The sequence below is a fragment of the Clarias gariepinus genome, chromosome 2, assembly GCF_024256425.1.
Source record: "Clarias gariepinus isolate MV-2021 ecotype Netherlands chromosome 2, CGAR_prim_01v2, whole genome shotgun sequence".
In the NCBI taxonomy this organism is placed as follows: Eukaryota; Metazoa; Chordata; class Actinopteri; order Siluriformes; family Clariidae; genus Clarias; species Clarias gariepinus.
In genome coordinates this window covers 19338559-19402258 of record NC_071101.1, presented here as the reverse complement: position 1 = coordinate 19402258, position 63700 = coordinate 19338559, and the positions used below count along the sequence as shown (strand labels likewise).

The 63700-nt window shown below is 38.6% G+C and overlaps 1 protein-coding gene and 2 long non-coding RNA genes across 3 annotated transcripts in view; 2 read left to right on the top strand and 1 right to left on the bottom strand.

The window, feature by feature from the left end:
• Positions 1 to 36866: 36866 nt before the first annotated feature.
• Positions 36867 to 41920, top strand: LOC128505664 (uncharacterized). The gene is made up of 3 exons (XR_008355602.1): positions 36867 to 36957; positions 41142 to 41185; positions 41550 to 41920. It is a non-coding gene; the product is annotated as an uncharacterized LOC128505664 (long non-coding RNA).
• An 8156-nt stretch (positions 41921 to 50076) lies between these two features.
• On the bottom strand, positions 50077 to 52176 carry LOC128505652 (uncharacterized). Its single transcript, XR_008355600.1, has 5 exons — positions 52103 to 52176; positions 51334 to 51383; positions 51079 to 51159; positions 50660 to 50908; positions 50077 to 50571 (listed from the first exon to the last, which is right to left on the bottom strand). It is a non-coding gene; the product is annotated as an uncharacterized LOC128505652 (long non-coding RNA).
• A 10309-nt stretch (positions 52177 to 62485) lies between these two features.
• LOC128540381 (serine-rich adhesin for platelets-like) overlaps positions 62486 to 63700 on the top strand; it is a 19208-nt gene continuing 17993 nt past the window's right edge. The window contains exon 1 of the mRNA XM_053510717.1: positions 62486 to 62942. Coding sequence (XP_053366692.1) covers positions 62874 to 62942 — 69 coding nt within the window. The 5' untranslated portion in view covers positions 62486 to 62873. The remainder of the gene's footprint in view (positions 62943 to 63700) is intronic.

Below are 63700 nucleotides of genomic sequence, written 5' to 3'. Positions count from 1 at the left end.
AAAATTAAGTAGAGCTTTTCTTTTTGTTATAGTACGAAGCCCCTAGATGGACAAAGGAGGAGAAAAAACGACAGAAAAATGTCATGCCAAAAACTTTTTGGGTTATAATGCAAAACATGACTTTTTTTTCTGCCGTTTTTCCCCTTTTCCTTTGTCCCCTTAGAGACTCTGTAGTAGGTTTTCTCAGTTGAATATGAAAAAAAGATACCGCTGATTATCAACGCGGGAATGAATGGCGCATTGTCCGAATGCAAGTTTATCTTGGAGCTAAACTATTTGCTCTTGGTGAAAGCGCCATCTAGCGATCATTGTGTGTCAGCAACAGCTTCCCATTCAAAACAATAGGCGGTCAAATGACCGCTGAACCGCGTTATTATGGCGTTATATTCCTGCCACAATTCTGAGCGCGTGGTTTGGCATTTTGAGAGCAGACAAAGCACTCTATGCCCGTGCAATGTCTTCACTGCACGCTCAACAGCTCGATTCTGCGCGTGCAGTTCCTCCCCTGCTCGCTCAACATGTTCTCCGCGCACGCGCGACTTCTCGATTCTCTGCGCGCTCAACTCTGTCTGCACGCGCGTGCAACGTTTGTTTTCTGTGCGCGCTCGACTCTGCCTGTACGCTCGCTCAACTTTGTCCAGTGTTACAAAACTGCCACAAAATCAGCCAATTACAGACTTCCACACACTACTTCTGATTGGCTGTTTCTCCTCCAATCAAGTGGCACTACTATCGACCGCTTAACGGAAGCGTTGTAAATAAAGGTTTATAAGTGAAGCGGCCGAGTTGTATGATTTGAATTTCAGTCGATGTAGTCTAACAATGAGCTATATGGATAATTAGATAAGTAAATAAAAACACACAATGGACAAACGAAACTGGTATATACTAATACTTCATTAAATAAAAATAAATACTATTATATTTGTTTATTTTATTCATAAATAAATGCAAATTTATTTACATTGCTTCCCTTATATACTGTAATTTATTTTCATTTGTATATAATTATATATAATAATATAATTTTAATTTCTTATTATTTTCTTTTGATTTGGTAAAGCTGCTTTGAGACAATGACCATTTTAAAAGCACATATTGCCAGCTGATAGAGAAGGAACAGCCAATCAGAAGTAGTGTGTGGAAGTCTGTGATTGGTTGGTTTTGTGGCAGTTTCGTAACACTGGACAAAGTTGAGCGAGCGTACAGGCAGAGTCGAGCGCGCACAGAAAACAAACGTTGCACGCGCGTGCAGACGGAGTCGAGCGCGCAGAGAATCGAGAAGTCGCGCGTGCAGACAGAGTCGAGCGCGCAGTTGAGCGAGCAGGGGAGGAACTGCACGCGCTGAATCGAGCAGTTGAGCGCGCAGTGAAGACATTGCACGCGCATAGAGTGCTTTGTCTGCTCTCAAAATGCCAAACCACGCGCTCAGAATTGTGGCAGGAATATAACGCCATACGTTATTAGTAGGTGACACTGGCGTGGCGCTTTTAGTGTTAAAGCACTTTTTGCAAATTGTAATATTCTAGCTGACATTTTTGTTTGCCTGTCATCATATTTAAACTATATCATTATATATTCAAACTTGTACTCACAAAGCTTGGTGTTTTAAAACCTGTATTAAGCAAACTATGATTATGTTACTAATAATTTCTGTTTCATGTAGATTAATGTATTTTCTTAACACTGTGGTCTCTAACCTGTACTCACAGAGCCTGATGTTGCACGTGACCTCAATGTGGTTGAAATCACAACAAACTCATTGTTTCTGAACTGGACTGAACCAATAGGAAAAAGATCTTTCTTTAAAGTCCAGTGGAGCAATGAGAGCATCACTTTAAATTCAACAACCTCAAACACTTTCTTTAACTTTACTGATCTCAATCCTGGAGTCAATTACACCTTCCTCATATCTGTTGTTGCTGCAGATAATATAACAGAAGGAGAAGTGTTTGGTCTTTCAGCTTATACAAGTATGTTTCATAATTGTCTTCTAATTGGAGGAGAAAAAGAAATTTCTGAACAAAGCTAAAGGGTTTATTTTGCCTTCACAGAGCCTGACACTGTTAGCAATCTTACAGTAGTTAATGTTACAACCTCCTCTATATTACTGTCCTGGACTCAGTCAATGGGGAAAATCTCTTATTATGTAATCCAATATGAGAAAATCCAGTATGAGAAAACAATCAAAAACACTGCCGAAAGCACCATGATTAACATAACTGATCTGACTCCTGGAGTGCAGTACACGTTCAGAGTGTTTGCAGTTGCTGGAGATAATAAAACTGAAGGAAGTTCCAGCTGCATATCTGCCTACACAAGTAAGACATTAGTTAATATGTTAAAGCTGAAAATTGTAAGTAATTTGCTGTTATGGCTACATGGTGATGTAGTAGGTAGTGTTATATGATGTTCACAGTTCCATGCTGTGTTCAGGGTTTTGTCTTTGTGAAGTTTCTACTGGATGCATGTTCTCAGTTTATCTGCATGGTTACTTCTAGGTTTCCCAGTTTTTTCCAAACGCAAAAAAAAGCCATTTGTGCGGGTTGACTGGCTAAACTTAATTCCCCCTCTGAATGTGTGTGTGTGTGTGTGTGTGTGTGTGCGCGTGTGTGTGTGCATGGTGCCCAACAATTTACTGCCATCCCATCTAAAGTGTATTTCCATCTTGTACTCATTTTTCTCACCAAAGACTTTGGATCCACCACGACTCTGAATATAAGATGCTTATTGAAGATGTCTGAATGCATGAAATTAGTTTTTAACTGTCTAATGGCTTCTAACCAGTTTAGTGTACAGTTTAAATATGACCTTAAAGTCCGTTTATGCCATGAGTAATAACATAACATAACCAGATCATGAAAGGGTTTGTAGAAAGTGGGTAGAAGTTTTTTTTTCATAGTTTTTCAGTTTTAATTTTATGTTTCCATTGATCATTTTTTAAATCTAAGTCAGGATACAAATGATCAAAGGTAATTCTATTATTTTAGGCATTTCACATACTGTATGTTAAACTTATGCATTGTTTACCATAGTACCTCTATACTAAACAGTTAAAGCACTCTTGCAAATTGTATTATTCTAGCTGACATTTTTGTTTGCCTGTCATCATATTTAAACTATATCATTATATATTCAAACTTGTACTCACAAAGCTTGGTGTTTTAAAACCTGTATTAAGCAAATTATGATTATGTTACTAATAATTTCTGTTTCATGTAGATTAATGTATTTTCTTAACACTGTGGTCTCTAACCTGTACTCACAGAGCCTGATGTTGCACGTGAACTCAATGTGACTGAAATTACAACAAACTCATTGTTTCTGAACTGGACTGAACCGATAGGAAAAAGATCTTTCTTTAAAGTACAGTGGAGCAATGGCAGCATGACTTTAAATTCAACAACCTCAAACACTTCCTTTAACATTACTGATCTCAAACCTGGAGTCAGTTACACCTTCCTCATATCTGCTGTTGCTGCAGATAATATAACAGAAGGAGAAGTGATTGGTCTTTCAGCTTATACAAGTATGTTTCATAATTGTCTTCTAATTGGAGGAGAAAAAGAAATTTCTGAACAAAGCTAAAGGGTTTATTTTGCCTTCACAGAGCCTGACACTGTTAGCAATCTTACAGTAGTTAATGTTACAACCTCCTCTATATTACTGTCCTGGACTCAGTCAATGGGGAAAATCTCTTATTATGTAATCCAATATGAGAAAAACAGTACAATAATTAATACAACTGCTGTAAGCACCATGATTAACATAACTGATCTGACTCCTGGAGTGCAGTACACGTTCAGAGTGTTTGCAATTGCTGGAGATAATAAAACTGAAGGAATTTACAGCTGCATATCTGCCTACACAAGTAAGACATAAGTTAATAATTAAAAGCAGAATATCGTAAGTAATTTGCTGTTATGGCTGCATGGTGGTGCAGCAGGTAGCTGTGTACAGGTTGTTGTCTTTAGAAAGTTTCTACTGTATGCACGTTCTCCATGTATCTGCATGGTTATTTCCAGGTGTCCGTGTTTCTTCCAAACGCAGAAAGTCATTTGTATGGGTTGACTGTGTGTGTGTGTGTGTGTGCATGGTGCCCAACAATTTACTGTCATCCCATCTAGAGTGTATTTCCATATTGTACTCTTTTTTTCTCAGCAAAGACTTTGGGTCCATCAAATTCACAGGGGGAATTGAGTTATGTTCCTCTGAACATAACATGCTTATTAAAAATGTCCGAATGCATGAAATTTGTTTTTTAGCTGTTTGTAATGGCTTCTAACTAGTGCATAAATATGACCTTAAAGCCCATTTATGCCATACGAAATAACATACCATAACCAGATCATGGAAGGGTTCATAGAAAGTAAAGAAAATAAAGAAGTTCCTTTATTTTCATAGTTTTTTAGTTTTAAGTTTCCATTCACTATTTTTTTTATCTTAGTCAGAATACAAATGCTTAAAGAAAATGCTATTAATTTTAGGCATTTTAGATATGACGCGCCGGGGATGTTTGTGTAAACAAGATCCAGCGTGTTATCTCCTCTAGTTGCATAGTCCACATACTGATGGAATTTAGGAAGCACTGACTTGAGATTTGCATGGTTAAAATGGTGAGCAAAAGTTAGACACTAGCACAGAGTTGGTACACCATTTCATGTTGATGTAAACACACAAGCCACCGTGGGTCTTACCGCACAGAGCTGCATTTTCTTCGGCGCGAAACGAGGCTAGCCTGTCTAGTTGAATGGCGGTGTCTGAAACTCTGTCGCTGAGCCATGTCTCCATGAAAACAAAGACGCAGCAGTCCCTAAACTCACGCTGTGTAGTCTGTTCAGGGAGCAGACGTTAAATAAGATGATGGACAGAAGAGCCAGCCGGCTAGGGTTTGTTTTTAGCCTGGCACAGACTCCTGCCCGCTTGCCGCATTTCCGCTTCCTCACGCACCTCTTCTGATATCCCCTCCTTCAGCCACCAGCATCAGACGACGCCAAGAACTATAGGCCTGGTTCCTGGAGCAAGCCGAGGTCGCGTAGCTTGTCATGCAGCTCATCTTGAATGAATTTTACAGAGTTATTGCATTAAAAGTGTAAAAGTGTCTGGCGGTGGTCAATACAAACACGTTTGCACCAATGTCCATATACTGAGAAAAATAAACGGCTAGAATAAAGAGGCTAAATTCATGATAAAGTCCTTTGCAAGCAACTCCTGCCGCGAGGAGGCACACGATGCTGAGGCCTTTCACGAGGTCTCGGGGCAGGCCGGTTCGGATGAGAGTTGTGGAAAATCATTTATCAGACTGGGGTTCAGGATGTTCTCAGCATTATCCCATGAGCGATCCTCCGTTCCATAACCCTCCCAGTCCATCAGGTACTGGAGACCTCGGGCCTGGCAATGTGAATCCAGGATTTCGTGGACCCGGTAGGCCTCCTTGATGATGAGTGGAGGGGTACTTTGGTCAACAGCCACCTCCTGGTCCTCCACTCCTCTCTTCCACCAGCGGGCTTAAGCAAAGAGACATGAAAGGTGGGTGAGATACAGTAATTTCATGGTAAATCCAATCTAATGAAACCGGAGTTATTTCTTTAAGTATTTTAAATGGACCCACGTACCTGGGACTGAGCTTGCATGGGAGCCAGAGGCAAAAATCTTGGATAGACAGCCATACCCACCGATCAGGATGATAGGCCGGGCTAGGATGTCAATGGTGGTCAGCCTGTTTCTTGGTGTAACAAATGGTTTTCTGGAGGTGTACATGAGTCTGTTCCCAAGTCTCCTTACTCTGATGGAGTCAGAAGTCGACGGCCGGGAGTTCAAAGGGTTTCCAGACCAGCAGAAGAGCGGTGGTTAAAATCCACTGGAATGGGGTGAGATTGGTTGAGGGCTTACGGAGAGAGTTCTGAGCGTATTCGGCCCAAAGAAGGTAACGGCTCCAATCTTTCTGGTTCTGTTGGCAGTATAATCTGAGGCAGTGGGTAAGTTCTTGGTTTAATCTTTCAGCCTGGTATTGGATTGCGGATGGTAACCAGATGTGAGGCTGACATTTATGCTCAATAGTTCATGGTCAAAGAGAATATCTTCAGGGAGGCCGTAAAATCGAAATACCTGGTTGCACAATGCCTCAGCTGTCTTGAGTGCAGAAGGTAATTTGGGTAGAGGGATAAAGCGACAGGCCTTTGAGAAGCGGTCGACGACAGTGAGGATGGTGGTATACCCTGAGGAAGGTGGAGGTATGGGCAGTGGTTAGAGGAGGCCGGCAGGGAGTTGGTGAGTGGATTTGGAGGTATTGCAAATGGAACAATTTCTAATAAAGGAGATGGTGTCGGTCTGGAGTAAGGGCTACCAGTAGTGGTTGGTAAGGAGTTGGGTGGTTGCAGTGATGCCAGAGTGACCTGAACTAGGCGTTGATTGTACCAACTAAATGAGTTGTTGTCCCAGTGTTCTTGGTACATAGGTGTGTTTTTTTGTTGTGGGCGAAACATCAGTCTGAGGGGATTGTCCATTCAACCGGTCTGAGCAGCCAGCTCATCTTGAATGAAGTTTACATATCAGTAGTATGTATCTTTCCTCAGGTCTAGTATAACAATATTGTACTATATTTTGCTTTTATATACCCTTAAATATTGTGCTTATTTTTTTGTATGTTTGTATCTCTCATACAATGTTGCATTGTTTTAAACTATGAAAAAATTTTTAAATAAGCATAATTTTTTTTCCCCCATTTTTCTCCCTAATTTTTAGGCTAGTAAGCTCAAATCAATTCAATTCAATTTTATTTGTATATACAAACAATTTTAATAATTGTCATTGTCGCAAAGCAGTTTTACACAATCAAAATAATTATTGTATGGAATGTGAATGTACAAATATATATATGGTAGCATTACTACCATATATACAGTGAGGTTTCTTACTTAGAAATCATGAACAGGTCTAAAATTTTCAGCATAAGTGCATTTCTACTGTAAGAGACAGAATCTAAAATGAAAAATCCGGAAATCACATTGTATGATTTTTTTGAACAATTTATTTGTGAATTACTGTGTCAAATCAGTATTTGATCACTTGCTTATCAGCCAGATTTCTGACCCTCAACGACCAGTTATTTTGCTTTTACCAGTTAAATTGTTAAATAGTCCATATGGCATTTTCTTGGCTGTGTGCTTTGGGTCATTGTCTTGTTGGAAGACCCAGCCATGACCCATCTTAAATGCTCTGACTGAGGGAAGGAGGTTTTTGCCCAATATGTCACAATGTTCATCCTCTCTTTAATACAGTGCAGTCGTCCTGTCCCATGTGCAGAAAAACACCCCAGAGCATGATGCTTCCAGTCCCATGCTTTACTGTAGGTATACAAAAAGTTATACTTTGGTCTCATCTGACCACAGGACTTTCTCCGATGACGACTCTGGATCAACCATATGGTCCCTGGCAAACTTTAGACGGGCCTGGACATGGGCTGACTTAGACAGGGGAATCTTCCATGCATGCAATGCAAGATTTTAAACCATGGCATCTTAGTGTATTACTGATGGAAGCCTTGGAAACGATGGTCCCAGCTCTCTTGACGGCATTGACCAGCTCCTTCCGTGTAGTTCTGAGCTGATTCTTTACCATTCTTAGCATCATTGATACCCCATGTATCCACTTATACTTTGGCTGATTGTGGGGTGCACAGGTGTTTTTATGACAGCTAACAACCCCAAACAGGTGCTACTAATTTAGAATCATGAGCAGAGTGTAGCTGGACTATTTAAAAGCAAAATAACAGGTCTTTGAGGGTCAGAAATCTGGCTGATAAGCAAGTGATCAAATACTTATTTGACACAGTAATTCACAAATAAATTGTAAAAAAAAAATCATACAATGTGGTTTTCTGATTTTTCTTTTTAGATTCTGTCTCTCACAGTGGAAATGCACCTATGCTAAAAATTGTAGACCCATGATTTCTAAGTAAGAGAACTTGCAAAATCACTGGGTAATCAAATATTTATTGATCTCACTGTACTGTATATATAATGTTGGTGTGTCTGAAGATATTTGAAGATATATAGATACATTGAAGACATTTGCAAAAATAATAATTTGGGGGATAAAAGATGAGTAATAGAACACATCAAGATGTTTGTTGGTTGTTCATATCACGTAAACACTACTGAACGAATTTTAATGAGGTTTCACAGGTGTATTTAGGCCCCTGGTTCTCAACGTGTGGGGCGCGCCCCACTAGTTGGGAATACAGACAGGTGGGGCGCAATGAACGGGAGGAAATTAGTGGAAAATAATAGGAAAGTACCTATACTAATTTATGCTTTTCTTTATTGACAATAAAGATCGGACACTCGAAACTAAATCACACGCAAAGAAATGAATCATTAATACAAGTAAATTAAAACAACATCAGAAAAAAGTGGAACCATAGTGCAACAATAACGGTTTACTGTCGGCATGTTAATTGCAGAGGAACATTATATAAGGAAACATTCGGTATTATATATGTAATTTCATTTATTTCAATGTGTATGCTGATGTTTCTGTATTTTTGTTTAAAAAAATAAATATTTTATCAGGCAGTACTAGTCTGGCCTTTCTAGTTTCCAGTGTGGCAACAAAGTTGCTTTTTGATCCTTCAGGCACTGAACAAAAGGGAAGATCAATATCGTTCTACGCTTTTTGTTGGTGTCCGGCATTTTGCGATGATCCCTAAATCATTTGTTGCGCCGTAAAGAATAATGGTGTTTATGATTTTAAACATGTATAATTTAAGGTGGATGTAGCTTAAAGACAATGTAGATAGGAAATATATGTGAGTATCTTATTCGCGGGTTTATTTATGCAGCTATTGAATTCGGAGAAACGAATATCAAATTAACTTTACCGCAGACACAAACTGGGTCAGTAGTGTACTGTACGTAGTGGGCATAATAACGTCAATGGATCCATTTGTTACATGGACCACAAAAAAGCAGGCTATTCATCACTATCAGCCTAAATAACCAAAAGGCCAGCCGAAAGGAAAACATGATGAAGCCTACTGTATGTTGCGCTTGGATTCATGGTGGGGATGGTGGGGGCAGAGTAGAGTAGAGACCTGTGTGTGTTTTGTGTCTAAAACCATTGTTATTTGATCTTATTGGTTTAGAAATTAATATTTCAATAAATAGTAAACTTGGTGGTGCTTGAAAATTCGCCCACCCCCTTAAGTGGGGAATTACAGAAAATGTTTGAGAACCACTGATTTAGGCGAACTTAAGGTCACATATAGGCTTTGATTCATCGTAATCGGCCCATAAACAAGTCCCTTATCATTAAAAAAAATAAGCTTAAAAAAAACAAAAAACATTGGTTAATTAAAAAAATTCAGATTCAAACAGATGGTGTGGTATATTTTTAAAATGTGCTTATGAGTGTGCAATTGAATTTTCGCGGGAACATCTATTTAATTATATTTGTCTTTTGGATAATTAGCTTTAAATTTAAGGATAGGTAGCTTAGTCTTTTATTTATCACCACTAAAGGTGGAAAGAGTAATATGGTGAACTATAATGGTAAACTAAAAGTACTGTTACTTAAGTGAAATTTTACTGAAGTACAAGTAAAGTTACCATTATAAAAATCTACTTAAGTAAAAGTAAAAAGTAGCTCATTAAAAATTTGCCCAGAGTAAAAGGTACAGAGGTACTTTTTTAACAGCAGAGGTGGGATGGGGGATTCTAGTGTGGTTCAAAAAAAGACAAGTGGATATACAGATCTAGCAATTAAAAACGCGCATTTCGAGAAAAGGGATCCTACGACTTGCGGCACGCGGCAAGCTGTGAAAGTACCCTTCATAACCTATAGGGGGCAGTCGTGTTTCAATCTGAAGTTCAAGTTCAAGTAGGCTTTATTGTCATTACAACCATATACAGTTAGTACACAGTGAAACGAAACAACGTTCCTCCAGGACCAAGGTGCTACATGCAACATAAATTTACAACATAAATTAACAGAGACACTAAACTAGCTAACCAAGAGGCCTAGTTAACTGGCTAGCAGAGACAGGACAGAGAGACCTAACATAAATTACAACATAAATGAACAAAAACTAACTAGCTAAGTATAACTATTTTTACAGACAACATAAAGTGCACGTGCAAATGTGCAAACAAGAGCAACAACAAAGTGACAGTGTGCAACCACGACATAACAGAACATAAAATGTGGTGTTGAGGTAGTGGGTAAACGTAAACGTAACAGTTACAGAACATAAAAATATGGTGTTAAGGTAGTGGGTAAACGTAAACATTCTTTATAAACAGCAGCAAGAATTGAGGAATTAGTGCAAAAATTAGTCCAGTAATGATCATTGTGCAAAAGATAAACAGTGAAGCATTTACAGGTTGGTGTGTACGATAATTTGGTGGTGTAGGTCAGTGTGTCTGCACTTGTGTTGATTAGTCAGTCCAGTCCCAATATTTTGAGGTAGTTGAGTTAAGCTGTGTGATAATGTTTGTGTTAGTGTGTCTGTGTGTGTGTGTGTGTGTGTGTTTATCAGTCCAGTCCCTTTTTGTTGAGGAGACGGATGGCTTGTGGAAAAAAGCTGTTGCACAGTCTGGATGTGTGTGCCCGAATGCTTCGGTACCTTTTTCCAGATGGCAGGAGTGTGAAGTGTGTGTGAGAGGGGTGTGTCCGATCAGCCACAATGCTGGTGGCTTTGCGGATGCAGCGTGTGGTGTAGATGTCTTCAATAGAGGGGAGAGAGACCCCGATGATCTTCTCCGCTGTCCTCACTATCCGCTGTAGGGTTTTGCGATCCGATATGGCACAATTCCCAAACCAGACAGTGATGCAGCCGCTCAGAATGCTCTCGATAGTTGCTCTATAGAAGGTGGTCAGGATCGGTGGTGGAAGCTGGGCCTTTCTCAGTCTTCTCAGAAAGAAGAGACGCTGTTGGGCTTTCTTGTGTAGGGAGCTGGTGTTGAGGGACCAGCTGAGGTCCTTCTCCAGGTGGACACCCAGGAATTTGATGTTTTCGACGATTCCCACAGAGGAGCCGTTGATGCTCAGCGGAGAATGGTCGCCCCGTGTCCTCCTAAAGTCAACAACCATCTCCTTTGTCTTGTCAACATTTAGAGACAGGTTGTTGTCTTTACACCAGTCCGTTAGCCTCCTCTCTGTACGCTGACTCGTCGTTCTTGCTAATGAGACCCACCACGGTTGTGTCATCAGCGAACTTAATGATGTGGTTCGAACTGTGTGTTGCTACACAGTCGTCAGCAGTGTGAACAGCAGGGGACTGAGCCTTGTGGGGCCCCAGTGCTCAGTGTGGTGGTGCTGGAGGTGCAGTTTCCGATCCGTACTGACTGAGGCCTACCGGTCAGAAAGTCCAGGATCCAGTTGCAGAGTGAGGTGTTCAGGCCCAACAGGTTCAGCTTCCCAATCAGTTGTTGGGGGATGATAGTGTTGAAAGCTGAGCTGAAATCTATGTACAGCATTCGAACATATGTTTCCTTCTTGTCCAAGTGTGTGAGGGCAAGATGTAGTGTAGTGGAGATGGCATCGTCCGTTGAGCGGTTAGGACGATACGCAAACTGCAGTGGGTCCAGTGAGGACGGCAGCAGGGTATTGATGTGTCTCATGACGAGCCGCTCAAAGCACTTCATGATGGTGGGTGTGAGTGCAACGGGACGGTAGTCATTGAGACAGGACACAGTAGACTTCTTGGGCACGGGGACGATGGTGGTGGCCTTGAAGCACGTGGGAACGACGGCGCTGCTCAGAGAGATGTTAAAGATGTCGGTGAGAACATCTGCCAGCTGTTCAGCACATTCTCTGAGCACTCTGCCTGGGATGTTGTCTGGTCCAGCAGCTTTACGTGGGTTGACTCTGCGTAGAGTTTTCCTCACCTCAGCTGTAGTGAGACACAGCACCTGGTCGTTCGGAGAAGGGGTGGTCTTTCTCGCCGCCACGTCGTTCTGCCTGTCAAACCGAGCATAGAAGTTATTCAGCGCATCTGGAAGGGAGCCGTCACTGTCACAGGCAGTTGATGTCGTCCTGTAGTGAGTGATGGCTTGTAAACCCTGCCACATGCGCCGTGTGTCGCCGCTGTCCCTGAAGTGATTGTGGATTCTCTGGGCGTGTGCGCACTTTGCCTCTCTGATGGCCCGAGAAAGTTTGGCCCTTGCTGTTCTGAGGGCCACCTTGTCTCCCGCTTTGAAGGCAGAGTCTCTGGTCCTCAGAAGTGCACGCACTTCTGCAGTAATCCACGGTTTCTGGTTGGGTCGTGAGATGATGCTCTTGGAGACAGTGACGTCATCAGTGCACTTGTTGATGTAGCTGGTCACTGATGACGTGTACTCCTCCAAGTCAGTGAAGTCGCCGTAAGTTGCAGCCTCCCTAAACATGTTCCAGTCAGTGCTCTCGAAACAGTCCTGAAGAGCAGAGATGGCTCCTGCTGGCCAGGTTTTCACCTGCTTCAGAACTGGTTTTGAGCGCCTGACGAGTGGTCTGTATGCTGGAATTAGCATAACAGAGATGTGGTCTGAGTAGCCGAGGTGGGGGCGGGGCTCTGCCCGATATGCGCCGGGGATGTTTGTGTAAACAAGATCCAGCGTGTTTTTCCCTCTCGTTGCAAAGTCCACATACTGATGGAATCTAGGAAGCACTGACTTGAGATTTGCATGGTTGAAATCTCCAGCAACAATAAACAGTCCATCCGGGTGTGTATTTTGCAGTTCACTGATCTTTGTATACAGTTCCCATAGCGCTTCCTTAGCATTAGTGCTAGGTGGAATGTACACTCCGATAATGAAAACAGTGGTGAATTCTCGTGGTAAATAAAAAGGTCTGCATCTAACAATCACAAACTCCACTAGCAATGAGCAATAACTAGAAACTAGCACAGAGTTCTTGCACCATTTCGTGTTGATGTAAACACATAAGCCTCCACCGCGAGTCTTACCGCACAGAGCTGCATTTCTGTCGGCGCGAAACGAGGCTAGCCCGTCTAGCTGAATAGCGGCGTCCGGTACTCTGTCGCTGAGCCATGTCTTCGTGAAAACAAAGATACAGCAGTCTCTAACCTCACGCTGTGTAGCCTGCTGGAGTCGGATGTAGTCCAGTTTATTGTCCAGGGAGCAGACGTTAGATTAGATGATGGACGGGAGAGCCGGCCGGCTAGGGTATGTTTTTAGCCTAGCACAGACTCCCGGCCGCTTGCCGCGCTTCCGCTTCCTCGCGCACCGCTTCCGATGACCCTTCCTCGAGGCTTCGAGGCCTGGTTCACGCAGCAAGCCGAGGTCGCGTAGCTTTTCCCGCAGCTCATCGTCGATATCATTAACCGGGTTATTTAGGTTGAAAAGTGTCTGGCTGTTGTATGTACGGACACCAGTTGCGAAGATATCCATACACATAGAAAAATAAACGCGCTACACACAAAACGTAAACAACGTAGCACCATTTTGGCTCCGGAGCGGCCGCTGCATGCTACTGCCGCGCCACCATCTTGGATCCAAGATCCAAGTATTGTGTGTCTACTGAAGCCGAAAAAATGTGTTATCTCTCTTAGGCGCCCATTGACAGCAAGCGACATAAAACGTGTCAAGCTCAAACTGTAAATACTGACATGTATTTTTTCTTCATTTTCTTCTCTCCTTCAATGGTGATACTTCTTTGGCTGCGCTTTTTCCATTTAGTATTATTATTATTATTAGTAGTAGTAGTAGTAGTAGTAGTAGTGCTCCGAATTTTTTCTTATTGTTATTGTACTTATTATTATTGTAACGCACCCGCGCGTGTGCAAAAAGTACAACAAAAGATACAAAAATGTATGATATGTTAGTCTAAAACAATATTTTTTTATGGTGTTTATGCGCTTTAAATATACACTAAACAATAAACAATGCCTTTTGCAAAGTAAAAGGGAGTTGCCTGTGCGGCTTTTTGATCAAAAGGATGATAAAAACGTGCACAGATATGAGCAGATTTATCGATAAAAACTACAGACATGAAATGCAACAAACACAAAAATATTTGCTACTAATATTTGTTACTGTTCCGACCTAATGATCACACAAAGTGTCGCGGTCTAATGACCCTTTATATAAACACGCTTCCAGGTGCGGCTCATTCAGGCTGATTGCCTGACGGTGGCGTTGCCTGGCAACCGCGTGTATAAATGGCAGCGCCTTTGCCTGTTCAGAACTCCGTGTGGTAGCAGCCTGCGAATCTGCCAGTTCTGAACAGTTTATGCGCGGCTCTGCCCCTCGCACGAGCCGTGTCGTTACATACATATCCACAAATACTTTAACAACATACACTTATCACGAATTGCATTTCATATGAATGTCACATGAGACGCGCGCACAAACACATACTTATATAATATATTCACATACAAACACATTATATTTAGTAAATTTGTAAATAACACTCAAAGTAATTATGAAGTCTGATTTGATCAGTACCATTAAACATCTTATTTCTGTTTATTCTATGTTTTGCTGGCAAAATACATTTTAGGCAGAGACGGCTGCTTGGTCTTGTTAATTCGTTTTAAAACCCTCAATTCTGCCAATTCCCCCATCAGATGAAACCGGTTTGATAACTTTACACCTACATCAAAGTTGAGAAGAGGGATTACAGTAACATCTCGGGTTACTTTGCGGTAAGCCTGTTTCCTCAAAAAGCAAGAACGAGATGCTGCGTGAAAACGCTATGGGATTGTTCTTTGCACAACTGGTTGTTGAAGCATGTGTGTTATACACACCCAAAATTTTAGCATATATAACCTCGGTCAGGTGACGTCATTTGATTAGGTGCACCTGGAGGTTATAAATAGGCATGAACACCCTCAGGTCAATTTTGTCTGAAAGTGTCAGTCACGCATACAGTGCGGCATTGGAGCGCAGCATCTCATTCCCGCTTCTTCAGGGAACAGGGTTACAGCAAAGTAACCTGAGACGTTCCCTTTCAAAAGCTACACTCGATGCTGCGTGAAAACGATATGGGAACGAGAATACCAGCGTCGCTGCACTGCAAGTGTCTGGACCACCAGGGTTTTGTAGTGTGCGCACAATAGCCAAGGAGGTCTAAGACATAACTTTGGGCTTAGTAGCATGGACATCCAAACTATAAAATCTGATAAATCTGTCAACAACCGGGGTCTGAACCACATAGAAAGGGTACGAAGCGCGCGACGCGTAACCTTTATTGCCTCTGGGGATTGGCCCTTGGATGAAATCCCCTGGCTTCGCCCCCCAAATGCGAGCCTCTGGAACTTTCTGGGGTCAGTCTTGTGAAAATATTCCGTATGAAAATATGCGTCCTTCAGGTCGATTGTCACAAACCAATCCTCTGGTTGGATTTAAGGAACAATCATTTTGGCTGTCAACATTTTGATATTTAGCCCACAAAGATGTAAAATTGGATACAACCCCCGTCTCTCTTGGAAACCAAGGAATACTGACTGTAATAGCCCGATTCTCTGTCTGGCAGGGGAGCATGTTCTATGGCCCCTTTTCCCAGCAAAGTCTGAATCTCTACAGTACTTTGTACCTATAGAGGCATACAGTACCTGGCTGTAATTTTCCGATAGTAGGCTATCTGATAGTGTGCACTGATAGTGTTAACTATGCGAATGTCCTGATTCGTGAATATGCCAACATATCTTATTTAAAACGTAAAATGTGTCGCCATCATCAGAAGACATGAATGATTATATATATATATATATATATATATATATATATATATATATATATAATTATATATATATATATAATTATATTAAGTAAATATTATTTTATGAACACAAAGTTCTTTTTATTTAATTTTCATGTTTTTTGCTGTTTGTGTCCAGCATTGAATAATTATTTCATTCATTATTTAACCACGGGTTAAAATAATAGATGGAATGCAGGGGCTGAATGGGACCAGAAAGTGCCTCTTAATTTCCTGGACCACAGCAGCCCACTTCATAATGCATTGTCTCATTAATGTAGAGAGAAATTTTTAACACTAGTTACTAGTATAAAAATATAACACAATACAGAAATTAATGCTATTTAAACATATTATTTAAAGTATGACTCGACATATATTGGGTCATATTTATAAAACAAAGAAACAAAGTAAAGGAAATCAAGACAAACAACATTTAACTATAAAGATAATATTTTAAAAAGAATGGCAACAAAACTTAGCTAAAGTTGCTAAATTAAATCAATAGCAGCATTAGCTCATGCTAGTAAACTCGTTACTTATTTGAATTATTATGGTAGTCAATATTAATTCAAAATAATGCTAAGAAACGTTATTCTGAATTAATATTGACTACTATAATAATTACTAGCATGAGTTATTGCTGCTATTGACTTTATTTTAGCTTACCTGTTCAGTTTGATTGCCGTTCTTTTCACTCGGCTCTGGTAGATCAGGGGAGAGGTGTTGGTCATCATCAGCAGGCACTGGTTCATCCTCACAGACCCTGCTGCACTTGCAGCTTACACTGATAAGTGGTAAATCTTACAATGCATCAAGATGATACCCCGGAAATGCATGTTCATGATACCTCACAAAAAAAGGCCAATCGGTCTTTTTCTCATAAATTGTCTAGGTGAAATTTCACCCATACAAGGGTGACAAATAAGCAAAGAAAAACTTAATCAAGAAAGGGACAAATACTTTTTTATGGCACTGCACATGTAGTCAGATTGTTCCACTGGGATTAAACTGTGCCAGGTGAAGTTAAAGCACTTTCAAAATTATACTAACTACACTGATATGAATAACTTTGAATGATATGAATAGCTTTTTAACACCCTTGTGACACAATAAGATACAATGCAAAGAATATTTTCTAACAGCATGTAAATGATACATTTTGGCAGTATTGTCTTGCATCTTTTGAAATACATAAATAAATAAAAAAAATCACAATACTGACAAAATGTCTAATTTTGCTGTCAAACTGTTTTTAAGCCTCCTGGGTCTCTGTGAGACTGGTGCTACTGGACACTGAAAATATTGTATTTTTATATGTTGTTTGTCTTAGTTTTCTTTCCTTTGTTTTACAAATATGACCCAATATATGTTCCGTGAAACTTTGTTTTACGTTTTTGTATTGTGTTATATTTTTATACTAGTAAGTAGTTTTAAAAATTAATCTCTACTTTAATGAGCCAGTGTATTATGATGTGGGATGTGGTGCGCTGCTGGATCCAGCCTCACTGTCCCTGACCTGTTATAGGCAGAATCTGTTTATTTTAAGCATTTCACAGCATTACCTGAAAAGCTTTTTCTTATTTTCGCGTAAGCTTTTCTTCTTCCTCCTTTTTATTCATGGAAATTATTATTAATTTGCTCAGAAAATTCAAGAAAGCATCAATACTCAAAAATTTAAAGATGCTCACGTGTGTGAACAAAGAATACAAAAGTGTATGATCTTTAATAAAGTTAGCCTAATACAATATTGTTTCCAATGCTGAAGCAAACATGATTTTGTTTTAGTCTATTCTTTGAAAACAACGCGACAGCGCGCTCCGAGGTGAAGCACACCCACAGTTACTGTAATCCCCCATCTCACCTTTACAACAGGTGTGAAGTCATCAAACTGGTTTTGCTGCTGGTGTCATGAGTCTGGGACTACTGGCTGATGGTATAGCCGTGGGCTTAAAGAGACGGGCATAAACGCAGAGGTCTTTCCAAAATTTAGAGTCTTTTATTAACAAAACACAACTAAACAGTGGAACTAAACAAACAAAACACTGGCTCAGTAAACATAACACACAAGGGTTCAGGAAACAAAGCACACACAAGGGAATACTGGGAATAGACATACTTAGCCTCTGGGAACCTACCACGGTTAACTTTCCCTTAATGATGGAACCTCGGCTTTCGAACACAGACATACTTTTAGGCTCTAATACCTTGGACACATACATAGGCTCTAATACCTTGGACACATACATAGGCTCTAATACCTGAGACAATCGACAAACATGCTCTGTGTTAGGTGCACGGCTGTGGCTAGGTGCCGTGACCAGGGCCCCAAAGCCCCTCTTAAATAAATCACATTAACTCAAACTCAAACAGAAACATAAGACCAAAGCTCCTTGACGTAAACTTACCCCTGGCATGCATCTACGAGCGACTCACACACACCCATGCTTCTATGAGCTACTTTTACACACGCACGCTCCTATGAGCGGACCTCACACACGCACGCTACTATGAGCGGACCTCACACACGCACGCTCCTATGAGCGGACCTCACACACGCACGCTCCTATGAGCGGACCTCACACACGCACGCTCCTATGAGCGGACCTCACACACGCACGCTCCTATGAGCGGACCTTACACACAACGCACGCAACATACTCAGACATAAATGCTTTAACCCAAGATTAACTTAAACCCTTAAACACAGAAAACAAACCCTCAGAGCCAGTACTAACAAACCCCAACATTCAAACAAAACAAAACAAAACAAAACAAAACAAAAGCCCACTAGACAATAACAATGCTCGGCCTAGTTTCCCAGAACTAACAGCTACTTATAATGTCTCTAATTGGCTGCCTCGGCGCAGGTGAGCTCCTTCCTCACCTGACCGAGGTGCCTTCTGGGAAACTGGGTCTTTCCAACAAAACTACAAACAAACATAACACAGCCACATTGCAATCTAGGGGCAGTCCCTTACAGCTGGAGGAATTCGCAGAATTGGGGGTTTTAAAACAAATGAACAAGACTGAGCAGACATCTCTGCCTAAAATGTATTTCGCCAGCAAAACATAAACATAAATAGAAAAATAAACACGTAGATATAAAATTTTAATGGTAACAATTAAATCAGACTTCATAGTTGGATTTGATACTTTAAGTGTAATTCATAAGTTTAGCATAGTAAAAGTACCCTAGCATGAGTTAATATATACCTATATCAAATAAAATGTAATATTATTCACACACACATTGATTTATACACATCGCGCAGCGGGGTTGTGGCGCTGACGGGGGGGGCGCCTGGAGGGAGTCTCGCCCGGGGAGCAATTCAGTGTATAACCGCCACTGCCTATTCTCCACCACATCACGTACTTCCCGGACCTTAGACTAAACGCCGCGCCTTGCTTTTATAATGTGGAGCAAGCCCGAGATCATATTAACGTTAATTCCAGCCGGAACGAATAAGCGGCTTTGTCCCTTTGCCGCCTATTCAGGCAGCCTACGGAGTGAGCGAGTATCGATAGTGGATTTGGGCGCACACCCATCACAGGCGCACGACGTTGCAGATCATCATAATTTTCTTTCATAGTAAATAATGACCCCCGTTGCGCTGTACCACTGCTGGCAAAACCCTTATGAAATAGAAGTTAAACATTAAACGAATTTACAAAACTTTATACATGGTTAAGCGCTGATTCTACGTACAGTAGGAAAGTAAAGAGGAGCAGTGGCGGACTGGCCATCTGGAGCACCAGGAGTTTTCCCGGTGGGCCGCTGGCCAATGTGGGCCAGCCCAGTCAGTACGCAAATATATGTATATTAAAAAAATGACGGAAACCATAATATTGCATCTCTTTTCTACGCAATGCAATTTATGCTATCATAAGGAAAATATCAATTTCCTTCATTCCAAGGATTAAAAACGGTAACAATGTCAACTTTAGAATCTAGAATCCAGAAAATAAAATTTACACAAATTTTAAAAGAGGCCTTAATCACTAAAAGTCTTCAGAAGAGCCTCAGATTCAAGAGGTTTTTAAAGTGTGGAGAGGCGCATTAAAGTTCCTCTGAATGTATAGGTGAGAACAGCTGATTCACACTTAGGGAGAGTGAATAATTTTTATTTGAATGTTGTCTGGCATTGTAAAGCACACACACACACTAAAAGAACAAGAACCCAGGATTAATAGGAATAGGAGGCACTAAAGAGGAGGATTTTTATTTAGACTATAAAAAAATTAATCTGCGTCTACTTTTAGGCGTGCCAGCTGCCACCTTTTAGTTAGAAGTTTTCAGTACAAATCTTATAATGCCCACATGACATCAAACATTTCCCTTGTTAATATTTTAACTATTACCATCCGTGCCTAATTCCACGGCCCCGCTGCTTCGCATATCTGAAGGGGAGGCCGCCTAACTAGTAAGCGAGGAGCGATATAGATTTGGGCGCACGCCGTGACAGGCTGAAAAAATTATTGTCCTCAAAAGTGTAACAGATGAGGACTCAGATTAATGTGCAAAAACGATATAATATAACTATATAAGACTGCATAGCCTTTATAAGACTAGGTAAAAAAAAAAATTAGAACATGCATCTCAAAGCAAATGTCATACTGAAATTATCAACACTTTAATAGACAACATTTTTTTTTATGTTTACATAAACAAAACTTTAATTAATAATAAATGAATCAATTTATAGAATTTATAGTGCAAATGATTGTCTTTGTTCTACTATCTGCACATACTGATATTACAGAACTGATATTAGGGACAATCTGCTCATCTTGATTCATGCACACTTACATTCCATACAGACTTAAATAATTATTTTGATTGTGTAAAGCTGCTTAGCGACAATGACAATTGTTAAAAGCGCTATACAAATAAAATAAAATTGAATATTATATTATGGTGAAGAAATTTAAAGGAAATATTCAAGGTTGCTGGATTTAGATTTATACTGTTATGGCCCTATTCAAAGATAAATATATTAAGATTTTGGTTTATGCAAAACTTGCTGTATTCAGGTAAAAAAAGAAAATATGATGGCGGGCTTAAAGCCAGTGCATCACATAAACCTATAGCTTTTCTCTCGACCAAAAGGAAGGGACTACAGTGCGCACTTAGCACCATGGAATGTAAAACCCCACAGGAGTGGTGTACCGAATAAAAGAGGCTGCCTCCCTGGCCTAAATCCTTCCCCAGCTCGATCACTCTGCACTGCTCCATGCCTGGCCGAATACGTCACTTCCCCCTAGCATAGGGGCAATGTATTCTGTACCTCCCCCTTTCTTTTATAGTTTCCGCATAACTATGCTAGTGTGTGTGTATATATAGATAAACGCTAGCTTTTCCAACACGCTCCGAGATATATATGACTTGAACAAATCGGCTCACATCGGAGCACGCTGACATGGAAAAGCCAGCGTTTATAAATAAAGCACACCCACAGAACCCCCTGTTACTGTAATCCCTCTTCTCACCTTTCATTCACAATAGGTGTAAAGTTATCAAACCGGTTTCGCGTATGGGGGAATTCGCAGACTTGAAAGGTTTAAAATGATTTAACAAGACCGAGCAGACCTACATGAAAGGTGAGAAGAGGGATTACAGTAACTGAGCGAGCTGTCGCATTGTATATAATGTACAACACGCATTTATCAGTTTTTCGATCAAAACGCTGCCTTTTGTAAAGTGAAAGTACTTTACAAAAGACTAACAGCTTTATTTCAGTTATAAATTCACATGGACATCACATTCCAGCTATTATTTCCAGCCGTGGTTGAATAATGGATGAAATAATTATTCAATGCTGGGCACAAACAGCAAAAAACATGATGATTATTATAAAAAGCCCGTAGCACTTCGTGTTCATAAAATAATATTTATTTAATATGATAATAAATATATTGTTTAAATATATATATTGTTCATTCATGTCTTCTGATGATGGCGACACATTTTTACGTTTTAAATAAGATATGTTGGAATATTCACGAATCAGGTCATTCGCATAGATACATACACAGTTTAACACAGTACGATATACAGTGAAATGCTTATACAAACACATGTGACCTTAAAAATTTAAAAACAATGAACAAGAAATACAGTAAGAAATAAGTAACTAAAACTATAAAAAAAATAGAACAAAATATAAAAGTTTTTAAAAAATACATAAAAAAATATATAAGAAATATAAAAACCTGTACAAAAGACAAAATAGTAAGTTTAAATGGAAATAAAAATGGAAATGTGCAGAAAGTGTGCAAATGTGCATGTATGTGCAAATGTGCAATGTCCATGAGTGTCCAGTCTACAGCATACCAGGGTAAGTGCATCTGTGCATGAGTGAACAGATGAATACACCACCCTCTGTAGGGCTCGTCTGTCCTGCATGGTGTTGTTCTCGAACCAGGTTGAGATGTTTCTCTTCAGGATGCTCTCCATGGTGCAGGAGTAAAAGTTCCTGAAGTGCCCTTGGAGGGCAGTATAGAGTCTCTGAGGTGGTAGAAAGGTTGCCGGGCCTTTTACACCACGGTGTTGATGTGAACACAGAGGTATCTGAAGCTGTCCACTCTTTCCACTGGGCTCTTGTTGATGACGGGGGTGTGGGGGGTGTCTCCCGCTTAGTGTTGGCGTCCACTATAAACTCCTTTGTCTTACTGACATTTAAAAGGAGGTTATAAAGGTTATGAATTATGAAGTCTCTGACCAGCCGCTTAAAGCACTTCATCACTACTGAGGTGAGGGCTACAGGGCGATAATCATTGAGGAAAGCATGATGAGGTTTCTTCGGAACAGGAACAATGATAAACTCTTTGAAGCATGTGGGGATCAACGAGTGAGATAAAGAGAGGTTGAATATCTATGTGCTAGCGGGTCTGCGCAGGCTCTGAGGATTTGACCTGAGATGCCGTCTGGTCCTGATGTTTTCCTGGTGTTCACTCTCCTGAAGGCTCTCCTCACGTCATGCTTGGAGATGATGAATGTGTTTCCGGTGCTGGCATTGTCCTTCTGTCTGCAGCCATTAGCGCCCATAGCATTAGCATCACTAGTGTTTTTAGCTGCAGCCTTGAAGCGAGCATAGAAGGTGTTCAGCTACAGTATCACCAATCATCCTCCGTACCTATTTAAACCGCACTCTGCCACCGTCACGTTGCCAGATTATTGAGTGCTCTCCTTAGCCCAATTTTCCAGCGACCTTTCTATGCTCAGTCTTCTCGTTGCCAACCACGGTTTGTTTTTCCCGACCTCACTCTCGCCTCACATCTTGGATTTCCACGCTTACGGACTACTCACGGAATTTTTCAATCATTGCATGTATTTAACGACAACAAACTCGGATCACAGACTCTCTCTTTGCCTTTTCTAGTTTGAACCTGACTCGTATTCAACTACGAGTGATTGCGGATAAACCAGCAATCAACCTGTGCAGTTTCTCCTCTTTCTCGCCGGTGTTCAATCGAAAAATGCTACCCATCGAGTTGTGCTACATTCCGTATCTGCGCATGCACAGTCCCACAAGTTTGCATTCTGTTTCCACGCCCATAACTCCATGTTACCTTGGTGCTGAGACTTCGGTTGACAGTAAGTTTAAATAATTTTTCTTACTTTGACCGAAACATTTGAGTTTCTGCATAAATTGTCATGAATGAGCCTTAACGTTGAGGAAAATAAAAACTTAGAGCAGAAAACTATAGTGGAAAAGCTTTATTACTCAAAGTTAAACACCTACATTTACATCTTTTTGTATACTTGAAGCTCTTCTAATAACATTGAACGTCCATAGTGTAGTTTTTCAATAATTTCGGTCAGCATTTATTAATTTACAAAAACCTTAGTAACAATAAGTGCGAATGAACTCCTAACTAACTTCTGCGCCATTACCCCGGTGAAAAGGTTTACCGTACAAATTACAGTAGCGTAAATCGATAGACTCTGCTATCGATTTGTGCTACGGTAGCATTTTTCGACAAGGCAGCAAAAATCGACACTACACTGCTCTCTGTGCTTCCGCATTCCTGCACAACTCTCAGCTTTCCCACTCAGCACAACACTGCTGAGCGCAGCACGTTATTAAATCCACAGCATCAACTGCCCAGCCAAGTTCAAGTTCAGCCTAAGCAGCACATATCAAAACAAAATCACATAAAGTCTCCTCACTGCAATTGGATCCATCACGCCCTCTAGCGAGCCTGACAGTTTCAGAGAATATGTTTTCTGAACGGAATGAAAAAGAATTTCGAAAAGAAATGAAAATTCAAAAGGAATTTCTAAACAATGATAATGTTACAGATTTTTCTGAATGCCTAAACCCTAACTGTGATTCTTATAGCACAATTTCTAAAACTATCAATACTTATAGCAAAACCACTCACTGAGTTTGCAAAACTAAAAGCACAAACACTGCTTTGCACTGGACATCACATTCCAGTTTCAGTTTCAGTTTGCAATTTTGTAACACACGCTTTGCAAAACTGTAGGTACAATTCACTGCACAGCATTTTTTTGCGGAACTGTAAACACAACTCACTGCTTTACTCTCAATTTCCAAATGATCAACACACTCCTAGCAAAACTATACACATTTATGGCTATTATTTACACTATTTTGCCAACTGTCTGGCACACTGTCACATGTGAAAACTGTTTTAGATAATTAGTTCACTTTGCAATCAGCCTATAAGCACTATAAATAAGCTACATGTAAGCTGTCCACATGCAGTACAATGGAGGGAGCAGGAAGAGTGAGAAGAGTGAGAATTAGAGGAGGCCGAGGAAGAGGACGTGGAGGTGAAGAAGTAGGAGGAAGAGGACGACAAGGAGGTGAAGTTTTAGGAAGAGGACAAGGAGGAGCACCAGGAGGACAAGGAGGGGGAAAAGGAAGAGTAAGAAGAGTAAAAAATAGAATTACTGATGACATCAGAGCTACATTAGCGGACCATGTAATCAACCATGGAATGACCCTAAGGAAAGCTGGCCAACGGGTTCAGCTTAACTTGAGCAGCTACACTGTAGCAACATTACAACATTATAGAACATTACAGGACACTGTGCCATAATCAATGTACCAGGACAACATGGTGGTAACATAACTATGTGTGCAGTTACTGTATAAGTCAAAATGGTGTTGTTCACCATCATGCAACCCTGGGCCTGTATAACACTGCACACATTATTACATTTCTGGACACCTTACATGACATGCTCACTAATGTTCAGAGACCAGAGCAGATCAGATACGTCATTATATGGGACAATGTTAGTTTTCATAGGGCTGCTTTGGTCTGCAACTGGTTTACAGATCACCCACTTTTCACTGTACTCAACCTCCCCCCATACTCTCCATTCTTGAATCCAATTGAAAAGTTTTCCTCTGCCTTGTGCTGGAAGGTCTATGACCGTCATCCCCATCAACACATAGCCCTTTTACAGGCAATGGAGTACGCATGTGGGGATATTGACCAGGCATCATGTCAGGCCTGGATAGGCCATTCCAGAAGATATTTTCATTGGTGCCTTGGACTAGAGGACATTGCTTGTGATGTAGACGAAGTTTTGTGGCCGGACCCAGAGAGATGACACGATGTAGACTGATTTCTTTTTTTCCTCAGTGAAATTGCTATTTTGTTTTGACTTGGAAAAAAACACTTGTGTTTGTTTTGATGTGTGTAAATAAACACCGGGGGTGCGTTCTTTATACGTCGCTAACTTAGTTAGTTAGATTTGATTGTTGTGGATTTGTCCTGATTTTGGATTGTTTCGTTCTTCTATGCGCTTTTCACATTTGCTGTCATAGCAACATATCCGTAAGCTTAAACCTGCTCGGGAGCAGGTTTATTTCATGTAAACAGGATTTAGGCTGCGCTCCTGCCGGGTTATGATTGGTTAAAATGATGACGTCACATCTGATTGGTTAAAGAGCATGACAGACGTGGACTAACTGACGTTGGAAAAGAAAAGGGTCTTGCATATATACCTATATATATATATATATATATATATATATATATATATATATATATATATATATAATTGCTATCACATCATATATATATATATATATCCATGGCAGGGGGGCATTTCAGCACATAACACGTGTTACAAAAAAAAAGTTGAGCCGCTCTTTTTCCATTTCGTCTACCAATCGGAAGGCTTGTGATCAGTATTTCTACTGTCGATGCATATCGCCTTTTAAACCAACGCACAAACGCGCAATAATCCTAGACAACTTAATCCAGCTATACTAATCATCAACAACAGGTGTGCTCGAAGAACCAACTTAGCCAGATTGTAATTAGCATGATGATCTCATCTTAGATGTGTCAGTTTATCTCGGATGTGTCAAGCAATGTACGAAGAACGGACCCCAGTACTTGAAGTTTGGATGTTTACAGAACTATGACAAAAGTATGACCTCAAACTGACATAGCCTACCTTGTGCACAGGGAAAAGCAAAAGCCAGATGTGTTTTTTATTCATACCATCAGTGTGTAGGTGATGCATTGTGTGCTTATTAATGTGATGGCTTGTGTTAACTGTTTGATACGAAAATACAATTTTTACGAAGGTTTGAAGAGTTAAGCAAGGTTTATTAGTTTTTGCAAGAAAACTACAATGTTTTGCTGATTTGGTGAAGGGTTTTCTTATTTGTGTGTAGAGTTTTGCAAAAATAGCCAATAGTTACAAAAAAATGTGCTTAAGCCATCAAAAAAAAAACTGTAATGGACTGCTTTTGCCTTCACAGAGCCTGACACTGTTAGCAATCTAACAGCAGTTAATGTTACAACCTCCTCAATATTACTGTCCTGGACTCAGTCAATGGGGAAAATATCTTATTATGTAATCCAAAATAAAAATAACAATACAACAATCAATAACACTGCTGAAAGAACCATGATTAACATAACTGATCATGCGGAATTGTGGGTAATCGTCCGCCCTGCTGGGTCTTAGTGCATGTCTCTCACTGGTATAATCAACATCCGTACACACGTGTACTGTTTACTATAACACTTTGACCACGTGTGTGCACGTAAAACATCTTTTATTTTGTGTTTGTATGTGTGTGTACAGGCCGCGTGTACTGTTTATTATAACACACGTGTGTGTGCGTGTAAAGCAAAAGAAGTCTCTTTAGAGAGGTTAAAGATCCATTTTTTTCTCCTGCTCTGATACAGCCTGCACTTTGTCATTGGATACCATGCCCCTACACACACACACACACACACACACACTCTCTTTGAAAACACTGCTCTATTGTGATTCTTTTTAAAGGTAAAGTACATGTTTTATTTAATTTTGTCATGCTCTCAGCGTCTCGCGCTGATCAAAGACCGCTCTTGTCCTTTGACATTTCTTCTCTCACACTGTCAGACTTCTCATCACGCAATCATGTTTTCCCACGCTGTCATTGCTCCTAACACGCCCCTGCACCGCCCCGCCGGCACACCGGTTTCTTATCTGGTGCTGATTTCATCCAGCTTATAAGGAAGCGCTGTGCGCTGTCTCGCCCCTGGATTATTGTGTGTTGTTCCGCCGCAGTTTTCTCGCGTTTCTGTTTATGGTTTTTCACGTTGACGATTTCGCTTTGTTCCTCGTTTTGCCCCTCGTCTCACGATTTGGATTTATCGCCACGCTTGGATTTAACGGCTTTGAACTTTCACTTTCGTTTTTCGACCACGACCTTTCTTCGCGTCAGTTTTTGCTCATCGCCCTCGCTGACTGATCACACGGCTTTAAACTCCCACTCACACCTTCTCAACTATGGCTCAGCTTCACGTTTTGGCACGACGACATCGCGGACGGACTTCACGGCTCCAATCTAACACTTCCGCCTTCACAGCCACGGCTCTGTCTCACGTCCCTGTGGCAACGCGACGCTACGGATCCAGCATCTCGGCTCCAGCGCCTTCGCTCTCAGTACAGCGGCACTACAGAAGGACTGGAGGGCTCATGACCCGCACCTCCACTTGCACCTGGGTCCATCTTCACAGCCCACGAGCTGCGTGCACGCAACAAATTTGTTTTACCTATACTTTACACCAGTGATTCCGTATGCACTCACATGAGTGTAATTAACGAAGTTCCTTGTTAATATTTTTGATTTAAAAAAACAGCCTTTCCGTTAATGTGTGTGTGTGTGTGTGTGTGTGTCTGTGTGTGTGTGTGTGTGTGTGTGTGTGTGTGTGTGTGTGTGTGTGTGTGTGTTTGAAAAACTCAAATAAGAGAGGAGAAGGGGTTACAATGTAAGATGAGAAGAAGGACAGGGGGGTCTAATTCCTACTCTCTTTTTACTTTAGCTTCACACACATATACACACACACACACACACACACACACAAAGAAAATAAATACATATTCATATAAAGAAAATAAATACATATTCATATAAACAATATTGTACTATTCTTTTACAGTTTTTTCTGATTGCTTAAGCACATTTTTTGTAACTATTGGCTATTTTTGCAAAACTCTACACACAAATAAGAAAACCTTTCACCCAATTATCAAAACATTTTAGTTCTCTTGCAAAAGAGTATACATCTTGTTTAACTCTACAAACCTTTGTAAAAATGGTATTTTTGTACCAAACAGTTAACACTAACCATCATATTTATAAGCACACAAAGTGCCAACTACACACTGATGGTATAAATAAAAAACACATCTGGCTTTTGCTTTCTCTGTGCACAAGGTAGGTGAATTTGAAGTAATACTTTTGACATAATTTTGTCATACAAACACACAAGGATTCAAATTTTACTTACTGTAAGTATGAATGTTTATTCATACATATCAAAACGAAGCACAAAAAAACATACAATTTCACTGAAAGAGAGAGAGAGAAAAAATATCAATCATGTCGTCTTTCTGGGTCCGGCCACAGAATTTCATCAACATCACAAGCAATGTCTTCTTGTCCAAGGCACCGTGGAAAATATCTTCTTGAGTGCCGTATCCAGGCCTGACATGATGCCTGGTCAATATCCTCACATGCCTCTTCCATTGCCTGTAAAAGAGCCATGCGCTGATGGGGATGACGGTCATAGACCTTCCAGCGCCAGGCAGAGAAGAATTCTTCGATTGGATTCAGGAATGGAGAATATGGGGGGAGGTTTAGTACAGTAAAGAGTTGGTGATCTGTGAACCAGTTGCGGACCAAAGCAGCCCTATGGAAGCTAACATTGTCCCATATGATAACATATCTCATCTGCTCTGCTCTCTGAACATTAGTGAGTGTATGATATAGGGTATCCAGGAATGTAATAATGTGTGCAGTGTAATATGGGCCCAGGATTGCATGATGGTGCACAACACCATTTTGACTCATAGCTGCACACATAGTTATATTACCACCACGCTGTCCTGGCACATTGATTATAGCACGTTGTCCAATAAGGTTCCTGCCACGTCTCCTTGTTTTAGTTAGGTTAAAACCTGCCTCATCTACATAAATCAGTTCATGACCCATGGCATCTGCCTCTAGCTCCATCACTCTCTGGAAAAGACAAAACAAATGCAGCACAGCAGGTTCATACACAGCACTACAGGATGGACTTCCACATTCAGTACCAATGATATTATAGCTTACCTGAACATATTCATATCGCAGTTGTTTTATGCGCTCACTGTTTCTTTCAAAAGGGACTTTGTAAATTTGTTTCATTCTTATTCTATTTCGTGCCAGTACACGAGATAATGCAGAGATGCTCACGTTGTTTATGTTTTGGAATGTGATGGTATCCTCTATTATGCGCTGCTGTATTTCTCGCAGCCTAATGGAATTATTGGCCAACACCATATTGACTATATGAGTCTCTTGTTCTTCAGTGAACATTCTTTGTCTGCCCCCAGATGCTGGATTTCTAGCAACTCTGTAAAGTAACAAATTCAGTTTTTACATGTCAAGTACTGTATTGTTTTTCATTAGGGTATGGTGCTACTAGAAAACTTACTGTAGTATGAAGTAACTGTACTAACCGATTCTCATTTCGAAATGTCCTTATGATACTTGCTACAGTGTAGCGGCTGAGGTTAGGCTGAACCCGTTGGCCAGCTTCCCTTAGGGTCATTCCATGGTTGATTACATGGTCTACTATTGTTGCTCTGATGTCATCAGGAATTCTGATTCTTCTTATCCTTCCTCCTTCCTCTTCACCTCCTTGTCCTCTTCCTCTAAATTCACCTCCTAGTCTTTGTCCTCCTCCTCTTCTACCTGCTCCTTCACGTCCTCGTCCTCTTCCTCTTCCTCGCCCTCCTCTAATTCTCACTCTTCTCAGTCTGCCCTCCATTGTTCTCCACATTGAAAGCTTACCTGTGGCTTATTTATAGTGCTCAAGCTGATTGCAAAGTGAACTAATTATATAAAACTGTTTTCACATGTGCAGTGTGGTCAAACAGTTACACAAAAAGTGTAAAAAATGTCCATAAATGTGTATAGTTTTACTAGGAGTGTTCTGATAATTTGGAAATTGTGTGTAAAGTACTGAGTTGTGTTTACAGTTCTGCAAAAGGAGTGCTGTGGATTAGATTGTATTTATACATTTGCAAATTGTGTGTTATAAAAGTGCAAACTGTGTGCAAAGCAGTGTTTGTGCTTTTAATTTTGCAAACTCAGTGAATAGTTTTTCTACAACTATTAATAATTTTAGAAATTGTGCTACAGGAATCATTATTACTGTTTAAGCAATCAGAAAAAACTGTAATTAAGGAATGTTCTGAAATAAGTATTTAGTGGAATAACTCTGATTTGCAGTCACAGCTGTTATGTGTCTTGGCATGCTCTTCACCAGTCTTTCACGTTACTGTTGACTAACTTTATGCCAATCTTGGTTGAAAAAATTAAAGCAGCTCAGTTTTGTTTGATCGCTTGTGACCATCCAACTTACTCCTGATCACATTCCCGAATTCAGATCTGGAGATTGGACTGGCCATGACAAGGTGTTAATTTGGTGGTCATCTGTGTGGCATGTACTGTTGTCCTGTTGGAAAAAACAGTCCTCAGTGTCCTCAATGAAGCATCATCAGAGCAGAAAGAAACAAATGTTCTTTCAGCATACCTTGTGCAGTGTTTGATTTATTTTCTTGCTCCAGTACTTCCAGATCAGCGCCAATCCCTCTCCTCATTTTACAGTTGTTGCAAGACACTGGATTGAAGGCCTCTCAAGTTCTCAATCTAACCATAAGTTATGCCAAAGCTAAAAATTAGACTTATAACAGAAGATGACCTAACTCCAGTTCTCTATAATCCAAGTTCTGCTGTTTTTTGCAAAAAAAAATTGCCTGCCTCTTATTTGCTTTTTGTTGAAAAAAGGTTATTTTCTGTCTTTGCATGACTTCAGCACCAACTATAGCTTGCGGTTGCACTTCAGCTTGCCTTCAGTTTCCCACTGTGTTTAAAGGTCACTTAATGTTATCCTATAATTATTAAGTAAAATTTAAATGAGTTTGCATTTAATTCTGCAAACAGAGACTTGTTTTTGCCTTCTGCATTTTTGTAGCTTTGTTGTTCTTTGGTGTCTGCTGCTTGATCTTGTTCTTGTGTACTGTTGTATTTAAAATTTTAAGGATGAAAGCAATCTGATGCTCAATGTGTCCCTGTGCCATTGAAGCCAAGATTGAACCCTTCTTTTCCTCAATCAAACTGTTCTTTTCAACTCTTTTGGCGTGAACCATTTTCATTAAACATAATAATAATAATAATAATAATAATAATAATAATAATAAAATTATCCTTTGCGTTACTATGAGCACTGTTTTTATTATCCAACTATTCAAATTGCAGGAGAGGAGTAATGACTATAACAGTGGTAATAATAATGTTCTCTTTGAATAAGATTTGCTTCAGATCATTACATAATCAGTACATCATAAAGCAGAATAAGGTCTGAAGATGTTGACAAAATTCCATGTTATGCTAGATAACTGAAATAAAGCCCAGTTTGTTTTTGCATACAGTAGTTTGCTAGATGCATATATGTTGTGCTTGAAATTCATAAATTTTACTAAAAATTTCTCAAATTTAATATAATTTAAGACTGACAGTGAACCTGAACAGTGGATTTAGAACTAAACAAGTTAAGTTTATAGCACAAACAGGGAGTTATCAGTTACATTTTTCTACACTGTAAAAACGAATCTATAGAATTTACCCAATAAATGTGAGGTAACAATTTGCATTGACTTTGGTGGGGTAGATTTAATCCCATATATTAAGTATAAACTATCTGAAGTAAAAAGCTATTAAATACTTGCATAAATTGGGTAACAATACCCCACATTTATGTATATGTTCAACAGCTATCTACTCATTAAAACTAGGTAAAAATTATCTCTTCAAATCAAAGTAAATAAATATCAGTTAATAACAATTACTTATTCAGAGAAGGTAAAATGTACCCAGCAAAATGGGTTAAATATTCAACCCAAATGCTGGGTCATATTTAACTATAATGCTGGGTTAATTCTACCACATAAATTGGTCAAATGTTCTATCCAGATGTTGGTTCATTTTAACTGGAATGTTAGGTTAATTATACCACACAAATAGGTTATTATTATTTTCATGTTTAACAGTGAACTACTTATGTCTATTAACCAGTTAAATTATTTTGATATACTGGTTTATTACAAAAAAAAACATACATATATGCAATAAACAACATCGTATTAAATGTTGATAAAAAACAACATTTAATAGGATGTCAAAAGCACAAGAGCAGATAATCAACAGCGACATCATTACCATACTATTACTTACAAGGGCAGAATGGAGTAATAACACAAATAGGCTGAGGCAGCTTCTACAGAGCAGGATCTCTCTGTGACATTAGATATCTTTTCTGCAGAACAAAACTATCCAGCCATGGTCTCTTTTTGACATACAAACACTGTCTATGACTTTTCAAGTAGGCCTCGCTATTTTATAGCATCATTACAAAAAGTCCTATACAGGAGCACACTACTTTGCATAGTTAATGTCAAAAATATAAAATGCCTTGAAGCACACATCAACCGCCCCAAGTAGTGTGCATTGCTTCAGAGCCTGTCCCACCAGAATGACGAATGCCTGAGAGCAGCGCTGGTCATTATCTCCCAATATCAGGATGTACAGTAGGGGTACAGCCTTGACACTTCAGCCTGCTAGAGGTATTCCACCATGTTTGTGCCAAGCTAGAAAGAAATGAAAGAAAGTTAAAATTTTTAAGGGTATAGGTAACCTGAAACAAAAACATGGAGACAGCTACTACCAAAAATAAAATATGCAAAATAAGCATGGCTTTTGGGATAAAGCTCATTATATAGATATATATATTTTTTAGGCAGACTAGTTGATCTTGTGGTCTGCGTTGATTTTAAGCTAATTACCGAGGAGATGCATTGTCACAGCTGGGGTCATACTGGCACATTACAATCACTGAAATATTAATGGGTGGGTGGGTGGGTGGGATTTTCCATCTAGTAGTTATCTGTACAGCTGACTTAATTAAGTCACAAGCAACTTTGGTTAAAGAGGGCTACCTGGTTAGCTTACATGCAGCCGTCATATTTGCATACTTGCCAAAGGGGGGAAGGTGTAAAATATTGTTATAACTCGGGAGAAACGCGGACGAATTTTGTGTAAATTACTAGCTAGTGAAAAACGGGAGGTTAGCAGGTGTGTATATTTGTGAGAGGGTCAGTGTTTTGTAACACCCCAGCATTTTATTGTCTCAAGCATCTAATGTTAATGTGGTTGCTAACGCTAGCAACCTAACTAAATGCTAGCGTCATGTTAATACTACAGTTACAGTTTCGTCACTCCGCAAAACATTCTACAGAGAAAGCTAAAAAGCTCAGACATCTTATCCGTTTCCTTCATACACAGGTGGGGTTCTTTGGCTAACTATAGCAGCTATTGTCAGCTAAATTATCTTACCTCAGACCAGCCTGACAGTTTGTGTGTAACCTTAACACAGTAACAGTAAATAAATCTTACATATAGTAATAAGTTTTCAGTCATATGTGACTTAGGTGAGTGAACATGTGTATACAGACCTTGTATTTAACGCCATTTTCCCTTAAATGAACCGTCATCAGCGGTGTGGGAGCTCAAGAGACACGAAGCTCTGACTGACAGCCGCTGAATCCACCGGTGAACTTTGGGGGAGGAGCCAATCAAACTTCAACCCAGCAGCTGGGTTACACAAAAACTGCCCAACTCTATGTCAATAACCCAAAAAAATGACCCAACAGAGGCAACCCAGCGCTTGGGTAGAAAAAAAAAAAACAGCGATTTTTAGTGTGTATGAAACACTCAAAATATAGTGCAGCACAACAGCTTTACACAACATTTCAAGTAATAAACCTGTTGCGTGCTGACGCATGCGCAATTTAAAGCAAAAAAAAAAAAAACACGGTTTGGAGGGATATTTTACTGCATTTTTCTATGTGATGGTTCTTACTGTTAACGAATGGGTAGCATAGATAGAATTTACCCATTACTTAAGGATTCGTTGGCTGGCTGCAATAATCATGTAAATTTTATATGGTTTCCACAGATTATATATTTACCACTCTCCAAAATCACTTGTTTCAGTGTATAGCAAATTTACTATTTTCTTCTGTAACACACAATCCTTTCCATAGAGCCGGGCATTGTCAGAAATCTCTCATTCTCTGGAGTCACAAACACATCTGTAAATCTGGACTGGACTGAACCCTTAGGAGAGACATCATTCTTTAGGGTACAGTGGATAAGCGGCAGTATGTCTTCAACATCTTTAACTTCTGTAACTGCCTTTAACATTTCCAATCTACAACCTGGAACAAATTACACATTTACAGTCTCAGCTGTTGCTGCTGATAATACAACAGAAGGATCCCGAGTTGACCTTTCTACTTGCACAAGTAGGTTTCATAAGATTAAATGTCAGCTTAAAAAGTGAGAGGGTTTAAACACTGTTGAGCATGTTGTACTGTAACTTTAAGGATATTGATAACACACTGAATAATAGGAAGGTGGGGTCTTATTATTACTCCAATTAATTTTCACTCAGCACTCAGATGCGTTCAAACATCATACTGTATGTAGGGTTTATCACTATTAATATAGTGTATCACTATTACCTGGGCTTGAATTCCTCTGAAAATGTCAGTTCAGTTTCAGTAAATCAGTTTTACTCCTTCCAGTTTGACTTCAACACCGCTCATATTTTAAATGCCTAGCAAAATAAAAAATAATAGTAATCTATAGTGAATGTCATCTTTTCTAGTAAAAACAACAACAACAAAAAACAAGCCAAAACACCTTGTGGTTGTTGTTAAACCCTGTGTTTGTGTTCACACTCCAGTTTTTACTGAGCATGTTTAAGCTATTTTGAGTTCTCTTAAAAATGATTTGTAAAGTGTTCAATTTGACATTTTATTGTATGAAGGACTACTCACATTTAATCATATAAAGTGGCACTCTACCAATCATTAAAGGGAAATAGAATTTCATTGGATATCATGGGAGCGCTAGCCACATCTCTTGATAATGTTTTCCAACCCCTTGTTACATTGATCCAGGATTACATACTGTATATATTTATAACAAATTTATGACTGAAAATTTTTATTCTTGTTAAATTCTACTAATCTAGTAAAATTAACTATCATAGTATAATATATCTACTATAGTAATGTACTATCCATTTCGTCAAGGTGCAAGTCCTGTCTTTAACATAAGCTGTGAAGGACCAAATCGCACTGCACCAGCTCTGCTAAACGTAACATGGACAAATCCTCCAGGCAGCAACAATGGATTCAATATCAGTCTCAATCACTTATTCAGCAACTTTGTTCCATCTTGCAATGCTGTCTGCAACTACATTTTTTATACTAACCTCCAATATTTTAGCTCTTACACAGTGATTATTTCAACCCATGGATGTGGTGAGAGTTCCACAAGGGACTTTACATGCAGAACAGGCATTACAGGCATGTGATTTACTTTTGTTCATTTGTTGTTATAATAATGTTGTAATAATGTTATGTACAACTTATAAAGAGTTTATATTGTTAGTTCTGTGTAGCTAACATGATAAATTGCATAGCTGTTGCTTTTTATGTATTAAGCAAAATAATCATGTGCTTCTTTGTACCCTATCAATTAAGAGCCACCAGTGCCCAATAATCTAGATGATGTAGTAATAGTGGTCACTGCAAGGAACCAGACTGTAATAACTCTGCAATTTAATGAGAGTCTTCTGAATAGCACCAATGGACCAATTCAAGCTTATGGTGTTCTGCTGTCGACTGACTCAAACAGTATGATTTTTTTTTTATTAATAATATTTCTGAGCTTGATGCTTTGAAGCATGATATTTTAAACCTTTTTTTATAACAAAAATGTTTTTAATTTAATTTCAGGTAACATTTCCAGTAATTGCCTAACAATGACGTATAATGATTATCTACAAAAAAAAACAAAAACCTATCTCGCTGTTTTAAAATTAAATGACAATAGCATTACCAAAAGCAGCATAATTACAATTGAAATAGGAAGTAAGAATGATGCATACGTAATTGGGAATACAGATTATAAAAATGGACCTCTGACTAATCAGGAATACAGGTAAGGATAAAAGTAAAGTAACTGTAAAAACTTGTACAGAAGAAGAATATAATCCATATAGTAAAGTAGTTCATAATTAGTAACATTATTCGCCCTTTTTTGCAGGGTGGCCTTGGTTCTGTTCACCTACATGGAAATCAAAGACAAACTTGTGGACATTCAGCAGTCAGTCTTCTCTATAACACCTTTTGCCAGAATTACTGCAAAACTATTGGACCCTCAATGTAAAGCAACTCACGTTTCTTTTTAACATTTAGCCCCATGCATCCCTTCTTTTCGCTTTAATTTATCCAGAAGTATTTACCACTGCAACCTAATATGTGTATCATATAAAACCACACAACAAGGTCAAGATGTGTTCAACTATGCACCCAGAGTTCATATTTGAATAAATGAAAAAAGTCACAGGCACATGTCACAAGAAAGAAGAAAATAATCTTTTGATGATTTGTTGATTAGCCATTTATTTATGCATTTCCATAAAAAATAAATGTAGAAAAACGTATTGCGTATTTTGATGAATCACTTACCTTTGATTCTAACTCTATACAGCAAACACTGTTACAATTGTTTTGGCGGTGGTGTTGCCCATTATCTGTCCTGTGATCATTATCATCATCATCATCATCATCCGTCATTTGAGAAGGTCAGAAATCATGTGATTCTATCAGGTCAAACTCTACACATACTGTTATCTTAGATAAATTGGTAGTACTTAAATAATTGAAGGCAACTGCATAAAATGTGTAAATAATACAAAATAAACAACAAAAAAACTTGTTAGGAAGGTCCTGTCATGATAGAACACCCCTGGGACAGAAATAACCAAAAAATGACACCTTTTTAAATTTATATTTGAAATGTCATCACAGCAGCAAAGCATTCTTTGCATTATTGCTCAGTGGGCTTCATGGTGGCATACTGTAGTGGTTAGCATTGTGGGTGTAAGGGCCATATTTCATTCTTGTGATTTGTTGTTATGTTTATCTTATTTCAGTTTATTAGTTAAGCATTAAGCATTAAGTATCATACTCATAATTTGTATTGTGACATCATTTCATGAGTTGTTCTGTGACATCATCCCACAGTTATGTAGTTTCATGTCTATCACAGGTTAGTTGTTGTTGTTGTAGAGACACGGAAGGATACAGAAAGGTGTGGAGCACACAAGATTTTGACCGTGAGACAGTAAGCTAAAAGGAATACAGTAAAATGAGTTGTAGTAACTGTAATCTATCAAAGCTACAGAACACAGCAAGCGACTTGTCGTGACTACAGTGGATTTATGCAGGAAACTGTAACAACCGTGGTACTTTGATGTTTAAAATAAACAAGAGACAAAGAAATCAATGAAACGTCTAAAGTCGTCAGTGAAACTGTGTAACAAAAGACACGCGTCAGAATGTGTGAATAACATGCACGTACAGTGGGCAGTGTGTGTACATGAGTTTGCATGTTCTCCCTGTGCTTGATGGATTTCCTTCAGGTATTCCGGTTCCATTCCACAATTCAAATACATGCAGAGTAGGCTAATTGGCAATTCCAAATTGCCCTTTGATGAATTGGCACCCTATACGGGCTGTGCCCCATGTCCCCTGGGCTTTCTGAGACCCTGTACAGCATAAGAGGTATAGAGAAAGCTTGAGTGAAAGTGAGTATTGCTCAGTGTAAACTATGTTAACTTTAACCAGGTCTACAAGTATATTTTGTGAAACCTATGAAGTGAAAGTGGGACATAATAGATTCATGTGCAGTTTTTCTCTAATCTAAAGTCTGAGTATTGTCTTTCTTATTATAAGGGTTAAAATATTCTTGTCAGTTGCAAGTTTGTAACTGAATTAAAACACAGTGGTGTTCAAAGTAATAGCAGTGTGTTGAAAAACAGTGATTAAAGCTCCATATAATACCTTCTCATTTAAATCACATAATTGCATTGGACACCCTGAACATTCAATTCTGGATCACAACATGAAGAAAAATGAGCTAAATGTATTATAAGTTATAATTTATATAACTTTTAATGTAAGTGAAGAAAAACAAATATTAGCCTGTTTAAAAAAATAGCAGTCATCACTCATCTTTACAAAGTGATGAATTTACCATTTAAACAAAAATGCTTTTCTGTGCATCTTTGAATTAATAGTTAGTTGTATAAACATGGTTTTTGAGAACTGCTTCACATCTATGACAATTGTACTACATGCCACAATTCTTCTGCATTTCTTGGTTTTGCTTCAGAAAAAGAATTTTTAATGTCAGCCCACAAGTTTTTTTTTTTTTGGATTAAAGTCTGGGGATTGGGCTGGCCACTCTATAACGTTAATCTTGTTGGTCTGGAACCAAGTTGCTGCTTGCTTACTGGTGTGTTACTGGTGGGTCGTTTTATTGTTAAAACACCGATATTAAGGGCATTTCCTCTTCGGTATAAGGCAACGTGACCTCATTAAGTATTTTGATATACTCAAATTGACCCCTGATCCCTGAAATGTGATAAATAGGCCCAACACAATAGTACAAGAAGCATCCCATATCATGGTGCTTGTGCCTTCTTGCTTCATTGTCTTCACAATGTACTGTGGCTTGAATTCAATGTTTGGGGGTCACCTGACAAACTGTCTGCGTCGCCTTGACCCAAAAAGAACAATCTTGCTTTCATCAGTCCACAAAATATTGCACCATTTCTCTTTAGGCCAGTCAATGTGTTCATTGGCAAACTGTAACCTCTTTAGCACATGTCTTTTTTTCAACATGGAACTTCTTTGCTGATAGCTTGGCTTCACATAGTTGTTTTCTAACAGTACTAACAACTTTAGATGTTCTTTAAGTCAATTTTGTTATTCTTCGATCCATTCGAATGGTAGTTTTCCATTTTCTTCCACGTCTTTCTAGTTTTGGTCTCCATTTTAAAGCTTAAAAATGATTTGGTATCATTTTAGCAGAGCAGCCTATCTTTTTCTGCACTTCTTTTATAATTCATGCTTTTGGATCATTCCATCATGGATCATTAATACAAGTAAATTAAAATAAAGTGGAACCATAGTGCAACAATTACGGTTTAACGTCGGCATGTTAATTGCAGAGTAACAATATATAAGGAAACATTCGGTATTATATATGTAATTGTATTTATTCAAATGTGTACAGTATGCTGATGTTTCTGTATTTTTGTTAAAAAAATAATATTTTATCAGGCAGTACTAGTCTGGCATTTCTAGTTTCCAGTGTGGTAACAAAGTTGCTTTTTGATCCTTCAGGCGCTGAACAGAAGGGAAGATCAATCTCGTTCTATGCTTTTTATTGGTGTGTGGCATTTTGCGATGATCCCTAAATCATTCGTTGCGCCATAGAAAATAATGGTGTTTAGGCTTTTAAACATGTATAATTTAAGGCGGATGTAGCTTAAAGACAATGTAGAGAGGAATTATTTACGCAGCTATTGAATTCGGAGATGCGAATATCAAACTAACTTTACCGCAGACACAAACCGGTGTTATGCGCTAAAATCCCCCCCTGCCACGGATTGCCCCCCTACATAATCTCTATCAAATATTATATTAGGACATACATTCAAAGGTTTATTATTATCAAATATATTATTACTATTATAATTAACCCTAGGCACGTGACAGCTGTCGAGACGATTAATACAAATCCCCCAAAAATGATTATTTTATGGCACATTCATTTTGCAGGGGTTTGTCAATGTACAAATAACAAATTATTTATCACAAATTACACTAAATAAATATTGTTTGTGGTGAAAAATTACAGGAAACGATTTTTATTATAAAATAAGCAATATAAAAATATACATGTTGTCATTTTAGAGCATAACACCGGGTCAGTAGCATACTGTATGTAGTGAGCATAATAACGTCAATGAAAACATTTGTTACATGGACCACAAAAAAGCAGATGATTCAGCATCATCAGCCTAATCAACCAAAAAGCCTATGATGAAGCCTATGTTGCGCTTGGAATCATGGTGGGGATGGTAAGGGGGCAAAGGATGGACCTGTGTGTGTTTTGTGTCTTAAACCGCTGACAGCAGACAGCATAAGACCCAACAAAATAGGAAGACACTTAGAGACAACACACCCCAGTCACGTTAATAAGCCACTCGACTTCTTCGAAAGAAAGCTCTAGATAAGTGATGAAGTAAGCATGTTATAACAATAGCACGTGTATTTTATCTGTTTTTGATCTTGGCGTTATTTGATCTTATTGGTTTAGAAATTGATATTTCAATAAATAGTAAACTTGGCCATTTTCGTTATCATTTTGTTGACAAGTGGGGCTTGAAAATTCGCCCACCCCCTTAAGTGGGGAATGACAGAAAATGTTTAAGAACCACTGCATTAAACTAATAATACATTTAACACATTTTTCTTCATGTTGTGTTTCAGAATAGAATGTGCAGGGTGTCCAATGCATTTATGTGATTTAAATTTAAAGTTATTATATGGATATGGAGCTTTACTCACTTTTTTCAACACACTGCTATTATTTTGAACACCACTGTATAGACAGTGTGTGTGTGTGTGTGTGTGTGTGTATATATATATATATGGTGTTCAAAATAGTAATTTAAATAGTCATTTAAAAAGAATTACAGTAAAACGTAACTAATTGTTGAATTAATAAAAACAACAACTCTAACTTTTTCTATTTTCTTTTGTATCATAACTCAAACAAAACCTTGAATGAGTTAACCAAATGATCTAAAATGTTTACTTTATTTGGTTGCATAGAAACAAGTTTTGAGCTAGCAGTGCACCCACACATAATTATTAGTTGTGTCTCCTCTGTTCTGTGTTTTTTCCACCACAGGCTTTTGCTTCACCAAGACTCTGACCAGGAAGCAGTTACTGAAAGTGAGTTGATGAAATGAAAATGTGTTTGTATAACTACAGTAAGTGTGATTTTGGATTTAGGGGGAAAAACTTGCATGATTCTATATTATATGCATATATTACTTTATGCAAACAGTATGATAAATGTGGGTACCAATTAGACAGTTAAAAATTAATTAGGTGTAGTCTGCTAGTTGACAGAGTGTAGTGTGATGTTGTTTGATTCTTTCTTCTTTCTTTCTCCTCCTGCATTTACATAGGGCAGTTTGTTTTACGTAATTGACATTTCAGGCAGTGAATTTATATATGTTTTTTTTTTTTCAATTATGAGCAAAAGTGTCCAGTGTTCTTGTCCTCTTGTTTTAAGATTTTTTTATGTTTCCAGGTATTGACCTGGAACCAACGTATATGAATATCAACTAGAGACCTACTCTATGTTCTGCTTCCAATTTTGTTCAAAGAACCTAAAGGGAGGAAATGCTGAAACACCCCTAAGCTTTTTCATCCAAGTGCATCTGCCTCACCTTCAGTTACAGATGATGTTGCCATACATCGATGCAGTGAACCAAACTGCCTCATCTCAGCTTACCACTAATTTTCCAGCAGTGTACTTTGACTGTTTGTTACTTATGACTGATTAACAGTCACTAACTCACTAGGTGTGTCAACATATAAACTTTGATTTGATACTTATGCGTTGACACACCACAGAATTTATCATTCTTTTTTTAATCATAGAAATAGTTTTTTAGAGAAATGTTAAGTTTTGTAGTCTGTTAAATTACTTATAAGTTGCTGATTCTGTTGTTGTCAATGTGATAAATAGTTGTATATAATGATTTAGCACCTTTTTAATAGAAAACTTATAATTTTATTTATTTACTGTACCCTCCTGGGCTCTTAGTGATTTGACCTATATCCTTAAATGTGTGGTTACATTTGCTGCACAGAAAATGGTTTTTTTTGCCTATTGTTACTTTTGTTATGAAATTGTACTATATGCAGTACAGTGGAACCTTGGATTACGAGCATAATTTGTTCTGGAAGTGGGCTCATATTCCAAAACACTCGTAAACCAAATTTTCTCGTAAGAAATAATGGGAATTAAAATAATTTCGTTCCACAGCCTAAAAAAATAAATACATAAAAATAATTAACACAATATATAAAGTAAAAAAAAAAATTAACCATAAAAATTAAAATAAATCCAGACAGATAAGTGTTTTCATTCATGCGCACAGGGGCTGTGTGTGTGTGTGTGTGTGTGTGTGTGTGTGTGTGTGTGTGTGTGTGTGTGTGTGTTTTTCTCTCTCTTGCGCTGCAGAGTATGTGTGTTCTGTGTAAGTTAAGATGTTGATCATACCAGTAAGAGACGAGCACTAACCCAGCAGGGGAGACAATTACCTGAAGTGCAAGAGAGAGAAAAAATGTTGGCTCAGTTGTGATCACGTGACGCTCTGCGTCAAATCAAGAAGCGCATGCGTGATACATGAGACTCTGTGCTTGTAAACCACAGTATGACAGTATGTCATAAATTAAGTTAGGCAGAAAGAAAGACAGGCAGACATGTATATTTGCTTCAACCAAAAATAATAATATAACTGATTACATTAAGGCTGATCAAATTATTTTTAGCTTTAACCTTTTAACTATTTTAGCCTTTACCTGATGGGTACTTATGCTAAGCCCTTTATATATTCTGTGTGATTCTTACCATTCACTTGTATCAACCCAAAGGTAAGAAACAGTACTGTAGGGCAAGGTACATGTAAGATCATGCTTCTGTCATCTATGGATTTGGTAAACATTCATTAAATAATTAACTGTGTGCTGTGTGTTCATTTAATAATTTTATAGATATATATTATATATTGATAATGGTTCATAATTTGTTCTTAAATATTTATATGCAAAAAGCACACCTTTTTTTAAAATAAATATTTGATTTTGTTAAATAAGAAAAAACTTTCCATCAATAAGTTAGGGATATTGATATTTACATGGGTGCTTTTCATATTTGCTCTGACTTTGAATGAATTAAGTAAAAGTTAAAAACCATGTACAAAAACCAAATCAGTTTTGCGCTGACTGGTGATGCCTGCCCAGACTGTTAAACCTCCAACACCAAAGCAAACCCTGGGGACCATGTTGACCTCAGCGTATCGCTCACCTCGCCTTCTCCTGTGCAAGGTGACCCGACACTCATCAGTGAACAGGATGGAAGACCACTGCTGCATTGTCCAGATCACATGGTCTTGTGCCCACTGCAAACATTCACTGAGGTGTCTTGGTGTAAGTAGAGTCACCTGCAACGGTCGTCTGGCATTCAGACCAAAGCGGTGGGTCGGTTGCAAATGGTTTGTCTGCAAACCCTAGTACCCTTCGCATTTTGTAAATGGGCCTGCAGATGTCTGAGTGCATAGGTCCTTAGGTACTGGTCATCGTTGCGGTCTGTCACTTGTGGGGCTCCACTCCTGGGTCTGTCATGAACTCTGCCAGTAGTTCTGTATCTTGATGCAAGTCTGCTGATGACACTTTGAGACATACTAAGTTTACGAGTAACATCTGACTGTTTGCCACCGACCCGAAGGCGCGCCATGGCCAGGTGGCGCTGCTTGTCCGTTAAGTGACGTTGTGTGTTCTTGGCTGTTTAAATAATGAACTTGGAATGACTAACTGACAATCCCAGCTTTTTATACCCACAGAATGTTAAAATTGATGCCACATTGAAAAAAAGTTGTCTTTTGGATTGGCCCAAATGTAAGGCACACCTGTACACAATGAGACCATTACATGGAAAACACAAAATAAGGCGTGTTTATCACCCCAATATATTATTATTATTATTATTATTATTATTATTATTATTATTATTAACAATACCAACTAAAAGATTAACTAACTTCCAAGTCATCTTACATTCCAACAGCAGTGGAATACTGCAAATTGTCTCTTGTATTTAAAATTTCACACCCCACGAAACTATTTAAACATGTATTCCCCATTTACTCATTATTTATTCTTTTCTTAATTTAATAATTTGCTAAACTTAGGGCTTGCTCCATTTTAACTTGCTGCATGAACTTGAATAAATAATGTTGATAATGTAACATCTGAGCCACCTCAGTCCGGGGGAAAAAGATCTGGGGCCTGATGTATAAACGTTGCGTACGCCCAAAATGGGCATAGAAATATGCGTACGCATTTTTCCACGCACATATTGGGATTTATAAAAAATAAACTTGCCGTAAATAAGTGCGCACCGTAAGGATGCTCTTGACTGTGCGTACGCACTCTTTTAAAAGAGTATGTGTTTTGACAACACCAACTGGCCCAAATAGCAATAACTATTTAAAATAGTCATCACCCAATTAATCAAATTGCATCAACCTGAATTATCATTATCAGCATTCTTAACCAAGTGCAAATACTTTGAATTTACTTTTTTTTAATGAATGGGCTATAAAAAGGTATGTGCGTATATAACATATCATCATAATGGATGCTCTAGCGCTGTTAGAAGACCTTGCTAATGACGCTCTACAGAGGGAGCGTGTTTTCAAGACCGTGAAGATTTCCTTGCTCATGATGATGATTGGCTCATGAGCCGATTTCGATTTCCAAGAGCCATTCTCTTGAAATTGTGTTCTGAATTACGGCCAGTATTGGAAAGACCCTCGCGGAGAAACCGCGCTGTGTGTTCAAGTACAAGTGGTGTTGTCTTTTTAAGTTATTTTTTATTTGCATATGAATAAACAGGAAAATCGACTGTTTTAATAAACGTATCTTAAGGACAGCTGCATCTATTGCTAGATTTGTCACTTGGATATTTTAGGACTTTCCACTTCCGCGGAATTTGAATTGGTTGATTTAAATTATCCACAATAAAAAAGCAGAATTTTAAACAGACAAAAACTTATATAATGTGTAGATAAATCAATTACTTACCATCGTCACCGCGAATCACATCCGTATCACTTTGGAATTCTGGAAGAACTCCACTTAATCCTGTTTCCCCTATAATCGCGCCCACCCTTGCGTCAAAGGCTGAGAGGTCAGTAATTCCTTGACCACCATCAAGTGGTTACAACACTGCGCCTGTGTGCACATATTCTTTTTTTTAAAGACTACTTTTAAGTCTGACCATTTTTTTTTTGGTCTCTTGGACTGTGCGAGGCACCGATGTAACAGCATTGACTGCTTCTGTTATACTTGCTCCCATTCTACCATCTTTCTTTTATTTGAAATGCCCGCAGAGAGCCCACCAAATAAAACTTTTTTTCGGCCCTCCACCTCAGACAGCAGTACCTCCATCTCGCAGTCGGTGAAGTTTCTTTTTTTTTGCTTTTCGTTTCTGTTTTTCCATTTTTAGCCAACAGATCAATGACAATTATCGGTCGTATTAATATGCAGGGAGATCATACATATTCAAAATAGGCGGTCTTAACCTCCAAATATGGTTATTTCAGGAGGAGATTGGGGTAAGCTATAAGCACGTGCACCTGCGCACAATATTCAGATAATTGTGATTTATAAAGCGAACCTTGCGCAGGTTCTGGCGTACTCTGTCTTATGTGCGTACGCATATTTTAAGGATGAAATCTACGCAAAGTTTTATACATGAGGCCCCTGGTTTCCCGGATTACTGAGCCGCCGCTTTGTCTCCCTCTAGTGTGTCTACATGTGTACTTGTTCCCCATTAATTTCATTATCACCAAATCAAGTTTACCTGTATCTACCCCTGTGTGTCTCTCTCTATATATATGAGCCAAGGCCGTAGCCCTTTGTCTGTTCACTGTTGTGCACCTTCGTGTTTGTGGAGTGAATGTTTAGTGTTATGTGTATACTCTTTTTCCCCCAGGACTGAACGGCGTCTGCAGGAATGGGCTGTGTGCATAGACTTGAGAAAGGCCTACGTTTAGGTCACGTAAAAGACTGAAGGACTTCAGCAAGAAGCTGAGTTTATTTTATGTTTCCTATGGCTTATAGCCCGCCTGCAGACCCAGCCTGGGAAGTCCACAGCCTGGAGTGGTTTTCGACATTGCCTGTGTTTTCTTCGTTTTCCTTTTTTTGTGTCAATTATTCAGTAAATCTGTTCTGTTTTTCGATGCATCTGGATCTACCTTTTCGGAACTATGACTGACATGACAGATGAGCAGACCTTCCAAGACGGAATGCCCTTGCCGGATGATGAAATCCCGATCATGGATTATGTCCGGCGGTAGCAAGGACAGATGGACAGTCTGGCACAAGCGGTGAATGACATGGTGCACAGTGTTGAACGGCTCGCGTCAAACTGGGCCTTCACTTCCTGTCTTGGGCCGCGCTCCGCACACTCCCCACCTTTCTCCGTTACCCTGAAAAGATATGCGGGAAACCCGGAGGGGTGCAAGCATTTCATACTGGCCTGTGAGCTCTACCTGGCAGATTATCTGGAGCTAGTGGAACAAAAGAAAGATCAGTTTTATTACGCAGCAGCTCATGGGGCCAGGGATGGACTGGGCGACAGCAGTGTGGAGATCATCACATCAAACTAAGACCAGTTCCTCAAAGCCTTCGTACGGTGTTCGATCATCCGGACCACGGAAGTCAGGGGGACAACAACTGCTGAGGTTGAAGCAATGTAATCAAACAGTCGCGGACTATGCCGTCAAATTTTGAATCCTAGCCACGGAGAGTGGCTGGTGTGACAAGAGCCTGTTGGCCAGGTTCAGAGATGGGCTACAACCCGAGATACAACTAGAACTCTCCTTTCGTGATACCGGCATGTCTCTGGACAGTTGCATAGACCTGGCCATCAGCATCTCCGCGGTCAACGATGGCACCTCCCCACAAGGGGCTCCGGGGTAAGACCCGAGCCCAGCCGCCGCGATAGGCTTAGCAAACCCTCCGGCGAACTGCGCAAAGGGAATCACCCAGAACCGATGGACGTGAACACTTCCCGCCTCTCTGCCCAAGAGAGATAAAGGAGAATGACATCTGGGTTATGTTTGTACTGTGGGGTGGATCGCATAGAGTCAGCAATTGTCCACTGTTAAAAGTAACCACACACACACCTCCTCGCACTCATCAATCCTTTTGTTTGCATGCGTGTTTGTCCTATAATAATCACACTATGTCTGTTTTCCCCCTTATAGATTCCGGGTCGGCTGGAAAATTTACCTCATCTGCTATTATTTCCTCGCTAGGAGCTCCTGTGTCGAAGCTTCAGTATCCGATCTTAGTTAAAGCTCTAGGTGGTCAAAATTTAAAACATTCGCCCCTTGAACTCATATCCGTGCCCCTAAGATGTGTTAAATTTTGTACACCGTCGGCTTTGATGGTCCAAACAACAACAATTGATAGTCCAAGCGCCCAAGTATCAATCTCAGTGCCAACTGAGTATCATACATTTTAAGATGTATTTAGCGTGAGGGCAGCAGCACGACTCCCCCCCCCCCACTGTCCGTGGGACTGCGTGATCGAGCTTCTGCCAGGTAAAACACCGACCCTGCTCGTGCATTTATCCATTGTCCGTGGTGGAAGCCTGGGCCATGGAGAAATACGTGAGTGAGGCTCTCCAGCAGGAGCTCATCAGCAGTTCCACGTCCCCAGCTTCGGCAGGATTTTTTTTATTGAAAAAAAAAAAGGTGGGGGACTCAGGCCATGTATTGATTATCGCAGTCTAAATGCAATTACAGTGAAATATAAGCCCCCACTGCTCCTTGTACCGGCCGCTATTGACCAACCCAGAGGCGCTTCCATCTTTACTAAACTCGATCTACGCAGCGCTTACAATCTCAAATTCAAATTCAAATTTTATTTGTCACATACACAGTCATACATAGTACGTTATGCAGTGAAATGCTCGTTCGTGTTCGTAAGGACGATGAATGGAAGACTGCATTTAGCACGACATCCGGTCATTATTAATAAAAATGTGATGGTTTCACCAGTGGGAAATTGCATTTCTGGGCTTACGCATAGAGCCACAGGGAGTCAAGATGGAGGCGACCAAGGTCACGGCGGTGCAACAATAGCCTGAACCTAAGTCAGTTAAGGCGCTACAGAGTTTTCTTGGGTTCGCCAACTTCTATAGGCAATTTATTCGGGGCTTCAGCACAGTGGCAGTGCCGCTCACAGGTTTGTTAAAGGGGAAACCACAATGGCTACGCAAATTCCCGTTGAAAGCGCATGCAGCTTTCCAGCATCTTAAACCAGCGCCTCATAGCTTTCACCTCTGCGCCTATCTTGAAGTTACCCGACCCTGAGAAGCCCTTCTTAGTTGAGGTCGCCACATCAGAGGTAGAACTAGGAGCGGTGCTGTCACAACGCCACAGCCACCCAGAAAAACTTCACCCCTGTGCTGTGTTCTTTTCATGTAAACTAAGTCCTGCCGAACGCAATTATGATATCTGTAATCGTAAACTGCTTGCAGTAAAAGCGACATTAGAGGAGTGGAGGCATTGGTTGGAGGGAGCTAAACACCCATTTACTGTACTTACAGATCATCAAAATCTTGAGTACATTCAACAAGCAAAAAGACTAAACTTTCACCAAACCCGATGGGCACTGTTTTTCACGCGTTTCCAGTTTGTTATTACTTATCGCCCCGGCTCGAGAAATAATAAAGTGGATGCGTTATCCCGCTATTATCCAGCGCCGGATCAAAACTCGGATCCAGAGACCATCTTGCCTGCGGCACTCGTGGTGGCTCTGATCGTATGGGACCTCAATTCGGAGATAGCCCAAATGACATGGTCTCAACCTGTGCCCAGGGGCTGTCCTCCGAATCGAACATATGTTTCGGAGGCACTACGTGAGCGAGTGACGACGAGGCACACACAAGTTAAGCATCTGGTCACCCCTGCGTATCACACACTATCTACCTGCTAGAACCAAAGTTCTAGTGGCCAAATCTATGGGAAACCGTAAAAACAGTAGTTCCGTCTTGTGCAATCTGTGCAACAACGAAAAGTCGAAAAGTTGTTTGCCAGTTGGAAAATTAAAAGATATTTTAAAGATATTGTATTGCTATCACCTCGAGTCAAACAGGCAGGCAGAGCGGACTGTCCAAGAACTAAGCTGGGAACAAAGTTCCCCTGTTTGGGGGGGGGGGAGGAGGAAAAGGGAAAAATGAGAAAAAAAGAACAAAAAATGGAAAATTTAGAAAAAAAATTAGGTGAAATGAGAGTTATTACCATCTTTGATGCTTCCCTCTAGTTGTAGACTGCTGATGCATTGTGATTTTACAATTTGCATCAAAAATGAACATTTTTATGCATCAGGCAGGGGAAGGTTGTGAATCCAAAGATCCCAGGTTCGATTCTCGAGTATGACGTTTTTTTTTTTTCAACCCAAAATAAAAATATTGCCTAATTAATAATAACATGAGGTTAGGTTAATGTAAAAGTATAAGAGATTGTTGTTAAATGCTTTATGTTGTGGCACACAAAAAGTACATTTGACTATTATAATCAAATTAATAGAATAAACATGAAAGGCAATGCAACAGTGTATTTGCATTCTCTATATGACTGTGACCTGCTGGAATGAAGGCAAATTCATTACAAATGAAATATTAATCTGGTGGTGTACTTTAAAGAGAATTATATTCTGTCATTTTTTCATCTATAGTCTATAAACAAAAGCCACTCTAACTGACTCCTGTTTGTACAGATATTTGTGATAGAAATAAATCATAAAGCTTCTTTAAAAATATAATGCAAATTTATTAGCAAATTATGGTATCATTATACAGTTATATATTGCTCTCACTGATTATCTCTTCACCTTCTTCCAGTTCTTTAAAACTAAAAATATCTAAAAATAAATGCTGGAAGGAAATACATACAAAGAAAAACTTAAAAAAATGTCTGCCTTTCCGGTAAAATCAGTGATAAAACAACAATAAAAAAGAACAGAAAACATGTATTTATGTATATAGAGATCCAATCTGCAACTTAGACACTGTTTACACACCACCAATTAAAACACAAGTTTTCGCAAATTATTGGTCTATTTTTTTTCTCAGCCTTTTAATCATTGTCCATTTTGTCAGTGCATAATGAATGTGTGTTGTGGGCTCTTGTAAATTTCACAGAGTCTGACAAAGATGGCCTCTTGCTAAGCAACAACACTCTGTCCACTGGTCAGGTGATCCGGTGGATCCTAAGACACAAGACACGACAAGCCATGGTTCCCATGCCTGGTGTAAATTCACCCTTTGTTTTGGGATGTCTGAAGTCCAGTGCTCAGCCGCACATGATGCCGAGCAGGGGATGCCTCACGCAGCTTGTCATATGGCATTAAGTTTTGACAGAGAGCTATGATGGTGCAGACCTGCTGGTTGCTGAGTGTTAAACCAGTTTCAGTCCTTGTCCAGATGGTCCACTCGGTCCATTCGTGGGACAGTGCTTATCCACGGCCTAGTAAATATAGCACATACAATAAAAATCAATAACTATACTACCACAAGCAAGAAAACAATGCACATGACGCTGTACAAACTCTCACCTAAAGACCCAGCAGCTGTTGCTCAGGTGCTGCTGGCTATCCCCTGGTGGTCCTGGCGGATCAGCAGTCATGGCTGTTGACACAGTGGCTAACAGTTTGGTGGAGAAACTGAGGTAGTGGCAGTTTCTAACACAGAAGATGGAGGAAGTGACAGAGGAGAAAGTGTCCGAATATATGACTGTGTGAGAGTGACAATGTCCTTCTTGCGTTTGTATCAGCTCTGGACAGTGCAGAAGAGCTGGGGAGGAACTGAGAGAGTAAGAAAGCCTAGTTAATGGATTATATGAATGAAGACTAAAATCTTTAAAAAAATGTAAAACCCACTTCCAGTTACAAGGACAGAAAAATAATATCTTCAAGAATAAATAAAATTATAATTTGAAAATCTAATTTAAGATGTGAAATTATACTAACATTACCTTTCTTGCATGCATCAGAGTCAAGCTTAGGTTTGGCTTTAAAGCAGAGCCATGAACCCCTCCGAACCACGGCTTTGTGAACTGCAACCAAAAACAGGACGCTTACTGTAAATGATGTCTTGTATTTATTTTAAATAATTAAAATCACACACACTTCTATTACATAATCAATTATAATCAATATTTACATTTATTAATCTTTAAAATTGTTTAATGGCAAATGATAAGAATGCATTTCCTTTAAACATGGATTACCTTTGGATGGATGGATACAGTAGATTTTATATTAGGAGGATGGCAGATATCTGTAATACACAGTTAGATTCAGTTCAGTCATATAACCTGTATTAGAGTCTAAACATACGCAAGGTGGATTTGTGCCACAACAGATTCACTAAATGACTCAAGTTATAAGACAACCCTCATTTATATTGTGATTTAAATTTGTGTGAGAATATAATCTACTGGTCTATTAAACATTATGGTGTTGCTGTAGTCCGGCTACAGTTACAGTTGATTATTCATTGTTTTGTCGAGTGTACAGTGATTGATTTTAAAGCCTCAAATTATAATCCCATAATAAATATGCATGCACCACATGTCCGTTATAACGCTGTTATGCCGTGTGTGTGTGTGTGTGTGTGTGTGTGTTACATGTTGGAATGCCGATACTGTACAGTATTTTGCACTCAGTTTGTACTGTACATGCGAGGGAAACGTTTGTGTTCACGTTTATTTTACACGCAATGGTTTTGTTAATCTTCTGACCATATGCGGGGCTGAACTCCCCCAGGACTAACATCACCGCGACCACTGTGTGTTAATAAATACAGAAATGGTGTCATTACTGGACTAAAATACACTGCTAATGTGTAACTGTAAGTCTAAGTGGAGGCATGTCTCTTTAGGAAATGTTAATGTTAATACAGCATCAGCAAATTTACAATAACGTTATATGAAACAAACCGCTTAAATTAAGTCTATTTATCTCTAAAATCAATACTTTTGTAATGTGCGGTTTTACCGTGTTATGCTGAAAGAATATTCATATCCCAAACCGTTTAAAAGTTTGACTGTCGCATCCGCACTGGAGGCGGGACCAAGGCAGATATTCTGGAAACGGAGGAAGCTGATTGGCTTTGAATTTTGGAAACAGGGGAAGCTGATTGGCTTTAAAATTTGGAAACGCCAGTGTGAATTTTGGAAACGCAAGGACGTGATTCGACAGAGAGACTCGACGCGGATTGGTCGAGCTGAATTTTGGAAGGAGGGAAAGGTGACTGGCTGTGAATTATGGAGAATTTTGAAAAAGGGCAAAGATGATTGGCTTTGAATTTTGGAAGGCGAGAGATTCGCCGAAAGAAGCAGCCGCACGGTGTCCAGGTGCTTAGATGGGAGACTATCTGGTCCTATAAGCTTTTCAGTTTTATTCCTTATATAGTTTTTTTTTTTTTTAAATAAGTAAGTTAAATAAAAAAAAAATCATTTTAATTGGTCAAATAGGCCTTTCTTCAACCAGTTTCCACTAACAGACATACTAATATAAGAGTGCTTGATCTAGTCTAATTTAGAACGCTAAGCAGGCTTGGCCCTGGTTAGTGCTTGGATGAGAGACTACCTGAGAGTACCCGGTCCTATAAGCTTCAGTTTTATTCCTCAAATAGTTTTTTTTTTATTAATAAAAAAATGCATTTTAATTGGTTAAAAAGGCTTCCTTTAAGCCAGCTCCCACTCACAGGCATACCCGTATGAAACTGCCTGATCTAGTCTGATTTAGAAAGCTAACAAGCTCGGCCCTGATTAGTGCTTGGATGGGAGACTGCCTGGGAGTACCAGGTCCTATAAGCTTTTTAGTTTTATTCCTCATATACTGTAACAACTGGTTATGCCACCCTTGGCCATTAAGCATTTGGCAATGAGACTTTCAAGTTGCTGTATAGGAATTTCGGCTTACTTTTCTATGCAGAATTGTTTTAATTCAGTCATATTGGATGTTTTTCAAACATGAATGGACTGTTTATAGATCTCGGTCAGGTACAATTATACGGTAGGTGTGAAATTACTTCATACAACAGTTAGAGAAACAATACATTCTTATACAGTGACTGCGATTTCACAAACATTGTGCCTATTTTTTTTTTTTTTTTTGCAGCTAAATATAGCTGTACATGTTGCCATGCCCACACAAACAAACACACAGTGTGAGGTGAACTTTTAAAGTTTAGTACTATATATAGTATAGTATGTTTCTTTGTTATGTTATATGGATTCAAATAGTTTATTATTCTGTAACCTGTTAACTTTTACATCTTAAAAAATCTAACTTTATGATTCAATATGTAGCATGTAGTACATGAATTATTCACCTGGATAAAACAATTTGTCTAGGGACAGACCCTGGATTGTAGTAACTGTAATAAGTGTCTATGTCACAAACTTTTGCTAGATTTGGAATTTAGCGAACACAGACAAGTGAGGTGATACAAACAGAAAAATCTGCCAGTGCTGTTATACTGAGCGCCAGGAACACTGTTTGTCCAGTCAAATAAGAGGACCAGGATAATTTCTAACTTTTCTAATTTCTAAAACAATTTCTAACTTTTCTAATTTCCTAAATGATTTTAAAATTTTCTATAACTAAAACATTTCAAAACCAAAAAGTGAGTTCAGCTTGGGTATACTTCTGCAAGAATTTAGATCCTGCTCTTATGCATGCATATCTACAGAAAACTAAATAATTATTGAATCATTAATTTAATAAAGAATTATTCCATCAGTCTTTATTTAACACAATCATAATAAGTGTGTTTATGACTAGTAGAGAGAAGTCTCTACTAGTGGTCGTTCATGAACGATTCATTCTATTTGAGTCTTTAACATGACACCGAAGACTGAGTAGTCTCGGAGAGTGATAACGAATCATTTTCTACTGGGCGTGCATGCGCAACGCATTGCAAAACCTCTGTAGGTTAGGTACAGGAAACAGAAATTAGTAGTTACCTTTCAGTCTTTTGGTCCAATTCATTCTTTCTTTTGTCACATGACTCCCATAGACGCTATGAAGTGCAGTACACAGGAAACAGAATTGATCGATTCTTTTCAATGAGTCTTCTAGTCCGAGTCGTTCGTTCTTTTGTCACGTGACTCCCATAGAACCTATGCGGTGCAATAGATTCAAAAGAACAAACGATCGGATCAAAAGATATGAGAGGTGAGCTGCTCATTCTGTTTATCATTACACTGTATGTCATTAGCTGCATTGTTATATTTTCATTACTGGAACTATAGACAAAATTTGTGTATGTATTGTAGATGTGTTGAGGGTCTGTTTATTGAAAATGTAACATTTTATTTTATTTTTTATCAAAAGAACGAAATGAACTAAATGACTCAAAAGCAAAATTGTTTATTTTAATGAATGAGAATCAAAGAACCGAGTCACTAAAATGATTCACTTCCCAACACTACTCTACCGCCATCTGCTGGACAAAACGTTGCCACATGCGTAGGACGCAGATTATGTTTATATAAGGAAGGCCAAATAGCGAAAATAGGGTTTGGAGTAATTTGTATTCTTACAATTATTTTAAATAGTGACGAGTTTTAAATTGCATGTAAGGTTTTTATCTTGCAGGTTATGTGTGGCCAGCTCCACGTTCATTTTTGCGAAACTGAAGGTGTGGGTGCGTTCCGATCTGTCTGAAGTATATTTCACAGGGTGTTTAGACATGTCAGGTGTGATTTCAGCCCTTAGGGGTCGAAAATGTTCAGTTCAAAGGAAACTGCAAACGATGTAGGAAACAACTGGATTTTTTTTTTTTTAACAAACTTAAATAAAAAATAAAAAAAATAGCGAAAACACTTTCTGAAAGAAGTGAAATATAAAACAAACAATATGAAAGAAAGAAAGTAAATAATTTAAATAAATGAGTAAATACAAATACAAAGGGGTCTCTTTATTCCTCTTCTAATTAACCAATATTTCTTGTTATTCCAGCAAATTTCTTGAGCTGCGTTCCATTCCGAAGATACTTTACAGGGTGCTCCCTACCATTTGCAGGGAATGTCGGTGAAGGAAAGTTACCGCGACAAAACTCAACCACTCAGAACACCCTGCGAAGTCACCAACGCAGACGTCGCTTTTCGTCCGTTACCATGGTTACAAAAGCACCTCGGATTCCTGTCGCTGGTGCCGTGAAAATTTACCACTACGATCATTAAATATTGAATATTTACTGAATCGAAATATGACATAATTATAAAACATACTATTGAAACGTGTAAAACTTGTAAATAAATTATTAATTAATAATAATTGATTGAAGAATTGATCAAATAAATTTCTTTATTTTTACAGAGCCTATATAATACTAAGGATATCTTAAATAAATAAATAAATAAATAAATTGTGTCCTTTTAATATGATGTCATCCTCGATAATAATGATCATAAATAAAAAACCTTTTTTTTTTTAGATCCATTTTTTTTCACAATCCAGGGAGACGCAATGACGTGTGGGAAAATTTTATTCCCTTTTCCGGTGAAGTGAAGACTTGTTGTTTACTTGTTCCCTACACCATTCGCTGTTTACTTTGAACTGAACATTTTCGTTCCCGGCAGGGCTGAACACCCTGAGCAGTGTACTTCGCTGGGTTCTTCTGGTCGTTTGGAACGCGCCTTCGAGTTTTGTCGAGGGCAGGTTCCTTAACCGACATTACCTGTAAAGGGACCAGGGAGTATGGAATGGAACGCAGCTTGGGAGATGTATGTAGGCGTGCTTAGGGAAAATGCTTTCGTAAGATTGGTCATGTTCAAAACCGGCCATCTTTAACCGCCAGTCTTATATTTCAAAATAAAAGCGTGCGTCTGCGCGCATGGAGAGTTTGGTGGGTTCACGTTCGGTCGTACTCCGGTTTCCGGAGTGATAACTCACACATGCACATTTCCAGCAAATATTTCTATAAACAAGAACTTATTACAAGGTTATAACAGTTACTACTACGTTTTCACATTTAATTTAAGACATAATAATAACGTGTCTTGTTTTATTTGATGATCACTAACTGTAAATTTAATCCTTATTTAGTGTTCTTTAAACAGCGTCCTGTGTTAATACGTGCAAAAGTCTAAGGATCTATATATATATATATATATATATATATTTATATATATATATATATATATATATATATATATATATATATGAGATCCTTAGACTTAAAAAAAGAAGAAGAAGAAGAAAAAAAAAAAAAAAATATATATATATATATATATATATATATATATATATATATATATATATATATATATAATGCAGAAAAAGAAAGCACCATATTATGTAAAAGGCACTTTTCAGACAGACAAAAAAGTTTTGCATGCATGAAAAAGGAAGCAGGTGTGACAAAGGCCTTATGAGAACTGTTATGAGGTTATAAAGGCTGATTCTGCAGGATTTTCAGTAAAACTATTAATTTAATTTCTTTTAAAACCGCACAAATTGTACATAAGACTATATTTTAAGCAAAGGTTCATCACACCAATGACTACATAAGTAGCTAATTTCTGCTGTTACAGTATTCAGAAGACAGGCTGATTCACTGGTACTGCTGATAAATAATAAATTCTCCCTGCAGTCGTTCATTCCTTAACACTCAGCCTGGTTCTACTAAAACCTACAATGTGTACAAGACCACAAGCAATGCACGAGGTGGCAGGACTATTCTTTTTTTCCCCTCAACAAAATATTTCTTGCCCATGTAAACAAACAGTTTTTTTTTTTTTTTTTTTTTTTTTTTTACAAACAGAGTGCGTACAGTAGGTGCGCTATACTGTATCTTATTCATCCTATGAATTATTACAAAGTCCAAAAGACAGGGCTTTCTGTATAAGTAAAATCATGAATTGTGCTGTGTGACTGCACGCACTGTAAGTAAAAACACAATCAGATACACCATACAGTGCCTTGCAAAAGTATTTATACCCCTTGAACATTTCAATATTTCGGCTTGTTACAAGCACAATCGTGATGTGCCGTTGTGTTCAGCCCCCTTTATACTTACTAAATTAGAGTTAATCAGTATGTAATTTAATCTTACTATAAATACAGCCATTCTGTGAAGCCCTTAGAGGTTTGTTAGTGATTATTAGTGAACAAACAGCATTATGAAGCCTAAGGAACACACAAGACAGGTCTGGGAAAAGTCTGTGAAGTTTAAAGCAGGATTAAGTCATAAAAATATCCCAAGCTTTGAAAATCTCATCAAGTACTGTTCAATCCATCATCCAAAAATGGAAAGAGTATGGCACAACTTCAAACCTTCCAAGACATGGCCGTCCACCTAAACTGACAGCTCAGGTAGGAGAATTTGTCCACAGGACAAACTATTAGTTAGCACTCAAATCTAGCCTTTATGGAAGCAGAATAATATTGTTAAAATAAAGAAAGAAGTCCTTTTTGCAGTTTGCAACAATTCATGTGGAACTGCAAACGGGTCTCTGATTGATGCTCCCCTTGCCCAGCCTGTTAGTTCATCGGTGAATTCACTTCTGCTTGCAGTAACAATGTTTGTCTGTTCTATGTCTACAACTTACTGTGAATATGTGATTGTAAAAGAAGCTATTCTGGGTTAGGACATGCATTCAGTTAAAATTTTTGGTGTGTTTTAAGGCTTAAAGGAAACTGCTGATGTAAGAGCTGTTTTGTTATTTGATCATTGAAATATTTGTTTCTGGCTGGTTCACTGGCTAGTTTTTGGGGATTCTAATTTTTTTTTTTTAAGCTTTTTAATAGCTTTTTAAAAAAAAATATGACAACAAGCACTTCCTGGCTTACAGAAGTAAATACTTCCTCTTTATTGTAATATGTCCATAATACCAGTTCCTTATAACCAGTAATGTTACATACTGAGTAAAATACCTGCCGTAATAACAGATGTTTTCACTAGTGTTTAAAGTATTGTGGTAAAGCATAAGTTGTATGAATTAATGCAGGATAATTTTAGTTATTCATTCTATTAAATAAGTAATATAAAACCAAGTCTCACTATTAACATGACATGTATATTGTTGGATACTCATTTTAAATAATGTACCGCATGGAACTATTTACATGCTTTTATAGTCAAATATTGTAACCACTGTGTTAACATAACAGCCTTTGGAACTAAGTGGAAATGCAGGTCCCACCAGAATGTCCTTATTGTTATCTAAAGGGAGATCTGTATTATTTCAATTGAATTTTCATTTCTTGTTCTGAAAGACAGGTCAGATTAGAATGGCATCCAACAACAACCCAATGGAAAATGGTTCTAAGTTCTCTTATACCCAAACACTATATTAGTTGTCCTTTTTTATGTACAGTATTTCGTACTTTTGTTTGACTGGGTTAAGTGACATGCAGATGTGACTGTCTCTTTTGCCCTTCTATATCTTCCAAGGTGAAGTCACTGCAATCCAGCTGCTAAACCTTTGGCACTTAAGTTCCTTTTTTCTTAATGGTTCAATAATAGACATAATAAGTTATTTTTTTCCTTAATGGGTCAATAATAGTAACAATCTTGACTAGGCATGGCAGAGAGTTAGTACGGTCACCCTCCAGGGTCGGCGCTCTAACCTCCAGTCTATTTGTGTGCAGTTACTATGTCCTCCCTGTACTTAGTGGGTTTTTCTTCAGGTACTCCAGTTTCCTCCCACAGTCCCAAGACATGTGCACGTAGTAGTATGATTAGGGTGCACCCGGAATTGTGCCCTGATTTGTGTCCTATATACCCTGTGATAGGATACCTATGCACATAGTAAGCAGTATAGATAATGGATTTATTGATAGGTGGATAGATGGTCAATTATTTTTAATCATTAAATGCACAGTTCTAGAGGGGATTTATTTAGAGGCACACTATCTAGGATCACCCAAACAATGATGGATTCCAATTTTGTCTGCTTCTTCTCAAGGATTCCCCTTATTTTTCCTTATGTCATTTTAGGGAGTTTTTCCTTGTAACTGTGGCCTGATCATTAGCGATAATTGAATAAATCGGTAAATTATATAAAATATGTGTGTACATATTATTATTATTATTATTATTATTATTATTATCAAATAGATTGATATTGGGTATTATTGAAGTGATTTGATATGAAATGGACCCGGTTTGGGTTGTAGAAGTTTGTGTAGTTTTTAACATAGCTATTTTAAGGGTGTAATATCAAGCTGCGTTAGGACGTTGACACAACTAAAATTAACTTCCCTTCACAGCTTGAACCACCAGGAAGAACAAAACTTATTTTGCTTCTTCCTTTTTCATGCCATGCTGTCATGTGGTGTTTTGCCAGCAAACTCCAAAACCCCTCAAATCATTAACTTGGTGAACTGTTAATGATCTAGAAATCTGTTAATTATCTAGAGAAAGTCCAACATCATGCAGCCTACTCACTGCTCTCTTTCAAGCCAAAAGTAATTTTGAATAGCAATCTGTAAAGGCGAATAAAGGAAAAGTTTTTTTTTCTTTTTAATAATGATGTATCTTAGATAGTTGTTTATGATCACCTTTGGGAAACTCCTACTGTAGCTGGTTTTTTTAACCTCTTGAGACCCCACTGTCCTTAGATAAAAACCTCACATCTTTGTTAGATTGTGTGTATTTTGACACCTTTCTTGAGTAAGTTCAACGGGTATCAGGTATTAATACACAAACAGCCAAGAGAAGTGACAAGTACACAATGCTAGATTTGCATGTGCTATGGGCACACTGTACTGTAGCACCTTTTAGTTAATGCAAGTGAGAAAACCACAGGACCCAACAGAACTGATGTATACTAGTGGTGGTATACTTTATTGAATTTAGTTAATCTCAAGGCTAAGGATGAAGTCAAATGTAGCTCACTGATGAATTAGGATCTCAATTTAACTGTGTGCTATAAGCACTGGTTTAAGAGCCTTTTGGTATGGTGTTTGTGCTTGAGGTTTCTGTCTGTTTATAGAAATCCACTTAGCAGAAAGAGGAGATGACCAGATCTTTATTAGAGGCTACTGACCTCTCATGAGGAGATGAACTCTTCCCCAGAAGGGCCAGATTGTAAATGACAATACCACCACATACCATCACTCATATTCCCAGAGTCAGTAAGAGGTCCATTGCTGACTGAGAGATAATAGTTGATAAGGAGCCGCTTCAAACGGTCTCTCTAAAGCAACATGGTGACACATATACTTGCTGTTTGTATTTCTACATCCGCTGTTTGTGCATAATTAGAACGATTTGCAGTCTCTGTAAATAGTTCAAAACACAGGGGACAGAAACAAACGCACAAGGATTCTACACCCCATGAGAAAACATAATTATGTTGAACTTGGATGTTAAAGTTGAATACAGAAAAAATGTCTGTATTTATACAGGAAGTAAGTTTTAAGATAGACAGTAGAGCAATTCTGAGAGTTTGTTGTGAGGGTAGATTTTAATCTGATAGTGTACTTTGTGTTTGCTGGTTAGTTTTATTACATTATGTTATCCAGAAACCATAGGATCTTGTCGGAATTATATCAGGACCTTAGCCTGAATTAAACCATGATAATTCTTGGAGAAATACTCATGTAAACATTGCATATCTAAAAGTTTAGCTGAACTGCAACACCCCACAAGTTAATTCAGCACCAAGGATTAGGGATATTCCCAAGTGCAAAGATTTTTGTCTGCTTCACCATGTTCTATCAAGTTTCCAAAAATAAGAAACTAACATATAACTTGTAATAGTAATCATCATTATAATGACTATCTTTTCAAAGACCTACAAAACAAGTTAAAAAGACTGTTAGTGCTGTGCAGTTTTTCAATAACAGAAGTTACAGAATGAGGAAATATGTGAGCCACTGAAATCCTATACGTAAAACTTTCTTTCTCTCTCCACTCGTTTTTTAATGTTACAGGATTACCTTCATATAATTCTCCCTTTGTTTAATGTTACCATGGCTGTTTGCTCCAAATCTGTTGTTTAGTCTAGGCTTTGCATGATCTCTATATCTTTCTATCTAAATATTTACAGTTCCCATTAATCTTTTTTTTGAAAAATTATGCTTAGCCATATATCATTTTATTACTATGATCACTTTCCACATTTATCATATACAATTTTAAGATTAGACTAATACATTCCAGGAATTTTCGTGCAATCCTTTAAAATTGTCTGATGTAATAAGGGGTTGCTTCCCAAAAATACTGCAACACTTTCATCTATCGCATGATTGTTATAAAACAAGCATTATTGTTATCTGGTAATAACAAAGATTAACAGATGAATGAAGACTTGTATCAAAATATTTAATAATTGGATACTAATTACCAGATATATAAAAGCTAAACATCCTTAACAATGCTTAACACATGACTGGCATGGCAATGTTTATATTGTTCTCATTTCTCTGATTCTGGTGAAATGTTGTATAAATTGTAAGGGCAAGCCCGGGTTGCTGTATTCTCTTCTGATACATGATTAAAGGAACTTTGTTTTCCCCTAACACGAAATTGTGTTGTGATATTTGCATATGACTAGCGTTTGAGTCATCACATATGCTAAGTTGATGGGACTTTCTTGGAGTGTTTCCTGCAGTTATGTACAGTATGTGGGGGTTATATAAGCGGCCAAAATGGGCCATTTTGACAAGCAGCAGTAATAGTGGAACAGGAAGTGCTGTATGCTGCTAAACTGCAGAAAGAATCGCTGTGAACTTAGTAGTGGTTTTGTCTTTTGGGGGTGCTGTGTGCTCTACATAATGTAGATAGAATCTGACTAAGAGGGAGACCACAACAACTAACTGAAATCATGTTAGTGGTTACTATTTTTAGAAGCCACTGCTGAATCGAAAACGTTTTTGAATAAGTATTTGACTTTGATTATTAATTAATCTATTAAATAATTAAATATATATATATATATATATATATATATATATATATATATATAAACACAACGTGATGGTAATAAGATAGACATACATTTTACCTCATCTGGATGAGTTGAGAGTTTTATTAAGGAATAAATGTAATTACACTTAGCTTTAATGTCTTTAGACAAATATAGTGGTACATAACTGCTTAAAATCAGACATTTGATCTCCAGGACTTTGCTGGTCATTTTGCACCCCGGAAGTTTGTGACCTCATGATGTGGGGAAATGACAATTTAAAAAAAGCCCAGTTGACCGCTTGACTTTACTAAAACATCACATGCTATATAAATAAAGTTAAAAACACAGCATTGAAACATGGGTCATTCCTTGTGTAATTTTGGTGGTCTTTCATAATAATGTTATTTTTTTAAACGTTCATACGGCTTAACTTCCTTTTTACTTTTGAGAAAGCCATACACACTGCTTGTGGTGGAGTGTAAAATGGCACACACACGCACAGAGAGAGAGAGAGAGCGAGCGAGTTGTTTGTGGTGTGAGCTCTGCAGGCCTGTCGTGTAGAAGAGGCGGAACTATAGAGCACTCCGTCCATCAGAAGTGACTGCTGGTGCCCTGACTGCTCCACCCAGCACTCTACACTCTCAAACTTTCTTCCCTTTCTTCATGCTATCTAGCTGACACATCTCACACGCTTCTAAACGCTTTGTCGCTGTAAGGGGTTGTTTTTTGTACTTTTATTTGTAAATAATTGTAATAATAATAACAACAACATTTAAGCAACTTAGCAAACAGAACTAGAGGCGGAGCGACATCACCGAAAAAGGTGAGCTCGCGCGAGCAAACTTTTGAACGGGATACATGAGGCTTCACCGCTCAGCTGGACCCGAACAGACATCATGACTCGACATCCTTCGTTAAGAATATTCCTCCCTGCGACTCTCCTGTTGCTGTGTCTGCTTCATCAGGTAGTGTTTTTAACAACTCTGAACTCGGGTAAACGTTTGAGTGTGTTGGAATAGTGCCGCTTATTATCTCGAGCTGTGCACCTGTTCCGCCAGGTACAGCACTAGTTTAATTAGAGTTGAGGGAAACTTAACAGTTGGTCATTTGTAAATGACTGAAGTAAAAAAAGTATTCTGTTACGATTGCTAAAGCATTGGGTCTGATTTTATAGGCTGAGGATGGGGTTCGAACCCCACCTGTTCTGTGTCTCTCTGTGTGTGTTTATGTGGAATGAGTTTATGCTTGCTCAGGTTCCTCCTGGTACAACAGTTTCTACCAAAGACATACAAGTGTAGGCCGATTAGTGTTTCACATGATTGTGTGTGATTGTGCCCAGTGATGGGTTGGCATGAAAGTTACATCTTTTTGTACATTACATTAAATAAACTTGCAAGAATAAAAGGCAAAAATTGACAATTGTATAGCGCTGAAAAATGTTCTGGATACATTTACAAGGTAAATGCCAGCTCGATATATCATCCATGACATAATGCATTGTAACACATCATCTGAATGCATAGACTCAGGGGCAGAGGACAGTCTACATACAGTTTGCAAATGAGCTCTATTCTGACCAGGTTCAAGCTACTGTATGTGCAATAACCAAAAATAAATGTTTCGCATTCATTGTTACACCCGTGCACTTAAAAGAAATTATTCCGGCCTCATGTAGCTTTTTTTTTCGTATCAGTATTTATTATGTCTGTTTAACTTAAATAGA